Below are 72089 nucleotides of genomic sequence, written 5' to 3'. Positions count from 1 at the left end.
CCCACCACCTAAGCGGTGGCGGGTGCGATGGCGGCCTGCAACATATAAAAATTTGGTGGCAGGCTAGCCCCCACCGTAAGCGGAAGGAAAAAAAAAAGATGAATACACACACAAAGAACTTTAAGCAGTGATGGTAAATTATGTTTCTCCACTCTGTACTTGATTAACACGTTATTGTAGGCATCAAACTCCTAACTGAAGTACCACTCTGCAAGCTTTTTTTTTTTCAACGCGTCCATAAAAATGAAATCACTCATCAGAATGCTGTGGAGGCGCCTGGATGCATTTTGCTAAGCTTTAATCCCAATCAGCATCTAGTTAGGGTACGTATGACAGGCTGCTGAGTTCAAAGCATGGTAGTTTTATAGTATATCACGGTTTACCTAATTTCCTATTGATAACCTAATATCCCTTTTGGATGCAATCTTATTACAATTTGCATATTAGCGGAGAGCAAAATAATTCCCAGATGTGCTTAGGAAGATCAAGACGGGAGGACCCCTGCAAGCGTGACCCTAAGCTCTAGGCACCGCGCCTCAACTCCATTATATCCGGCCCTGTCGTGCATACTAAGAACTCCAACTCACGCGATGTGCCAGAAGGACCGCATGCGAGGCCCTCTGGCAAGGGCTCTGATTGAGATCAGCCCATTCACCTACAGCTCAAAGGGTCCGCTTTCTCGGGTAGGAGTTTTGATAAAGAGAAACATCAAAGAAAACTAAGTGCCCACGCAGGTTCCTATAAGCTTTACTTTCAACGGCCTTGGAACTTGGGAGCCTGGCCCCGCCAGACAGGGGGTCCCTATCCTAGGGCCCCCGAAACCAAATCTATTCGTAGAATTAGGTCCGGCTTTTCGCACATACCACATTTGTCCCTCCCCCTCTTTCGTTTCTTCCTCGCGTTGTTTTCTTTTACAACTCCTGGTCCGCCATGCTTCGTACGCAGAAGGCGCTGCACCTTAGCTGGCGGCTAAAATCAACATTGCAGCCTGCCCTCTCACTTGCACAGGCAGAACGTTTTGAGAGGACCATGGCAGGCTGGATAGCTGCGCGTTTCTTTGCTAAGAGCACCGCTGCAGTTTTTTTTTTTTCGGCGTGTCGCCTGTAGGTAACACCCGACATTAAGGGGCCCCCAAGGAGACGCACTTTCACTTCTGCAGGTCTCCAGAATGCGAAGAGCTGCGTTAACGCTGTTTGAGATAGCATCTCGTCGCCTCCAAGTTCACACTTCAACCCGAAATTCGCGAGACCTATTTCTGTTCAGCGGTGCCCGTGGTATTGGATATCTCGGCTGTCTTAAATGCTGCACTTTTGGCGCTGCGTTAAATGCCGTGAAGTTTTGATGAACGGGATCCACTGGAGTGCCTCTAGCGTAGCCGCTCTCAATGCCGTCTAATGAAATGTGCTGAAACGACCAAAGGGAATTTGACTGCGCACTCGTGCAGAAATACAAGAAAGCACAAAAACACGATAAACAACGAAACGAAGTGTCTTTATTTTTCAGAATAGCCTATATCGATTTATTCAATGAGCCCAAACAGTAAAGCTTAGCACTGTTGGCACACACTGTCACCCATTAGGCGTCTTTTGCATTGGGAGGGTCTACTAACTTCAGCCTCCATTGCCTGGTCATGTGAGCTGTGGGCGGTGAAGTAACAATAGTGACTTTTCTCCAAGTTTCGCAAGCATTTTGCCACATTCCTTAGAAAAAGAAGGAAGCGCCTTCGTTAACTGGTGGAAGTGCGAAAGCTCACCTTTAGGCCTGCAGTTATTCTTACCGCTTAGCGTGCTCACTATTTGCGCAACCCTGCCTCACCTTAGGAAACTCAGGGCTGCACGGAATTAGTGCGGCGCCGCATAGTTTATCCCCTCGCAGCAGCAACGCAAGACATGCCAACAGGTTCAGGCGTCATATGTGGCGGGCTTCGTGTCCTTGGACGCGTTCCCTGGGCCATGACCGACGGCACCGATGTGCCCGGGGCACGCCACACTTCAGGGGAGGCCGCACCCGCATCCGGCCTTTGTTGCTTGCAATCGGCCCCCTCCTTCTTCCAGAGGTCACGTTCTTGCGTAAGGTGGCTCCAAGTCCGCGCTAATATTTGCACTTTCACTTTCTGCTCCGAAATGAGTTTGCCCAGCTACTCCTTCTACGGCTTCATGCTTCGTGTCACGGACTTATTCAGTAGACTGGTCTATTTCGCAAATATAGTTTTAGTTTGCCTGCGTTTATTGTGTTATCTTCGCGTTTCATTCTCTGGCGTTGCAAATGCGGTTGCTGCTAGCGACATGCTAGCCTGCTCCGAGGCGGCCTTCTCTAAGCTAGAATTGCAGCTAGATGAGTGAAACGGGACTGCCGGGGGGGGGGGGGGGGGGGGCATCAACAGAGTGGCGCATAAAAAATTGTCTGCGCAAGAATTTAAACGCCTCTGACTGGATTCTGTAAGGTGAATCATTGACAATTCTTTTTTTTTTTCTGCCCCGTGGCATAACACAGCAGCCTCCGGAAAAGCATCTGCTATTACCAAATTCAAATGCTGTGTTTTTGTGGCGCAGTATGTGCAACCTTACAACAGAAATGGAGCAATGATTCGACTTTTTTCGGTATTGCCAATTCGTCTACATATCTTTCTTTGGTTACAGGCAATGCAAACAGGTCGTTCGGTCGAAAAGAAGTCGCTATGGCGCAAACACTGAATTCTTAAAAAGAAAAAACACCGATGAAACTACACATGTCAGTACATGTCTAAATTATGATGCAACCGTACTCTGTGCAACGTTCAAGGTGATCTCATACCATTTCGTTTATTATTTAGCGTTCATCTCTTAGTTCAGTCGGAGGCTAGTTTGAGATATGGATTCAAACTATGCAGTGAGATATATACCCCAGATAAGTGTAGCTGTCAACTGAGTAGTAAAATGGATGCAGTGCCTATATATAATTGACAAAAATATAGAAAATTAGTTGGGAGTGAAAAGGCGGCAGTGATGGTGCTGCTGCGTGCACTCTTGGGCCGGCCCTTTTGTGAACAAGCTGACAAAGGCTGGAAGAGAAAGAGGTGTTTCCAAAGCAGACAAACAAGCGTGGTTTTCCTTTCTATTCACGGAAGTCAGACTGTACTCAGTTTGCGAGCAAGATCACAGACTATCAAGAAGAAAGAAAGGATCATCTGCAAACAATGTGAAAATTTGGGCATTCCATGCAGCAAGAATGTGTGAAATTCAATGGGAACGACTTCAAATACATTCTTACGTTCTTATGGATGAAGGCGAGAGAAAGGCGCTACACAGCCTATTCATTCCTTATTTTTGTAATCTGAAGGTGAAACATTTGGCACTTACACTATAAAACACAAAATTGCGAGCTATCAGCAATGCATCTACTGAAGGCAAACTTCCCTAGGACACGTGAGGAAACCTTACTGGGACGCTGAATGGAAGGGGGTAAATTGATAGATTATCGTCACGTGAAAAAAAAAAAAAAACAGCCATTTTTACCGAAAACAACGCTTTGTAGCTATGAAAATCGCGAAAAAAGAAAGTGCCCGTGGCTCCATCACTGGAGGACTAACATGCAGCTGCCATCAGTGTCGTAAATATGAGAGAAGTCAAAGAACGGTATTTCGCCGTCTCAATGGGCAAACTACAGTCGAAATACGAGGACTGCAGACCGGCGAGAGTAGTCAAGAAAGCGACTTGTATTTGAAACAGCACAAACTAGACGACGGGGAAAGATGGCAGGCGCCAACATCGGCGTCCAATCCTGCCGCGCGTAGCCAGCGCACACACCGATTTCAGGACCGCAAGTTCTCGATGGTATTTGAGCTCTCTTGGGCTTGCTGGGAGGTCGCTGAAGCTGTTCCTCTCTCACTCTCTTAGAGCATTTCTGCAATTTGCTTTTTAAATCGTGCTGTTTATTTGAGACCACGCCGAATAAACTCTTTCTTTGAGGACGTCTCCAAGAAAGCTTGTACCCGTATAGACTCGGCATTGCCTCAACTAACCTCACCCCACTTCGACTGCACATGTTACGGTGCACCGGGAGGGACGTATGCAGATCTCCGAGCCGAATCATTCCCCATTCAGAGCTCCCAGTTCATGTGTGCGTCTGCTGCTCGTGGACGAGCTGACCAGGAAAGCGCGGCGGCAGCCAACCCGGAAAGAACAGAGGCACGAATCGCACAAGGCACCGCTCGAACTGAAGCGCCGTAGAAAAGCTTTGTCCACAGGTCCGGGGACGGGCTCCGAGGCGGCGCTCTCAGCGCACGAGCCTGCGTCTGACGACGGACGTCGCAACAGACACAGCGGCGAGTGCGCGGTCCACGTGAATTCCTGAGCAAGAAGGCGGCTCTTGTCTGCGCCGCGTTTTGTTTTCGCTTCAAGACGAACACGACGTGCTCTTGCGTCCTCCCAGGCCAGGAAGCGCCGCCAGCCGCGACATTTGCATTACGCACGAACTTGGCGGCACGGATTCCCGTCGTTTTTCTGTCTTTTCACGTCCCTTTCACTCGTCACTGTTTCCCGCCTCTTTCTTCCCTCGCCTTTCCCGTACAGTTGCCTCACGGCCGCGTTAAGAAATACCTGTACGCTTTCCTCTTCTGCCTTGCATTGCTCACGGTGCTTTCGTTTGCTCACAGACCACCATCAATGCGTTGCCCTCTTACACTGCCGACGAGGCAGCGCTTTTTGTGGAGACAACAGAAGGCAAATCACACGAACAAGAAGCTGCAGTGAAAGAACGAGAAGCATGACTGGCGAGGACGCTAAGGAGGAGAAGGTGCACGCTTTTGCGCAGCTGATATAGATCGGTCCGCACGCCAGCTATGCCCGGAACCCAAAAATAAACTATCGTTTCCCAGCCGCTGCACAAGACGCATATACAAACCCTAGCGTGTCCCGTTCCGTCATTCTCTCTTGGGTCCTCGTAGCCCCTTCTCAATTCGGGCTTGGCGATTCCCACAAGATAGGTTTCGAGATGTGCGTGGCGCGGTTTTGGACTTGCAAAATTACTCATGCTTCACGTATGAATGTGGCTGCGGTTCCCGCACTTGACCGATCGTTTTCTTTCGCTTGTGTGGAGTGAAAGAATTCTTGATTTTAAAGACAGCCTCGGGCGGAGTATGTAAAAGGAATGATGGAAGAATATGAAAAAAAGTATTTGAGCGATCCCAACCATTCATAACAGTTATTGAGACAGCATTACCATATGCCATTATTCATTGATATAAAGTAATGAACGTAATTTGTTCTAAAGAGTAAAATTCATTAGCCCTCATCAGCAGTACCACCCGAAATGCTTAGTGTAGAGGTACATACCTTTGTACCTGTGAGGCGTAATTAAGAGTGATAATCAGCCGCTGCAGTACGATGTCTCATTACTGAAAACTTCACGGTATCAGTAGGTCGTATCAGGTCGCTAAAACTATATTGCACTGAACGCACGCTCCGTAGCGTTGAGGGAGCGCGCACGGGCCGGTACCATCTCGATACGCTTGAGAAACCTTTCCCTTTTTTAGAGCCGCAGTGATTTTCTTTCTTCATACGCACTTTTTAATGACGTTCGAGTGAGGTCACGACCCTGTGAAGTATGACAGAGGTCTGCTGAACACCGTGTCAGAGCATCTGTTAGCTTTGGCATGTCTCATGGTCTCGTGACGTCTACTCTCCGGTGACCCCTCAGCGCTCAACCTTGCCAACTTTCGCCTAGCTACCAGAGCACCTGCCAAAGCGACTGCGAAATTTCGTGATTGACCAAGTGCTTGGTGACATCACAACGTCAGAGGACCTGGCTGAGCGCTGATTGACCAGTGGTTGTGTATTGGCTGGGTGATGTCACGAGACCACTTCACCTCTCTCAACCAATCACAATTTTACGTGATATGGATGAACGCTTTACTGCATTAGCAGGAGCTGTTGTCGGGCTAGTTGGTGAATTCCTGACGAAGTCGTGGCGAAACTGCGCTAAAAAAACACGACACACAAAAGAGTAGGACACGTAGCAAGCACAGGACGAGTGCACTCCTGCTCGTCCTGTTCTACGTGCCTTTCCCTTTTGTGTGTCGTGTTCTTTAGAGCAATTTTGCCATGGCTTGTGCAGGTATTTACTGCAGAATGAATATTTCATACTTTTTTTATTTAAAATAGCATATCGAAGCAGGCTGATTGGTGCCCAGGTTTTATTAAATTGGCATCGGACGTCTCTAACCCTCGGTGGGGCATCTTAATGATGCCACAGTGATGTTACCGACGCACCATAAATGCCAGCGCTATTTCCACGTCCTCTAATCGCGGCGGACTACAGAGACGCACGTGCCGATGAAGGCCGCATTTGCGCTATTCACTTTTGCCTTCGCCCCTTCACCGTGCCAATTTTAATCCGGCAAAGCTGGTAAACACCCAGCTTCCCTTCGCGACCTCACGAAGCGCCCACTTTAGCTCACTGTTTCCTGCAGTGCAAGGAGTGAAGCCAGTGAGGAATGTTGATCACATCTTTGCTTTCACCCGTTATTATGCAAAGCTGGACACGCTGCTGCACGCCTCCGCAGGAAAGAAGGCATTTCCCTCTCGATCCCAATAAGCTCAAGAATGAACTTTCGCGCGTGTCTTCTTGCATCGCTGGTCTCCATCCATGGTCCACGAGTGGCCGGCGGCCGAAACGTGCCTCGGATAAAACATTTTTTCCCCGTGCTTACGCTGACCGATGCGCGTGTCCGTGTAACTTTACATAGGGCACGATATAATTACGAGCGATCCTTCGCACGCTTAGGCCGGAGAATTTCGCTCCATTTCTTTTTGGGAGTATCGGTTTGGAGCATGGTGGCTATTTACCCTGCATATTCGGAGCTTAAGTAGTAAAGGGAGCGATCTAAAAGGAGGAAAGGAATGCGATCGAGGGATGCACCCCTCACGAGATATGCGCCATCACAGGTATTGCCGACTCTTCGTTTTCGGCTGCTGTGCACGCCTTAAAGAACGCCAGGAAGGGAAAGCTGCTTTACACTGCTATACCGAGCAGCAACAGACACTCTGCTGAATTAGCGTATGCGAGTTTTGGTTTTCACTTCACTTTCTTCCAGACACGCACGTATAGACACGCATCCTCGAGGCAGCGGGAAATACGCGCCCCAAACAGATCACCTGGCGCGAAAGAACTGGACTGCCTGATCCGGTTTTCTAGCCAGCTCTTTTTCTGGAGCACATAGTAACCGAAAATGCTGTACGCTCCTAGCACTCATCTCAGGAAATGGAGTAACTCACCAATCTAACACGAGATTGGCCGCCCTCGGTCGCAGCGCTGCTCTTGTACGATGCCCATATGCCGGTCGAAGCTTTCGAAATACGTCCGGCCGGCCGGCCTAAATCCGGCCTGCTTTGATGCAAATGCCGCCTCAGGGAAGCGAACGCCTCATACTAGTTTTTGCTTTCTCCTTACTTTCTCCGATGAGAACCAGCGAGATCTACTTTTTCTTAGCTGTGCAATTCCTGCTTGAGCGGGCAGAAGCCCTCCGTCGGGATATTTATTGCTTTCGAAAAAGAGGGCAGGGGAGGTATTTGTAGCATTTGAAGAACATGCAATGCCTGCTGGACTGGAATTCTTCGCTTCATATTCTTTTTTTGAAGACATTTACGAAACTATATACCCAGATCAGCCGTCCTGGACCAAGGGTATGCCGAAGAAGAGGATACGGCCTGGCATGATGCTGGAGAGTGATGCGGGCGTGATTTTGAACAATTAAGGGCCCAGCGCAACTACCTCTTAAATATTTCGGTTTAGAAGAAAAAAAAACACAACGCAAAGATTGTTTATATGATCGATATATATTTGACGCTACCTTAGTGTTCTTTAATCCCTTTCTCTCTTCCGTGTGCCATCGAAAGAAACAGGGGTACGCGCGGACGTGCTAGTTAAAAGCAGGGCTTCGTTCATTAAATGCACTTACTGCACGAAGCTAGCTGGTACGTGAAAACACACCGCAGACTTACGAGCTGGGCATCTCTTTTCAACATGCCAAAGGTAGAGGTGCATGGTGCGCAGGTTGTTTCCGAGTTCAAATATCACTCATCCTTAGCGATCGCGCGAGCTGCTCAAAATCAAGAATTTTTTTACTTCCACGCCTACATCGAGAATTCGTACCGAGCGTCTGAGCGGCTGCTTGAGCTAGATCTAGCGTTCTTTCTTCTGGACCTAGGGTTGTTTTTGTTTCTGCGAATCATCGCATTCGCAGTAATAAAGAGATTAGAGAGACTTAAATAAATACAGCTATTACCAATGCTACAAATTCACCACCACTGTTCATCCTTTAAGTACGATACGGAAGTATATATAATGATAGTGTACAACCCACCCATAGCTTGTAAAAGGACAATGAATTGCACAAAAAAAAGGCTTATAGACAATTTGTACGCACTTCCTAAATGAATTGGAGAAGTAGGTAATAATTTGTAACCCATTAACTTGTGCGTTCTAAAGTAATGTACTTGCGGCACACTTCAGTCCTGCATAGGGAACGTTCATGGGTTGATATTTTCGTCAGATTAATAAATGCTAATTTCTCTTCCCTACAAACACCCAACAGGATAGGTTAACGTCCCTGCCTAATTGCCAGCTTCAAAAGAATACCTGCTTAAGTAGACTTCGTAAGGACCATTATGGTGGATATAACATTTCTTTTCTCACTAAAATTACGATTTTAGAGGAAAAAGGGCGCAGTTTAATTTATTGGAGAACAAGGAATCCCCGTTACTGTGCGTAGTCAGCCAAGCCCCGGTTTCGGAAGGTAAGACGGGTTCTGAAATATAAGAAAAGAATAAAGAAGCCTTGAGTCTTGCCCAATCGCGACCTTTGTACCCACGTCTGCCGGGGAACCTGGAAGTGTCGACTGATTACGCGAGCACCTGCGAAGCAGCGAACGCCGTCGTGGTTTCCATGCGGTCCCTTCCTGTTCCCGTTCCCGCTCTCTGACACCGAGGTGCGGTCGCAAGTTACGCACTGCAATGCCTTCCTTTCCCGTCGCGCGCAGCGCCAACAAGCGGCTTAACACCTGTCTAGTCACAAATTTGGACGGAAGCACGTCACGTCTTTGCTGTTAGAGGACCAGCCATTTTGCGATTCTTGCAGAAGGACCCACCCCATAGGCGCAAACAGCGATGTGGGATTGTCCTTTGTGGTCCCAGTCGCTGCATTGATTATCCATTTATCAGACCACCAGCTGAGGTATATGTCGAGTGCGCAGGGAGTGCAGGGGAGGTCTCATATCAAGGCTCATAATGGCGCCGTTACTTGGGACTGTTGTTTGCGTGCGAGCAGCGCCGTTTGCAAGATCCAGGAAGTTGTCGCTACCGTGTCGCTAACGCGGTAATAACTTCCCATTGGCGTTCTTCCGCGTAGTCGAAGAAGCAAGCGCGGCACAGGCACTGGCGCCAATGTTGATACCTCCCATGGCGATATCTGAGCACCGTATGACACGAGGAAGTGAATACCAGCGGGTGCATTTTCATCTGATATACTTCCTCATTGTTTAGTTCGGTTTTTGGTTTTTTCCCAAGGCCATGCTTCAATAAGAGTTTTCCCAGCGTGCATCTCGTCCACCGCAGAGGCAAGCTACTGGTCACACATCCTCTGCAACGCATATGCATTGCAAGGTTAATTGCGTGGAACATCAGTGGTTTTACTCAGGATGACGTTCCTTGAAGATCCATGCTTCTTGACTGTCGTCCATCACTATTTTGGGAAGGTACCTTATTGTCCTGACTTGGCTCTTTGCTTCAGTTTCAATCAAGTCTTGCTTTAATATACAGCTCCACTCGCTAAGAATTAGTGCGTCGGCAATTCAGCGCGACTATTCCCCGCCGTTAACACTAATAGAAATATAGAATGATTATTGTGAAAATCTCCAAAAGCCGTCCTCTCTCTGTGCACCTTTAGACACCATTGTACCTCCTATCTCAGTACCTTTTAAAATTTTCAAGATACTTGGTCCATTTTATAAAAGGTATTTTGGAGCTCGGATGTCCAGCCTGGCACGACGTGGTATAGGGCCGAGGTACGAAGACGCCTGTGCCATCTTAGTACGAGCTGGGCAGCCAAAGGCGGTGGGTTAAACTCGATGTACCGCGCAATTTGATATTTGGAAAGCAAATAAGATACACTCGTGGACTGGCCACTTCTCTGATTTTTTTCAAGAATGAAGCTGTAACCGATAGGGGTCTTAAAATTAAGCCCAAGCTTTTTTTTTTCTTTAATGCAAGAGCGGATAACCCCTGCCTTCGTGTGGTAGCATATAACGGTTATTTCGTGTGTTGGTCTGCTCCGTGGGAACGCGTGCAGAGGGAAGTCTGCATCACGAGGCACGCTTCCCGCAGTGTCCTTGGTTAGGAAGCCATTCTCAGTCACTGGAGGAAGTCACATTCGACGGCTGGAAGTTTTAAAATAGTCGGGGAGCAAAACAGCAGCTTTAAATATTACCGGGGCATAAAAACGCAGCACGCGGTATCAGCGTATGCGTCGTTCTTTAACATAGAGCGCCAGCGTTTTTTAACGCCGGTTACAAGGAAGCCTCTGTAACTGGCGCCTTTGAGGAGGAAATTGCATTACGTGCGAGAAATAGATTAGATGGCATAGCAGGAACAGTGTAACGAGCAGCCAGTTCTTTTAAGAAGTGTGTCCAGGAAGTTCATGAAGTATTTTCCCGTACAAGTCACCAAAGGAGCATAATTTCAAATCTTAAAGGTGTATGTCTGCATGATTTTATTCCGCATAGTATCGCACGCGGTAATTATTTCACAAAGTTGAAGCAACAATACGCTTGACCCGAATTAAAACGTCGGTACCGGCAGCACACCTCATTTGCTCTATTTCTCACGCAACTTTAGTGCCATTAACGGCGCGCAACAAACCATTTTTTAATGGCATAGCATCATTTGTTATGACATGTAAGTTACGGTATGCGGTGACGTTTCGCGGTCTGCTGCGAAATTAGAACCACTGTTGAATAAATTCGGCGCTTGTTATTATCATCCCCAACCTACTCATATGACAAAAATATGTTTTGCGTGTTCAAGACAGAGGAACTTACTCAAATCTTGCTACCATTGAAAGGTGAATGAGGTGGCTTACGGTATCGATCTCCTGCTTGCTTTTCTGCAAAAGCACCATCGTTTTTTAGCACTTTTTTTTTTATCGGTATCCCACATTTATAATCACATTCTGGCCATTCATAATGGTGGTGAAGATGAAAAGCAAGGCGCCCGTATACAGAACAATGTCAGTAGATGTCAAAGCGCCCGATTTTGTCGAACTTTCCGGAATCCCCCACTACGACGTCTTTCATAGCCTGAGTCACCTTTGGACGCAACATGTAATACACTAAACCAAATCTCTAAGCCATATTTATTACCTGTCTTGCTTTTTGCAAATAATTTTAATCATGTTATGGTCTCTGTATGACTCAAGAAGGTCACGCATTCATTGCCATCTAGGACGCTCTTCTATATTCCCGCATACATTCCAGTTTCATTTTCTTTCAGCTGATTTGAGGAGTCGTTAGCAGCGACTTGTGTACTGAACCACTGGTTTAGCTGAATGCAAAAGGGAGCTTAAACGGCGGGCATGGTAGAGATTGGGTGACAAAGCAGTGACGCTTTGTTCTCTCGGTATAAAAAGAGGTACGGATGGATTTACATCGAGGATGGCTGAGAAGCACATGGTCGTTAGCAGTTTCAATCTCACGGGGTGGGTGCTTCCGGGAAAGAAACTCCACCCCACTACGTACCCCAAGTTTCAAGAGGCAATGCGTTAGAAATACTGAAGGTGGAAGAGCGCTCTCTTTTCTCGTGGCTATTTCTTTACAGATGATATTTATGTTTGCGGACAATAGCTCACTACCATTGTCATAAGAAGCCGCTTGCCACTTCGCTACAAAATGAATGGATGTCAGTAACATCCACTTTGAATGAAACGTTGTCTAATATCAAACGTTAGAGTTCGATAGAAAATACACAAAGTGTCAGATTCAGTGAGGTATTTTTTAGCAGTGCCATTGAGCAACTCAGACACCTTTTGAAAGCCTAAACTAAAAGCCGTGAAGTAAAGGCAGAATAGTCGGTGTATGTACCTGTACTTCCAACAGGAAGTAAAATGAAAAGCAGACGAGGAAGTGTCGTGTTTGACAGGAAACATGAGAAGCCTTTCCCGAGCCTGCATAGTTTTGCAATGTCAAGAGGCTGGCGGATCCGCCGTAACATAAGCGTTGACCTTCGCCTTCAGTCTTCGCCGGAGACTCCTCCCTTTGGAAAAATAAAAGCTCTATATTTAGACAAGCCCTTCAATCCACAAACGCCGCGAGATCTTGCAGTCTGGGCACGGCCGTCGTGCGTGGCTTTTCACCGACCGTTTGGCGGTGACTAACTGTTTGCGGCACACATAAAAAGTCAGGAATTTTCCTGGGCTAGAAAATGAGAGTCCACGAAGTGGTAGGCGAAACAGGCGCGTACCCTTGTGCACTCGGGGATCCCTTTGAGTGCCTGAGTCATGGGTTGCGCTTTTTGAAGTACAGGTTTGTCTCAGGAACTAAGGGGTGGGGTGGCATAAGCAGCTTGTGTTAAGAATTGCGATCAGATGTAGCAGTCGAGGCGGGTGCATTACCCAGAGCGTGACCAGTGATAAACTCACCCATAATATAGTTTTGTCACGTGCCTGTCCACTGTATATTTAGGTTTGGTTTGGTGTATGGTGTTTAGCGTCGACCAAAACGACTCAGACTATGAGAGACACCATGGTGTAAGGCTCCAGAAATTTCGACCACCTGGGGTTCATTAATGTGCACTGACACCACACAGCACACGGCCGCCTTGCTTTCAGCTTCGATCGAAAAGTGGCTGCCACGCCCGGGATTCGATTCCGCATCCTTGGGTACAGCAGTCGAACGTCTTAAACACTGCGCAACCGCGGGAGGGGCGCTATACTTTTAGCTGCGCAATTCAGGATTAAAGGTAAACGCAAAGCTTGCGGAGTCGATTCGTTATTTTTGTCTGAAGTTCTCAGTAGGTTTCTTTCGCTTGCCGGATCAATGTTACTTCTTATTGTGGATCGCATGAAGCTTAGCGTACTCATGCGTTTTGCAGATTTGGGAAGGAGCGGTGGATTAAAGCATTATGCAAGTTTTGTATAGTGCTGCGTTACGTGTACGGCACAGTTCGTTTTGCAGTGAGCAATTTGCCTGCAGATGATTTATACCACACTAGTGTTTCTTTCCGTGTCGGAAATCAAACCAAAACGAGAGAAAATTGAAAAAAAAAATGAACAAGAACAAAGACTGGCAGCCCGTTTAATGCATATGCACTCAAATGAAAGGAAAACCATTAGTGGACTCGACAATGCCTTCCCATTTCCTTCCCCCCCCCCTTTTTTTTTTTTGCAGAGGCCGGTCTTCATAACTCCTGCGAAAAGGCCTGTGTATCACGTGCGAATCGTGATAATACTTGACCTGAACGCCAGTAAACTCGTGGTGCTTCTCTTGGTTAATCGTCTTAAATGTTTCTAGAAAAAAATAACAACATATCTTTCAGTTGTCGATCTTACAGCCCGAATTCCAACCCCTTAGATTAATATACTGTGAAACGAACCACTTAAAAATTTACAAGACTCCGCCAAGTCTGCTGAAGAGCGAAAATGGCGAAGGTTACTTTACAGCACGAGTTTCACTAAGTGCATCATCACTGTCATCCTTACTACCATTATCAGGATCACTATCGCTATTATCTTCGTTTTGAACTAAATGCGCCACCATCGACATCGCTACTGCCATCATTGCCACTAACTGCAGCATCATTATCATTGCTACTATCATCGTTATCATTATCACTGACTACATCCCCATTGTCATCACTTTGATTATCCTTAAGAAAGGAAAATAATGATTTCTTTTTCACGAGCCCAGCATGGAGAATGCGTTTTGCTCGATCGGCTGTAGATGCAGGGACAATGGGGATCATTTGTTGGAATTCCGCTGCGGACAATTCTTTTATCCGTTCCTGGGAGCATTTCCGGCGGGCATATCTTCCACGAAACATTTTCGCCCTAATACCCCTGGTTGCATCTTCACTTTGAATTAAGGGGCTTCTATGTAGACCTTGCCCTTGAGTCTGCTAACCGCAACAGTGTTCGTAAATATATCCTCAAACATGCCCCAACCCACATTAATACAAATTAAAGAAAACTTGTTACGCTGTTCGAATACGCCCCAAAATTAAATATCCTGCATCTATTTCTGAATGCGATCAAGCCTACGTTATCGCCAACATCGAATCATTGCAGAGTCGTGCGTGCAGTGCGTTTTATACTTACAGACTACTCACCTTTCACAATTGTTTCAGCATTACAAAATTGGCTGAACTGAAACATTTATCACACCGTCGTAAACATGCTCGTGTAACACTTTTCCGCAACCATTATCGATGTCGAAGCTTCTGCAGCGATTTGTATCAGTTGCCTCATTTCATCTGTCAACGACGTGGTTATTCTTTCTAAGTTAGCGCGTAAAGTGTCATTGATTGCCTTATGTCAATTCATTTAATCCACGTAATATTAGTAAATAGAATATGCCATCGGACCTCGCTACAATTATTAACATAAATTTCCAAAGATGCTTCGGTTTCAAACAAGTGGGTATAATATTTCGTGGCTGTTGTTAATTTTTTCCTTCAAATTTTCGTAATGTGCACATGTTTGTATTAATGTTTCTGGTTGCACTTGTTCTTCTTAAAGTTATCGCGATTATTATTTATGAGTGTATATCCCTTTCCCCTACCTATGTGAGATACCTAGCTCTTAGGGCCTTTTGGGCGACCTGAATAAATAAAAATAAATAGTCTCATAATGTAGCAGCGCAGCAAACCACATCGTCAACAGCAGGCAAATTCACTGCGTACTGTTCTCCCCTTCACCTTTGATGCCAAAACAACAGCAAAGAGCCTGACAGGATAATACTCGCCATTTATCTTCCTGTCAGTTACGCCATGCAACACCCATGCAAATGAACCCAAGCTCAGTACTTCTAATCTTTCTTTGGCCTTCCAAAGTCACGTTCAAGGGCGACCTGTGCTGTTTGCCATTGTCCGGTTGTTTGTATCCTGCCTGCCTTTAGCCGTTGAGAAAGTATGTACGCCATGTAGACAACATGAACTCGAAGATATGTCTTGGACAACGTAGTTACCTTCTTCCTTGTCCAACACACCAAGCACAGTAATGTAAAAAGACACATACCCAAAACAGCAGCCTTGAATGCAGGAAGAGAAAAGAAGCCTCATTTTACGCCTTCAGAAGAAGGCGAAAAGCTTCGGCAGAGGGCAGACACCGTCTTCAACATAGTTTTAGACTTCCTTTCCCGTAGTACAAATCAATTCTTAATAATTCAAGTTCGTGATAACAGTAGTGCCGCTACAAATGGGTGTATGAAATTTCACACTTCGTGACTTTTAGCTCGCTGCCGTCGTGTGTGCTTCACGACACTTGTGCACACCACAATGTTTATAATGTGAACACTTGGTCCTTACTCGAAAAAGAATTGGCCTGGTGGCCATTTGGGTCTCATACTGTGAGGTAACAGAAACTGAAAGACCACATATGTGCAGTCGTTGACCACTCTCTGCATTAGTGCCACGGACTGATGTTTCTTCCGCCTCTTAATACTGAAGGGAGTTTTAAACCTGGACATAGGGCCTTTTGGGTGTTCATTACTGAAGCTGAAACGGAGTAGAGCATGGAAACGATTGTCTTACTCTGGATAAAGTTGTACGTGACATGGGGGGGGGGGGGGGGGGGAATGTACTCTGAGAGTTTGGTAAGATCTTAAATATAGTAAATATAAGTATGAGATGCAAAATTAATGCAGAATATGCAAAATAGACATTGCGGTAGATTTTGTTTTTGTTTTTAATAACGTCTAGTAGAGACCCATTCGCCAATCTCCGTAATTTAAACGAGCTAGCAAGTCTGTGCGATAAGGTGGCGGGCCACCTTGGTTATGTCAAGTTTCTACGACGTCATTCAGTGCAGATAGAACTGTTGCCATTCTACGCATATGATCTGAAGAAAGTGAAAGTCTCGCAAGCATTTTCCAGGTAACGCCGTGCCTGCATCGTTAAGGGCTCGAGTGCGAGGGGTCATGCAACAGGCCTCATGGTCTGTTCCAGTCACGTCTTTGCAACTATGTTGCCTCACGTAGGCAGTTTATACATGAAAATTGCCAGTTATACGCGCACAGGCAGATGAGTAGGATGGGCACTATTCATCAAGTTGTCGCAATGAAATGATGAAAGCGTGAGAATAGCTAGAACATCTAGCCCACATACATGGCAAAATGCCATACATAAGCACTGTCAGATCCTTCAGGAACGCATCCGAGAAATCTCTTCCGTGCACGCCTGTCTCGGGCTTGTGCATAAGAATACGTGCTGTTTTGATTGGCTGCGATTTTTAAAAATCTTAGGAATAAAAACGTTGGTCCTCGTATTCTGCCTCTGAAACAGGTCATATGATCTTCCGTGTCTATTACATGCTGGTGTTTAAAGCGGCTAAGGTGAAAGTGGCTTATGTACAATACGTATTTGGTTAAATATAAAAATATCACTTTTTTCTTCATGATAGCTGTTAGCATCATTGCTACTGGAGCAAAATTTGAAAAAACAAAATCTCCTTATTCTCGGTATCAGAAGGCTTGTACAAGCCTTGGCAGAAGTAAAAAAGAAAGCATTAAAGTCTGACAAGTATTGGTTAACTGGTTGTGATGTACTAAATTGTAAGGCCGATAAACTCAGTTCTAAAACTCGTCTTCAGGTAAACTTTAATGAATTTTTCAGAATTTGCAGTGTTCTTCAAGGTATGTCTACAGAATAGTTGCCGGAGAAATTGCCTGTAGGCCCCGGAGCTGCCATTTCAGTTGTTCTTTGCACTTCGCCCTTCAATTTGTCGTAATTTAGGCAAGTTAGTCTGTCCTGCTGCAGCCAACTTTCCTGGAGTACAGTAGAATTTTTTTAAACTTTTGCAGCCGACCTGCCTTCTCGCGATTTCGTTTTTCTTCAAGGTTAAACTCCTCGTATTGGTAACCATCTTTAACCCCTGTGCTACTGGAGAGTTACAATATACGGTGCGATTTGCAGCCAATTATTTCTAGGATATCCTAGTGGAACTCAATTCCTTTAACTGATTTGATTTTTTCGGGATGGTTTAGTTCGCTTGGCTAACCGCTCCTGCAATCTGTTCCGGTCAGTCAATGTTCCTTCAGTAAGAGTTACCATCACGTTAAGAAAAATATATTGGCATTGATTGGCCAAATGATACAGCGGCAACCTTCAAATAGTCATAAACTGTCAATTTTCATCGCCATAATCTACTCGATTTGAAACCTGATACCACTATGATGCAATCCGCCGCGGTGGTTTGTCCTTAGAGCAATCGAATTTAGAACCGATATTAGAGGGTTACTCGCTGTCGTGGCGGTCACTTTTCAATGCAGGCGAAAAGAGAAACAACTGCATACTGTGGAATTTCATTGTACATTGTACATTAAACAAAAAAAATCAGTTTGTCGCCATTTATGAAGCCCTCCACTACAGAGTCTCTCCCCCATCTCCTGGCAAATAAACAGCCCGCAGCTGTAGGAGGCTGCTTTGGCCAGCTCGGAGCCGCATATTCAACAGCGGCTTACCAACTGGGCTTTTGGACCCCTAAAAAGCGATGAAGTGAAAGTCCTTACAGCGCGGTGGATCGAAGCCCTCCACTACGGCCCCTCATCTCCCTCCCTTCGTTCGCTCCCAACTTCCTCCTTTCCTTTACGCCGTGGTGCATGTGTCCATGGAGAATTGTAACAGCTACAGCGCCTTTCCTATCCTGTAAAAAAATTTCAAACGCAGCTTATGTCTGTTGTACGAACGTCTCCTAGACATCTGGGTCTGCTTCTTTTTGCTGTGTGGTGCGGCGTTCGAGGCGCCGCACGGACGCCTGGATCGGACTCCCGGCGGGGTCAGCTTCATCTATGCATGAATCGCCTGATGGCGTCATGACCAGTCGGCAACGGTACATGGCGCGCACCTTGGTCACTGCCGCCTTGGGAACGGGAGGTGGTGAAGGGTGGTCTTCTGCCTAGGTGGTGCAGTGGTAATACGCCGGACTACTGTGCCTGAGTTCCCGGGTTCGAACCGGACCACGGCGGCTGCGTTTCGATGGAGGCGAAATGAAGTGGCGTCCGTGTGCTGTGCTATATCAGCGCACGTTAAAGATTCCCAGGTGGTCGAAATTACTTAGGAGCCCTCCACTATGGCTCCCTTTTCTCTCTTTCCACTTTCACTCCCACCTTCCTCCCTTTCCTTACGGCGCGGGTCAGGTGTCCATAGAGCAAGTGTGGCAATTACTGCGCTTTTGCCTTCCTGTGAACCAATTATTATTAAAATAATGAAGGGTGGCAGTTCCTGGCCCTACGGAGCTCGGACGGTAGGTCAGCGCCACTTACGGCGGGGCTAGCCAACCACCGAATTTGTATCTGTTGTGGGCCGTCATTGTATACCCGCCACCGCTTAGATGGTGGACGACGGCTGTTGCGGTGTGCGTCTTTCTCTCCCTCTTATTTTTCTTTCTTCTCTACTTTCTTCTGTGGCTCAGCTACAGAGCCAGTAGCAGGCCCGTGCGTTTTCGTTTTCTTCTTCCTACAGCCACAACAACAACTGCTACGCAGGGAGACTAGCCCAACGTTGCGCTAGCCTGCCACCATATCTCTATCTGTTGTAGGCCGTCATTGGACCCGCTACTGTTTCGGTTGTGGACGACGGCTGTGGCGACGCGCGTCTTTCTCGCACTTTTCTTTTTCTTTCTTCTGTATTTTCTCTTCTGTTTGCACGAGGCAGCGGGGGTGGCTCAGCTACAGAGTCAGTAGCAGGCCCGTGCATTTTGTTTTCCTTTTTCCTTCAGTCGCAACAACAACACAACCATCATCCATTGAACGCATCAAAGTTCCCCGGCGTTCTATAATTCGTTTACAGGAAATTAAAGGTGCAGTATATGTCACTCGCAGAATCCCGCTATCATCCTGACGGTAGACAAGGGGAATTGTGATGAACTTTTTACGATCCTGGGCGTGGGGCAGCTGGTAAAGCGCTCGGTTGGGGATCCAAGGGATGGAGGCTCGATTCCCGGCGAAGACAGGGTTTATTTATTGGTGTTTAATATCTCCCTGGAAAGTGTGGCACCCTCTGCCGACAGCTCCTGCTGACAACGATGAGACATTAAAGGCTTTCACCTTGAAAAAACTGATTGATTGATTTATAGGAAGGGAAAGGCGCGGTAACTGTCTCACTTGTTTTCTGTGGGCGCCGCAACCGCGCCGTAAGGGAAGGGAGGAAGGTGGGAGTGAAAGTGGAAAGAGAGAAAGAGGAGCCGTAGTGGAGGGCTACGGCGCAATTTCGACCACCTGGGGATCTTTAACGTGCGCTGACATCGCACAGCACACGGACGCCTCTTCGTTTCGCCTCCATCGAAACGCAGCCGCCGAGGTCGAGTTCGAACCCGGGTACTCCGGCACAGTAGTCGGGCGTCTTACCACTGCACCATCCCGGCGGGGCTTCGCCTTGAAACAAGTAGTGCTCGCCAATGCACTGGCGGAGGGTAGGAGGGCGCCTACTGCCAAGGTTTAGGGCGTCTGTAGTTCGTTCGCCCAACTTCGGTCGAGCAATAATGCATGGTAATCAGAAAGTAAATTTGCAGCACAGGTCACGTATTAAATTGATTACACTACTAATACTGACACATACGTACCTGCTTTCTTCATATTTTTTATAGAGTCCTGACATACCCAGCAGCGGTCTCCCCATTCTTCATTATATTAATTTTCAAAGCGTGCCAATTTGCACGTGGTAAACGCTTTAATGTACCGATGCCAGCGGAAAAGTGCCCGAAAATTTCGTGTGCTGGAGGCTATTTATTTATTTACCGTGCTCATGTCCATCAGATGTCTTAGTTATTGCATACAACACAATATACATTTATTAAAGTTATACACTGCGAAAAAAAGGCCTTCTCTTTTCGAGCCTATTTATGCTGCTACTTAAATATTAGCAGAAGCGCTATCATCAGCTAAAAGGCGAACAATTACCGTCACATTTCGCAAACGGAGGCGTGAAGACCGGCTTCGCTTTTTAGCCAGGACTTTACAACTCCCGACTCTCGACCTTTCCAGACCTTGCGCTGTGGTGGTCTCTTGCAGTCACGTATGCGGCACAACTCCGACGTGGTTTTAAAATTCTCTGGTCGTTTGTTTTGCCAGTCGTTTACGGCGGCGTTTCACTTTCTTGGTTGTCTTGGTCGCTCCGGGAGCCCTCACCTCGCCTCGCATAGCGAATGGCTCCTCAGCCGCGCACTGTTCCGCGCGCAACGAAGATGGGCAAAAGAAGACAGTGAAAGTGGGCTCGCAACGAGCGTTATAACAAGTCTGCCGAAATTACCCGCTGGCATTCGAGACACGTCGCGCGCGTAAGAGCCGCTGCAACGGCCACAGCAGCAACAGCCGCCGCTCACGGCCGAAATGTTGAGCGCCGCCACTACCTGCTAGACTTCCCGTAAGGTGTTACTATAAATTGTGCGCGCGCTTTGTGGGGATACGCGCGGGGCTCATACTTATTATTATTATTTCGTCTTTTTTTTTTTCTTTGCTCACACGCTATTCTCGCTGCCACTTTTTTTCTTTTCGCTTTTATCATTCCGCTTCTGGCGTCTACTCGCGCCTACGCTGTCTCAAGTCTGGCTGCCAGTTCTTTCCTCCGAGACGTGCCTGTAGGCTGGCCCCAAACGTGCACGAGACGCCGAGCGTTTGCTGTTAGGACACGGGGGAACAAATGAAAATAAACTCGAAAATATGCTCGAGAACAGAGGGGACCGGGATCAAGGCTTGAGCATATTGTTTTGTCACTTGCGCCCGAATGTTATATATACTAACGGCACAGCGCACTACAATTTGAGTCCAACTAACCACTCAGTTAATTTCAAATTTACTAAATTTACCAGCCTTTGTGACTGACGTTTTGGCCTCCTGTTCGCTCAGAGAGGTCGTGACTGGAAAATTACTCCATCGTGGAGCTCCAAGAAATAGCTCGTTCTTTTCCATTCGATCATTATGCTGTGGTAGAGGCTTAAAAGACGCAACCGATGTCTTCAACAGATGATGCTAGTGCAAAAGCAAGGGCAAAATGGCGTCAGCGATCAGGTCATCGGCATCAAGTTTCCAAGTGGCATCAAATTTCCTAGTGCGCTCATCGACGCCACCTTCAAATCGAACTTGCGGGAGGCGGTATCAGGTCGGCTCTAGAATCGGCAATCGATGCACGTCCGAGGAGTCTCTTGTAAGGACAAAAGCGCTATCTCAGCGCGGATCTCTCCGTGCAAAAAGTGCAGAAACAGACACCTTTGTTTCTCTTCGGGAAAGAAAAGGAACTATCTATGAAGACGACAACATCGCCACGCGAAACTAGCGTTCCGGAACACGTACGGGAGCAGGTCGGACAAGAAAATAAGAAGAAAAAAACGTCAGGGGCGCGAAAGATGAAACGGCTTATCGATAAATCCTCCAGTTTATGTGCACAGACACGTGCGTGGCCGATAAATATCTACGTGACGCGACAGAGTTACGCGATGTCCTATGCCAACGATCTGTAGAGAAGTTTCACTCCTCGCTACAAAGAAAGACGTCGGATCTAATAAAAAATTAAAGGCTTTGTTATGAAGAGCATATTTTCAACACAAAGCGCTCTTTTGAAGTCCGTACAGCGCAAGGAAATAAATCGTTATAAATGTACATACAGTCCTGCAGTAGTATATTGTTTTGAATACAAGGAGACTGAATAAAACGTGTGAAACTTCTGATTTTGGCCCGCCGAGGTGGTGCGTTGGTTAGACCGCTTGACTACTGTGTCCAAGGACGTGGGATCGAATCCCGGCCGCGGTGGCCGCTTTTCAATGGAGCCAAAAGGCAAGGCGCCTGTGTGCTGTGCGATGTCAGTGCACGTTAAAGAACTCCAGGTTGTCGAAATTTACGGAGCCCTCGACTACGGCATCTCTCATAACCTGAGTCGCTTTGAGACGTGAAATCTAACAAACGAAACCGAACCAAATGTCTGCTTTTGCCGATTGCTTATGCAAAGACGAAGATGTCACCTAATGCCTGAGCCTAGTTATTGTCCTCTTTGGTTTGAACAATGGACATGAGGAGGCACAGGAGGACAACATATATGTGTAAGTATTCCGCATTATGACTTCCTGGGCTTCCTTCTTTTTCCCGCCTTTCTTTCCTCTGGTGCCATGTTTGAGGTAGCAGATTAGGCATCGCTTGATTGATTTTTTTGGTTTACTGCCTTGTATATATCTATCAGTCCGTCAAGGGATATTTATCAGGTGGCTGGCCAAGAGCATAAAGTTTTATGTCTTTGGCGTTCCTCTTTATATGCTTTCCGAATGTCGTTGAAATACGGCATTCCCTGCCGAGGAATATTATGGAGACTACCGACGTTCAAAAGGTTTAGTTATTTGGCATGTTTTTTGAGAAATGGTGCCCAAAACTCAACACCTGTCTAATTATTGTACTTTGTTATGTTGTGAAATGTGATTCTATTTGGTTTCCATGGAGGGTTAACAGTATGACCAGCGAAATAAATAGCGTATCCAGTGGCGTTGCACATGATAACACTGCTTCAATTTAGCGTTGGTGCTTCTTCCTTGAATAATAGCTAAGCAACCGCCAAAAAGTATTCACGACAAGCCTACATGAGGTTGCGACACACACACACACACACACACACACACACACACACACACACACACACACACACACACACACACACACACACACACACACACACACACACACACACACACACACACACACACACACACACACACACACACACACACACACACACACACACACACACACACACACACACACACACACACACACACACACACACACACACACACACACACACACACACACACACACACACACACACACACACACACACACACACACACACACACACACACACACACACACACACACACACACACACACACACACACACACACACACACACACACACACACACACACACACACACACACACACACACACACACACACACACACACACACACACACACACACACACACACACACACACACACACACACACACACACACACACACACACACACACACACACACACACACACACACACACACACACACACACACACACACACACACACACACACACACACACACACACACACACACACACACACACACACACACACACACACACACACACACACACACACACACACACACACACACACACACACACACACACACACACACACACACACACACACACACACACACACACACACACACACACACACACACACACACACACACACACACACACACACACACACACACACACACACACACACACACACACACACACACACACACACACACACACACACACACACACACACACACACACACACACACACACACACACACACACACACACACACACACACACACACACACACACACACACACACACACACACACACACACACACACACACACACACACACACACACACACACACACACACACACACACACACACACACACACACACACACACACACACACACACACACACACACACACACACACACACACACACACACACACACACACACACACACACACACACACACACACACACACACACACACACACACACACACACACACACACACACACACACACACACACACACACACACACACACACACACACACACACACACACACACACACACACACACACACACACACACACACACACACACACACACACACACACACACACACACACACACACACACACACACACACACACACACACACACACACACACACACACACACACACACACACACACACACACACACACACACACACACACACACACACACACACACACACACACACACACACACACACACACACACTGGAGAGGGCGAAGACGTCAGAGCTCTAGCTATTGCTGATAAAAGCTCGACGTCGACTATGGTGCATAAATCTTCTTCACTACGTGCATTCCATCAAGGCAAAACCGAGCAAAGAAATAAGCACCCGGTTACCTGATTCCAAGAACGGGTTTTGCACATCCTAACTCCTACTCTTCTATGACGTGCGGTGATTATTCTTGGAGAACAAGTGGGAAACTGTCGTTTGCACCATCGCCTACGTGAATGGAATCCGGATCTTCACATCGCTTCTACAATACGAAGAGAGTTTCACTACTCTTTCACGAAACCATTTCGCAACCATGTAGATGGTGCCCTGAAAGATAGGCCCGAGAAACCCTCCTGCTGCCTCTAATGAACAGTTTGACATTTTAACTTCGTCGCAGTGTTTTCATGGTAATCACTGAGCTATATTTGTTCTGATTATATTTTGTTTGGTTTTTTTGAAGTCTGTGTCATCATGAAAGATTTGTAGAAACATAACCAACGCACCGGACTAGACGTAGGAAACACAATTTGTGCCTCCCTCTTCTTAGGATCGTACACTGTTATGCTGCTTTCGAAGCGACAGTGCATGTTTTTATCCATTATTTGCAAAGCAAATTTCCTGTGTGCTCGCTTTCTGCGCTTTCGAGGTAATCAAATTTGTTGTAGACTTCCTGGCCACACCTTGCAGTGCTTCTTGAAACGACGAACTACACAATTTATGTGTTTAAAAGGCTCGCACGGACGTTACGGAGAGTACATAAATAAGCGCTGCGATGGAATCGCCCTACCGAAGGTGAGTAGGAATACCATGTCCTGCCATGGACGTCGGCAGGAAGGTGAAAAAGGAGTACTTGCTTCTCCCTTCCCCGAATTTGCATTATCCTTCTCCCCTCCTCCCTCGTTTCAACCAATCGAGCATACACCCCCCTCCCCCCCCTTTTTTGTTTTCAGCTGCGATTGGACAGGTTTGTCCCCTTCAAGACAAAATCTTGCCGACGTCCATGTGTCCTGTTGCATGAACCAAAATTTGACAAATTGCTTCTATAAGGTTCAACTAGAATCGTTACCCGGACAGTAATTGGTCGTCATGAAAGAATAAAGTTAGCTCAGTTTGTCTCTCTTATTTGTTCGTGTTCATTTCTCAAATCATATCTTATGGATTAGCTTTCTCGCTAGTAATTCATGTTATTTGCGGGTAAATCTGGATCTGCCCCAAAGTGTTTTGCCGTCCCCACCCTTGGCGAAGTTTCTTGCAAGATTTGTTCATCGGATGCGAAGTCTACTATGCAGTTACGTTCGAGACTGCATAGTGCCAGGTATATGATGCAAACAATTTAGCAGCGTACAGTTGTTTGATGTCAGCGTGCATTAGGAATCCATTATGAGGGAAATTATGCCGAAGCCTTTCAATGCCGCGCCACTTTCAACAAAAGCGCATCTTTATTAGGCATCAAGCGTGGTCATTCGTAATGACTAGCCCTATAGAAGGAAGTGCTTCTGAGCCATTGGTAAGTTGTGTTTTGAGCAATTCGGAAAGAGTATAGTGCGGAACAAAGCTGCTCAACGTCAGGCGCGGTCCCTCGAGAATTTCTTGCCCGCTGGGGGACTAGCGCCACCTATCGAAGAGACTTTAAACTCTGCCCTGTAGGACAGAAAATGCAGAGAATTTAGCCGGTGTTCAAAATAAGTTGACTTGCGATTCTGCTACTTGAAGGGGTTCGCGAATAAAGGGCAGAAGTAGCTTTATACTCCCAACATGTGTGACGGCGAAAGCTCGCTCGTGCAGACAAGCCCGATTTCAAAAAGGCACACTGCGTTAGGTCCCTTTGTGTAGTGAGGTGATCAGGCATGCAATCGGAGCCACATCCCGTATGTACTCGATTCTAAGCAGCCCCTTTTTCACGAGCGCTATGCACAAAGTGAGAAGAGGGCTTATAATGAAAACCAAAAATATCACGCTGCAATTCTGATATGAAAAAGGACGAATCTGACATCCCATGTTGGTAGAGGTGCGTCATTTTCGCCAGAGGCGCACCATTTTCTCTAAAGGCATCACTAACTCTACTCTTAAGATCAACGATTTCATTTGGCTTTAAAATCTGTGGCTAGCCTTTGTATAACGAGCACAAATGATCGCTGGCATGCCCGGCAATAAACATATCTGGTAGTCGCGAAGCTCCCGATAGAACCTGAACCACCTGCTATATCAATGTAAAAAAAGTTGACAGAGGCTTAGCTTGGTTAAGCCCGGTAGGTTGCGAAAGCATCCTTAGCAGTAGGCGGCACCGTAGTCATGCGCACCGCCGTTTCTCACGGACGGCGCGAGTCGGTCGCCACTTTATACAGCTGTATAACGTCACCCCACCTGTTGCGCTCCTGGCGGAGAGAGCGGGAGTTAGGCCGCCGTTCATGCGCACCGCCGTCTCTCACGGACGGCGCGAGTTGGTCGCCCAGCTTTGAGGCGTGACGTCGCACAGAGGTCATGCGAAAGGTCATTTCATGTGCACCGCTGTCGCAACGCAAAGGCTCGAAAGTGAAAGTAGTATTGCTTTCGCAATAAAAGTCTGGCCACATGACCACTGGATTATATTGTTGTTATGGCCTTGTATGTTTTCTATTGTGCATCTACCTTGTTCACTGACGCATGGAGGCCCTGTCTTTTGGTGTGTTTATATTTTTCAATAAATTTCTTTTAATATGTTGTGCCTACCATTGTCCCATTCACCATTACGGTGGCTCCATAACGGCTGTCGTCACAGTTGCTATGACAACTGTGATCTGAAGGAGAGACTCAATGTCTCGGCTTTCTATGGGACTCGATCCCCAGCCTCACTCAAGATCATGACACACACTCATGCATTGTTAATCTTGGTGTGTGCTTGGTTTGACCTTGGTGGAACATGAAGATCAAGAGTGGAAAGGAGAAACGATACCCTTGGTTATGCGCGAAGTAGTAGAGCTTTCGCTCCAATATTATTTCTCCACTTCTCTCTACTTTTGCACCGCATGTAGAAATGTTCAGGTGGAAAGCGGAGGTGCTAGTGCCTCGCGCTGGAACATAAAACTCCTGCAACACTCAAAATAATTGGAGCTATATCACGCTACGGTTAGCTGCGTAAGATTTATTTTCACTGCACCTTATCACTTTAAAGGCGCAACAGCAGTATAAGGGCGGGGTACAGACATCATTGTGACCAAGTGTTCATGCCACGAAATTTTCAAGTGTTTCGGGGCCTGCAGATAATTATGTGATGGCAGTAGATAGATGGCTCCGGCCTGTAGCAACACGGCAAATATAGCTTAAGAGAAACCTTAAGCTTCGAAAGATGAACTGGTGCGTGAGTTGGTTAGACAGAGTGTCAAAGGGAAGCAGAGCAACGGCATGATCTGTAATGAAGACAAGAGAAATACAGCGCATTCTGGCTGTTTGTCCCTTCGTATCGTATAGGCCTCGTGCCATTGCGCTGCATAATTCGACTTCGCCTTAAGAGTATGCCTTATAGAACCTATAACACCGCCTTTACATTCCGAGAATTTTCGGTACTGTGAGACTGGACAGAATTTGGCAGTTGGTTCGATTTGCGATATTTAACGTCTGAAAGCAACTCAGGTTGTGAGGGAGGCCTTAGCGCAGGGCTACAAAAATTTTGACCACCTGGGTTTCTTTAACCTGCACTGACATCGCAAGGTTTGGCAAAGTGCTAAACGCTGGCTCATTGGTCTGTTTTGGGGGATGATGCAATCGGTCTCACTTCTGTATGGGCTCCTACACACTTACAAAGAAAGGAATAAATTTGGAGGTGGTACCTATGTCGTCGTATTGAATCCCTATAGACTCTAGTCTCCAACATGACTAATGAATGCATGCTAAATAGAAAGAAAAATGGTTGGACACCACCCTGAACACAGGACAAAGAACAGATTTTTCCTAGTTTGATATGAAATAAAGTGCGCACTTTTTCAGGCACGCGTTTCTCTGATTTCCTCTCAATTTTATGTTGCGGCGGCGGTCTTTTGACTGAACGAGCTTTATGAGCTGTCGCGTAAAAAGTGAAACGGCAAAGGCCGAGACGGGCACGTAGTTCTGCCTCTTCGGGCAGGATGGTCGGAAAATTTGGAAAGATCGCCAAAGGACTGGACATCGCTCCTCCTTGTATTTGCCTTCCGAGTCTTCGTTGCTCGAGCCCACATCTTTGGTGGAACATAAATGTTTTCCGGCTGCAGTACAATGGACGTCACGTGTGATCATTTGATCTGAAAGCTGTAGTCAATGCGACTGACTTAATATCGATGACTTATTTTCCGCAAGACGACTTTTGCAAGTGAGCAAATGCGCACAGAATGTCTGATATAACGTAGTTTGTCGATGAAAATTTTTGCATATTTGCTTAGCAGTGGTAAATTTATTGTACTCAAATCAAGGTGGCAATAATGAAAGAAAAAGCCCTCCCATTAATCTCTTTGATAGCTTTTTTTCTGCTGTGAAGTGCAGGGCTAGAAATAAATCGTGCGTTGAATTAAAAGGAGCTCTCGAGCGTATTTTGTTCTCACGAAACAAGGTCAGCTGTTAACTGCTACGAACCAAAAAAAAATGGTTCGCCTATTTACCAAGAGGCAATCTCTCATCAGCAGGAGTCGCTATGGTAGATATGAAGAGTGAAATGAACAAATAAATAAGGTCGAAAACGAGGAAGTGTATTCATGACTGCCGCAGGCGCGTCAATTTTGATTCATTTCTAGGTCGCCGCTGTGTGTCCTCTTCCGGGAGAGCATAGCCGGGCTAGTCGCAAGGCACATACACCTACGGATCGCTTCCGACTGCCTCTCGCTTTCTTGGCATTCTTCCCTCTCGCGAAGAAATGCGCTTAGATATTTCTTTGCATTCATGTGACGTCCTGTCCCCGTTGAATTTGGTGCGCCATGGCTGGCCGAGGCCGCTCGTGCCGCAATATTGAAAGAGACCCACTCCCTCAATTCAGTGCTAATGATTAGCGTTGGACGAGTGAAGCAGGGTAGGCGCGTTGCAAAACCCAGGCAAACAAGTTGCAGTCTCTTAGGTGAAACTTCGAATTTGACATCAAGCGCATAAGCTTACAGTAACTGAACGATGCATTCAAGCGTCACGCTACTCATGACCGTTACGAACCGGAAGATAAAAGTGTATTCAGGCAGTGTCAGTGAAAAAATTGCAGCTTCCCACTTTGGCATCGCTATCACCTATTTCCGCGGCGGAGCGTCGGAAGTCTTGCAACTGATCATATTTCGTCAACCAAAATAAATAACAATAAAATAAAATGCATTCAATTGCTGGCTTCCAGGTGACATTGCTTAGAAATCTGACTGACCGCATAGTAAAATCAATCGTTCAGGTTTTGAATGCTGAGTTGTAGTGCCGGGGATATTTTTGTGCTAAACCGTAAAAGGATGGTTCGGTTTGATTCATAGGGTTTGAAGCCCTAAATCAACATCAACTATTAGAGACGTCGCAATCGCGGTCACAGAAAATCTCAAACATGCAGTTCCTTAAGGTATACTGACATCGCACAGCGCACGGGCAGGTTGTGTTTAATCTGTACCAGAAAATGGTCCACGAGTTTAGAATTGAACTCGACCCCTCACAATCAGCAGTTGAGAATTCTAACCACTGAGCCAGCGAGGCGGAGGAGAATTTTTTTTTTTTTTTGCAATGAAATTAACATCATTTTCTTTTTTCGCAGAGCGTAAATTCAGCATCCCCGTCAATAATATTCAACAGCTAACTGATTATGTAGACACAGCTGGCACAGGACCGCGTTAATCACAAGTAAAAATAAAATAAACATACACCGGGGAACTAAAAATACAAATAAATATAAAACAGCACAAAAGTTGAAATAAAATAAACGAAAAATAAAAATAAACTAAACAAAAAACGAGAAAGATTACAAGCACTAATAAAAATGTAAAGTAACTAAACTTTTACTCGTTGGGAAAGCAACGAAACGCAGGACGAGCTAATAACGTAATTTGGCCCAGAATCATCAATGCTTTCCGATTAACTGCACGTGAGCAAAATTACGCACGCCCTTGCGATTTTTCCCATGCTTGAATCGGCTCCTCCTTTCATACATTAAAGCCAAGGAGGTATCACATCACTAAACTGGAAGGAGGTCACTCCAATTCCCCGCCTGTAAAGCCTGGCGTGCCATATTGCTTATTTTTGATTATAATATCTATCTCTAAATTTGTGCGTCACTCTGACTGTTATGTACAGCTGAACGCAAAACTGTGGGAGAAAGTATGATAAGCTGACAGTGTCTTGGGCAGGGGGGTGGCATGTTGCGAGTTCTGCTTCCGCGCTATAGGAGGCGCCACCATCGGAATGGTACCAGCACACCGGTGGCAGAGGCAAAACGCAGGTTACGCTGGGCCTAATACAAATATAATTTCCACATCTACAGAAGCATGGGGCACAATACATTTATGCTCGCAGGTTAATTTCGAAACCAGCCACGGGCAGTTGAAAGCGTTTTGTTGCGAAACAATCATGAGGTCGTACACATTGCTAATAATTTTTCAGTGTTAATAATAGCAAAATATAACATTTTAACGCATTATATGCCTTGTTTTACTCTCGAGTGGGTACAGGTGCATTTTAGCGATCCAAGTTTTTACCACACACGCACAAAAAAAAAAAATGACAGGAGCCGCTAGTGTCGTCAGCGATTTTTCCGCCCCATTGCTTCTATGGGAGTGTCACCCCACAGCCTAGGATATGACAAGCAAACCCATTAAAGCTGAACTGGTCATTCGCAAATGTTGACGGAAGGATCGAAGTCGTCTCTCATCGAGGTGTAAAGGCAATGTGACCGACCGAGTGAAATTCTCTTTGTCGGCACCACTCATTCACTTCTAAGACCAATACAGACCCTTTCAGCAAATAACAGATAGGATAAAAAGATTATCTTGTTGTTATTCCCAGCATTTCCTATTACTCTGTCCACTGGTACACCTGGACTCATTTCCATAAGAAAACGAGAATCACTTCCACGACTTCTCAACTGAAGAACGCGTAAAAGGCCGGACAGCACTAGTCTAGAATAAAACGAAGCGATCACGGACGCATCAATGGCAAACTAGATGGGAAGAATAATCCTCAGCACAGTGAAATGAGATCACTCTTTTGTGTGCAGGAAGAAACTACAAGAGCCGCTCACCAGTATGAAAGCGACAGTACAACAAGCCCTTCGTTTAAGAAGCTCGAAGTGGCCGTCAAGGAAGCAGCCAGAGACTGTTTGCCTGCCAGCCAGGTAAGGGCGCTTAGAGTTAAAAGCTCGACCACTTTTACTGCCATAAAGAGACGGCTTGGCTTGCAGCTCCTAACAAGAACAACAACAAAAAAGGCTATTTTCGTGAGTTTCCCTTCTACTTTTATTACTAGTTCGATCTGTCGCTGCAGCAATTATGTTTCCCATGCTTGCCAAAGGCGGAAGCACGCAAGAGTGCTCTGTTGCCGCAAGCACCTTCGCACGCGGTTGTACCCCGAGGGCTTATCGATAGCTTTGCGAAAGCTCTTCACGGGCAAGTAACAGATAAGAAGCGAGAAGAAATTACCTAGGCCCGTACTTGGCGTCATAAGCCATGCGTACCATTTTGTACTGGGCCAGATTTCCAATGATTCCGAAACCGTATCTTACATCAGAACGGTACAGTTTCTCAGTTGCAAGTTATCCTGCTTCCGGTGGCACCCAGTGTAGCCAACCGCGCCCATCTTATCGCAATGCTATAGCGTTCGTAGCAATGTATTTTGTCAATCATAAGTCATTTTAACATGCAGTATACAGCACACTCTGTAATAAGGTGGACTCTGCAGCCTACACCAGAAACTAATTTCCACCCACTACACTTAATATGATTGAGGTGGGGCTAGATGTAAATAGCATATACTCATGTGTTCCACAGCCCATAGTGCGGGTCCGAGGGCCAGATATTTTAATGACGGGTTCTGTTGCGCAATGTCCTCTAGCTGTGCCATGAACAAAGAAAGAGAGTTGCGAAATTCGCTCTGAGTCTGACACAGCAAGAAGTAGCTATTGACGATTGTGTTCAAAAACAGTCCCACTCTGTGAGTGGGGAGAGTATTCTTTTTTTCGATTTCGCCTCATAAAAGGAGCAAAGTACGAAGAAAAAAAATAGGGAGATGCCTAATCTTCGAGGAAAGAGTATACATGTAGCGCATTCAGCACCGTCTCTACATTCTAGAATGTTTTGTATATTTTTTTGTTAAAATTCATATTCATTTTTGGACAGAAAGGCGCAGTATTTGTCTCACATTTAAGTGGATATTTACACTTAATTTGTATTTATTAATAGGAAAGTGGCTGACAGTTACTGTTACAGTTCCCGGTGGACATCAGCACCGCGCTGCAAGGGAAGGGAGATCTGAACTACGTGTTTTTATTTCCCGGTCACGTTCCGAACACATCCGAGGAAGCTCGACAAAAGTTGAATAGGAATAGTGGTACGGTGACGGATTCACGATCGAACCTTTCAGATGTCAGTCGTCCTTTATTAGAACCCCCCCTTGTATTGTTTTCTCTTCTCTGGGGAATCATGTTTTTGAGTTTATTATGTATATGCACTCTATAGTTTTTTGTATAGTGCTTTGGTCTGTGAGTAATGTGAGTTTTTGTATGTATGTATGTACCCAAAAAATTCTCTTTATTCGTCGCCATGCCCGCCATATGAGCCCGGACTTAGACATTTTGGAGAACAGAGTAGTGGAGTCAATGGGAACATTACTACTTCCGCTGGTGCCTGCGGAACGTAGGCGAAGGGCGGATTCCATTTGTTGGTTACCACTAACAGTGTCAATTCTGCCAGGGCATTTACGTGACTTTATGTGGTTTTGGAGTAGGGAGTTTTGCCTACACGAGATCGGCTGCAACGATGGGGCATTGTGTGGACAGCACAGAGCCTCAACTGCCCACTTCAAGAATCCAACCGTCACATGGCCCAGCAATGCGTTGTTGCTCGTATTTTTTGGAGGACAGCTCATGCCGATTTCAGAAGTCTAGGTATTAACCGATTTCAGATAAATAGTATATGTCCTCGCGGTCACTTTGCACGATTGCTGATGGCAGCTGGCGCTTTCGCGTTATGGCGAAATCGTTGTGAGGCTGTCACATTGAGCCGTCGCCGACGTGCGCGTTTCCCTGTCCTGGCGCGTACTCGAACGGAGATCGTAAGCTTTCTGGCTGAGGAACGTTTTATATCTACCTTGGAAGCGAAAGTTCATTCGTCAAAGGTCTTGTCCTTTTGTTTCCGTGTCGGATGGACGCGTCCGGGTGGTATTTAACCTACCTTAGTGCCTGTAACATAATGTAAATATTTATGTCAACTCACTCCTGTATACATTAGAACACACATGTGCATCCAAACATGTCGAATGTACGTGTATTGAGTGGTTTTTTAACACACCTTGGTATCTGCAATATAATGGAAACATATATGTCCACTGACAGCTGTTTACTTCGCAACACACATGTGCAATACATACTGTGCATGCAATTGCTGTATTATATCAATTTTATTTGGCAAATTATTCCACACTGTCTATACCTTCATGTACCGTCTTTGCCAAAAGTAATCAGGCTGCAGGTCCCGCTTTTTAGTCGAGTAGAAGAGAATTCTTGCCACTTCTGAAGCTGTAAATATGTGTAAAGTAAAGCCGGGCTCCGGTCCTCACTTATTAGCAAGTTGTGATCGTTGGAAAGGCATGGCGTCTTTAGAATACAAGCGAGAAGCAAAACGTGCTGCCTGGTTACTTTTGGCAAAGACGGTACATTGCCATTCATAATTGTATATATCATCATCATCATCATCATCATCATCATCATCATCATCATCACAAATAGCCAAATTTTATTCTGTATGTATACGGATTGCGATGCATTTGTTTGTTAGGATGTATTTTATGTGTGCTTTTCTTTGTTCTTAAACATGTGCATTTTCGGTCATTTGTCGCCGCTCGTGTGAATTTCTAATGTCTGATATTACTTTTTTCTAAACACGAGTGTATACCTAGCTCTCGCGTAAAAACGCGCTTCCTTTCCTATGTCGCAATTGTTAATCGATCCTGTCTGTTACTTTTATTTGAAGCGGTCGTGGAAATCGATAACTTGCAGTTGAGCTGTCATGTGAATAATAATAATAATAATAATAATAATAATAATAATAATAATAATAATAATAATAATAATAATAATAATAATAATAATAATAATAATAATAATAATAATAATAATAATAATAATAATAATAATCAATCAATCAATCAATCAATCTTTATTTAATGTGCGCAGGAACAACCATGTCGTCTTTGTGCTGCAGCACAAAAAAAAAAAAATGAAAAAGCACAAACATGTTTCACACACAGAGAGAACACAAAAAAAAGAAATAAATAATACATGAAATGAAACTGAGACGAAAAGTATCACGGAAATTAAGCAAGCAATGAGTATCATCACTTATATACACAGTGAGAGAATTTTTTAGCACACCAGGAAATAAAGAAAAAAAAAAGAACGGTAGGTAGAAGAGAAAAAAAAAAAAAAAAACAGATGACTGACATTGATTATAGTAATATAGAAATATACATAAAATAAACAACCATTCCAGGCGCAACAAGTGCATGGTACTTAAAACACAGGCTAGAAATACAGAATAATACAATAAAGAAGTAAAATTGAACAAGGGACAGTAAGATTCGAATATAAAGTTTAAAGTTGAAATATAAGCAAGAAACGGATAAAAAGTAGTTCAAGATACAGACAGCATTGAACAGGAGAAAAAGCAAAAAGTGAAGTAAATACAATTTAAGGCTAGAAAGTGGGAGTTATATGTGATAAAGTACTATTTAGAATACAACGCTACGAACATCCAATGTAAATGAACAGAGCGAGTTTTGGAAGATGTCAAGGTGAGGACAAAAAGAGTTAAATAACCACTGCATCCTGTCCAGAGGGGAGTGGGAATGAAGAGGAGAAACCTGAAATGGTCTGAATTCCCTCATGCTCTTTCGCGGAACGCGCAGTAGGATGTACTCTAAGAGCTGAGGGCACATAATGTGGCCATGAAGGAGTTTGTACAGAAATATGATATCAAGTCTGATACGACGGTAGTGAAGGGAAGGAAGATTCAGTTGGGCGCTCCTGGTAGAGCGAGGGGGGAAGTTGCGAAAGGAAAGCGATAATAAAATATCCGTAAAAATTTTTTTTGTACTCTGTCAACCTTGTCCAAGTTCGATTTGCAAGTGCCATTCCAAACAACCGACGCATACTCCAAGACCGGGAGGCATATGGACAGGTACAGTTTTAGGAACGGAAGTGGAGTATGGAACTCTCTCGAAAGTCTGCAAACGAATCCGAGTGTGCGCATAGCCCGCTGAGCAATGCGTTTAGTGTGAGAGGAGAAGCTGAGGGTGCGGTCAAAAAGTACACCAAGGTCATTAATTTCATCAACCCTATCCAACAGCACAGAATTGACAGAATGATGGTAGAGAAAGCTATGTGTTTTACGAGTAAAGGACACAACCCTAGTTTTGGAAGAATTGAGGGTAAGTCGATTCATCGCACACCAATCAGAAAAAGCAGATATGTCCGATTGCAACAACACGCAATCTTGAAAAGAATGTATTACCTTGAATATTTTTATATCATCAGCATAAAGAAGAAACGAGGAGTTCTTTATCGCCGAGGAAACATCATTAATAAAAACGGAGAAGAGAAGCGGGCCTAGTACTGAACCTTGAGGAACTCCACTCGTTGCAGGGTAAACGAAAGAAGTCTGTCCATTGACACTGACAAAGCAGAAGCGATCAAGGAGATAGTTGCGTAGGAGGGCTACGAGAGAGACTTCAACGCCAGAGAGTAGAAGTTTTTCAAGAAGTAGTGAGTGAGTAACAACGTCGAAAGCTTTGCTCATATCACAGTACACAGTGTCAACCTGACCCCTCTGAAGGACTGCTGCAGAGGCATACGTCATAAACGTGACTAGGTTGGTGGAAGTTGTCGTGACGCTGGGGCTATGTCGACCCGGCCTTCACTTGGTAGCGTGCAGAGACTCGGGGTTGAAGAAGGACTGAATCTTCGAAGTTGGTGAAATATGTACAAGCAGGTTTAATGGCACTTTGAGAAAACTTATTTACAATATTTACACGAAAAAGAAGGGTACATCAGCAAAATGGCAAGCGTTAAGAGTTCATAGCGAGAAGCGACTGGATGAGCCGTTTACCCAGGGCTCAGAGCGACATTTCGTGCTCTGCAGCGTTCTTAAAACCCCCTATGTCCAGCCCCTCTCTGAAGATGCTGACCAACCAAATCCAGGGCACGCCCCTCAGATATCGGCATCCAATCGAACACATCACTGCACTGATGGTCTGAAGCACTGACTGGCCCGGCATTGTTTCGTTGAGCCTGGTCACTTGTTGGCGGGAAAAGCTTGGGAACGGCGAGGAGGTACATTTCTATTCTTCAGCCAAGAATCGATAGGCAGCTGGTTCCGGCAAGTGGATTTACTTCTCAGAAACCCAAGTACACGTGCGCGCCGCATAGGGCTCCCAGCATTGTCCCTTTTCGACAATTGCAAATCTTTCCTGCATTCCTGGGAAATTACTTAATGGCCGTATGCGTCATGCTCCTTTCTTGTCCTGCACGTCAGCGGACATGTCACTCTGTCGTCTCCTTTGGATAGGAGGCATTCATCACTGGAGGATAGCCCTTCTCGACTGGAAGGGTGAACAAAAGAAAGAAAGCACTTCCTGCTATTTCCCGCAGGGGGACGTTTCTTTGTGTTTTTCCAGACGTTCTCTTGACAGGGTCAATTTGGCATTTGCAGGTTGTCCACAAAGCAAAACAGGCTTACAAAACAGGATTCCTGGAAACAGGCTCACTTAGAGCCATTGGACCATCACCACATTTCCACAGCACTTATTCATGCCCACAGGCGAACAATAGAGCGCGCAAATGCGGGTGCACGGTCGTAACAGCCTCCTCCCCCGCCAGAAGAGTCTCGGAGGGCAGCAGTCCCAGCTGCTGCATGAAGAGACGACTTAATGGCCTGCACGTGAACGCTTGAAGCTCGCTGTTGCTTGTCGCGTTGTCTTGATTGTTGTAGGCCAAATTGCTCGAGCTGTCTGAAACTCAACCACACGTCGAAGCAAGCACTCGGCTCCCGTCTGAAGAGACCAGGTTAAAAGAAAACTGCCATTGTTGTTCGAGAAAAGCCCACTCTCAAGACGTTCAGGACCCACGTATTCCTAGAAAACCAAACGTGCTGCTTTACATAGCCACACATATACAAGCGCACGAAAAAAAAAAAAAAAAAAAAAAAAAAAAAAACCTGATTATCAATTTGGATACATGGTGAGGAACATCTCGGACCGCTTAGAAAGAGCGGCTAAGCGCGTCCGCATTCCCATTTAACTTCCCCTTTTTGTATCTTATTTCAAAATTGTACTGCTGTAAAATCAAGCTCCACCTAAGAAGGCGACTGTTCTTCGATGTCGCAGTTTGCAGCCAAGCCAGGGGACAATGGTCCGTCTCTACGGTGAATTTGGCCCCTCCAAGATAGCACTGCAATTTTTTGAATGGCCCATACAATGCAAGCGCACTCTTTCTCTGACGCGCAATAAGCCCTTTCTCTAGAACTCAGTTTTCTGCTCAGGTAGAGCACGGGGTGCTCATTACCGTCGTCATCTCTCTGGCAGAGAACAGCACCTAACCCTCGATCACTGGCATCACACTGGACCGTGAATTCTCGGTCATAGTCTGGAGCTCGCAATACCGGACGGCTAATCAGCACAGCCTTCAGGTTTACGAAGGAGGCTTCCTTTTGTTCGTCCCAGACTACATTTGTCGGTTCTGTCTTGCGGAGAGCGTCGGTCAGAGGGCTAGCCAAAGCTGAATAGTTAGGGATGTAGTGATTGTAGTACCCAGTCAGACCCAGGAATGCTCGAATTTCCGTCTTCGTGCTCGGCCGCGAGTAGTCTGCTACCGCAGAAATCTTAATCTCGCTGGGTTTCCTGAAACCTTGACCTACATTGTGACCCAAGTAGTCCACGGTCGCCCTTGCCAGGCAACATTTCTCGGCCTTTACGGTTAGTCCAGCTTGACGCAAAAGGCTCAGTACAGCTCTTAGATGTACCATATGGTCCGCCCATGAGTCGGAAAAAACCGCAATGTCATCTAAATAAGGCACCGCGAATGTTTCACACCCATTTAAAACCCTATCCATGAGTCGGGAAAAACAAAATGGAGCATTTTTGAGCCCGAAACTCATCATTGTTGGCTGGTAGCTGCCCGTCGGAGTGACGAAAGCCGCGTATCTGCTGGCGCGTTCAGTGAGCGGTACTTGCCAGTATCCTCGAGTAAGGTCCAGCGTAGTCACATATGCCGCTCTACTGACCTGTTCTACTCTCTCCTCAATATTCGGAATAGGATACACTTGATCCCTGGTGAGAGAATTTAGCTTTCGGTAGTCTACCACAGGCCTAGGGTCTTTACCTGGAGCTTCTACTAAGATCATAGGCGAAGCATAATCGCTTTCCGAGGGTTTTATTACTCCTAATTCCAGCATGCGAGTTACTTCCCTATCCAGAATTTCTCTTTGCCTTGGAGAAAATCGGTAGCACCTTGATCGCACTGGCACGTCTGAAGTCAGCTCAATATCGTGCTCAGTCAAATCAGTTCTGCCTGGCCTGTCCACGAAGCAGGCCTCAAACTCTGTTATTATCTCGCCCAGATCGGACAGCTGGGATTTCTTTAGTTCTCCTCTCTGCTCCGTCTTTTTGAGAAGCTCCTGAGCGTTGCTTCCTTTTCCGCTGAGGCAAATCAAGTTATCCCCCATCTCCTCGGGAAGGTTTAACGTTAGATTTACCACGGTTTGCTCCATAGCTAAGTCCTCTCGGTTTTCACTTAAAAGTCTCGTTAGATTACTAGACGCTGGCGGCAAGAGGTTACTCCCAAGGACGTCCTCATTCCGCGTCTCATCAAGATCACTTTCAAGTTGACTTATTTGAGATGCCTTGCTCTCAAAGTTTTCTGACCCACTGTCTTCCGCATCGACCACTGTTTTAGCTGTCGTTTCCTCCGCGGTGGATTTTTCTGGAATTAGCAGTGTAGCTAGTTCTCGCGCCTTTGAACGTGTTAAGGCTGGCACAACTCTGTCTCCGAAAAGGATGCCCCTCTTTCGCAGTAGCATATCCGATTTGTTGGAGAACAAATACGGATAGCACTTAGGAAGCTTTCCTGAAACGGCAGCCTCGGTTGTTAACTTGCCGAAAGGGCCCTCGATGACCACGTTCGCGATTGGCAAGCACACACTCTGTTCCTCCACTACCTGGCGGATCCACGCACACTGTCCTGTATAGTCGGAAGGCGACACATACGCCGGATGGACAACATCCATCGTTGCGGCCGAATCGCGCAGTACCTTGCAAGGCTTCCCGTTGACTACTAGGTCATGCAGGTAGGGTTCCAAAAGCTGCATATTGTCATCGCAGTCACTGACATACGAGAAAACAATCTTTTCTTTCCGGCAGTTGACGGCAATGTGACCCTGCTCATTACACCTAAAGCATGTGAGCGGCTTCCTAGCCTCAAACTTTTTCTTTGTGTTCTGCGCGTTGGTCACTTCCCCACTTTTCTCACTGCCGTCCTTTCTAGGGCGTTTGCCTGAAAAAGCCTTCCTTTCTTCGTTTGCAAATCTAGCAAAGTGCCTTTTCTGACGGTTATTTACACTGAACTTGGGATTGCGGGGCCTATCCACTGCTGGGTTGCTGAATTGTCGGCGCGAAGCATACTCCTCAATAAGTTCGGCAGCTTCAGTTGCCGACTTAATTTCGCCTCGGTCCTGTAACCAATTTCTTTCTTTTTCTGGGAGGCAGTTATAAAACTGCTCCAAAAGAATTCGCTCGACTACAGCGTCCCTATCACTGTAGGAATCTGTGCTCTTTAGCCACTCGCCCAAATTTACTCTTAAATTGTACAGGAATTCAGGGTAACTCTCGTCCCTGGACTTACTAGCTTTCCGAAAACGTTGTCTGAACGCCTCGGCGCTAAGCCTATACTTTTTCAGAAGGCAAGCCTTGACCTTCTCGTAGTTGTCCGCGTCCTCCTTGCTAAGCCGCGCGACAACCTCCGCTGCCTCGCAGGGCAGAACCGTCAATAATCTCTGAGACCACGTGTCTCGCTGGAAGGACAGTTTTTCGCATGTTCGCTCAAAGTTAGCCAAATACAGACCGATATCCCCTGATATCACATATGGCTGCATGTACTTTGACATCTTGAAATCTGCCTCCTTGTTGAGAAGAGGTACCGCTAGCTGGGGAGAATTGCCCGACCTCTTGCTCAACTCTAGTTCTAATTTCCGGAGCTCAATTTCTTGGTCCAGCTTTTTTTCTTCTCTTTCACGCTTCTTTTCCTCTTTTTCCCACTCACGTTCGCGCTCCTTTTCCTCTTTTTCCCGCTCTTTCTGCTGTCTGAGCTGCTCCTTTTTTTGACCGATGAGGTTCCATGCTTCACTGAGCTCCTCATCATCGGTTCCCAGATCAGTGATTGCCTTTATAATCAAGGGTTTTCGTGCCAAACCACTTGTATCAATTCCCAATTCCTCACACAACAGCAACAGGTCCGGTTTCTGCAGCTTTTGTAGGTCCATGATCGCTCCGAGTGTCGGCTACTTCCAAAACAACAGTGCAAACTACCAAACCTAAAGGCGTTTCCACACTTTTTACCAGTTCTAAAATCTAACCCTGTTCTAGAACCTGGTCCACATCAGAAGAAAAGCCAAGCACTCACCCACACATGCGATCGATGTTCCGAGCTGCTTTCTTGTTGGCCGATTGTTGCGCCTGCTTGTTACTTGAGATGCCACCTCCGATCACAAGATGTGGCTTGTAGATTCTGATCCACCTCCAATCACCAGATGTTGTGCTTGTAGATTCAGATCCCACCTCCAGTCATCAGATGTTGTGGCTTGTAGATTCAGATCCCAACGCTGGTCACCAGTGTTGGGGCTTGTAGATCCAGATCCCACCGCTGCCACCAGTTGTCGTGACGCTGGGGCTATGTCGACCCGGCCTTCACTTGGTAGCGTGCAGAGACTCGGGGTTGAAGAAGGACTGAATCTTCGAAGTTGGTGAAATATGTACAAGCAGGTTTAATGGCACTTTGAGAAAACTTATTTACAATATTTACACGAAAAAGAAGGGTACATCAGCAAAATGGCAAGCGTTAAGAGTTCATAGCGAGAAGCGACTGGATGAGCCGTTTACCCAGGGCTCAGAGCGACATTTCGTGCTCTGCAGCGTTCTTAAAACCCCCTATGTCCAGCCCCTCTCTGAAGATGCTGACCAACCAAATCCAGGGCACGCCCCTCAGATATCGGCATCCAATCGAACACATCACTGCACTGATGGTCTGAAGCACTGACTGGCCCGGCATTGTTTCGTTGAGCCTGGTCACTTGTTGGCGGGAAAAGCTTGGGAACGGCGAGGAGGTACATTTCTATTCTTCAGCCAAGAATCGATAGGCAGCTGGTTCCGGCAAGTGGATTTACTTCTCAGAAACCCAAGTACACGTGCGCGCCGCATAGGGCTCCCAGCATTGTCCCTTTTCGACAATTGCAAATCTTTCCTGCATTCCTGGGAAATTACTTAATGGCCGTATGCGTCATGCTCCTTTCTTGTCCTGCACGTCAGCGGACATGTCACTCTGTCGTCTCCTTTGGATAGGAGGCATTCATCACTGGAGGATAGCCCTTCTCGACTGGAAGGGTGAACAAAAGAAAGAAAGCACTTCCTGCTATTTCCCGCAGGGGGACGTTTCTTTGTGTTTTTCCAGACGTTCTCTTGACAGGGTCAATTTGGCATTTGCAGGTTGTCCACAAAGCAAAACAGGCTTACAAAACAGGATTCCTGGAAACAGGCTCACTTAGAGCCATTGGACCATCACCACATTTCCACAGCACTTATTCATGCCCACAGGCGAACAATAGAGCGCGCAAATGCGGGTGCACGGTCGTAACAAAGTAGAGCGACCCGACATGAAGCCATGTTGATTCGGTACTATGATATGTTTGAGATGGAAGGAAAGTACGCTGTGCAAAGCTAATTCGAAAAGCTTAGAGGTTGCACATAGAAGAGAAATCGGACGATAATTGGAAACATCAGTTTTGTTTCCAGACTTGAAGACAGGAAACACGCGTGCCATTTTCCACACGCGAGGAAAGGCAGCATTTTTTAAACAGTTATTAAATATGGCAGTCAGTACTGGTACGAAGATATAACTGAAGGCTTTTATTATGGCAGCTGGAATGCCATCAGGTCCAGGAGACAAAGATGGTCTCAGACGCTTAAGACTCTCAGTTATCAACTCCTCGTCAAAGAGAATGGAATTAGATAGTGCACCAGATGGGAGGCAAACGGAATCACAATGTGGATGTTTGTAAACGGAGGAAAAATGTTGTGCAAAACTGTCGGCAACATCCCGAATTTCCGAACCCTGAGAGTCAACTAAGCTGATACTTAAATCTGATTTAATGGAACGCTTGCGAACGTAACGCCAGAACTGACTAGGACGATTTGAGGCATACCTCTCTAAAGACTCAAGATAGGAGTCGTAGTCCCGCTTGTATAAGCATTTGCAAAGAGAACGCACACGGCGAAACTCATCTGCCCAATTGTGAAACCCAGGGCGTTTCGCTTTACGATGGGCCCGTTCCTTGAGCTTTAACGCCGTTATTAGTTCCCTTGAAAACCAGGAAGGGAACTTCCTACGCGTAGGAGTATGCAAAGGTATGTACCGACGCATACCATCAAGAACTATTTCTGTAAAGCGACTGACTTGTCCATCTGAATCATTAATGTCATTTAAAAGGGACCAGTCGACGGAAGAGAAGAAATTGAAAAGACCGACATAATCACCACGTGCATACGCGAAACGAAATAATAATAATAATAATAATAATAATAATAATAATAATAATAATAATAATAATAATAATAATAATAATAATAATAATAATAATAATAATAATAATAATAATAATAATAATAATTCGTTTACAGGAAAGGGAAGGTGCAGTGTCTGTCGCATTTTTCCGTGGACATTAATCGCACCGTTAGGGAAGGTGAGAAGGCTGGAGTGAAAGCCGTAAGAAAGAAACAGGTGCTGTAGTGGAGTGCTGCGAAGTAATTTCGACCACCTGAGCATCTTTAACATGTACTGACATCGCACAGCACACACGGATGCCTTTGAGTTTCGCCTACATCGAAACCTACGTAGCCAGCGCGGTTGGGTTCGAATCCGGGCACTCCGGCACTGTAGCCGAGCGTTTAACAACTGAGATGCCGCGCCGGGTATCATCTGAAGGTCAAAAAAAATATTCGGTAATTCTAGTTTAGTGGGTGAACCATAATTCTGTATTCAACGCAGGCATCCTTACCCTAAAGTGTGTTAAAAGCGTCCATGCGATGTGAAAAATTCGTAACTGTTCATCATTTATTCACCATAGAACCTAGCTAGGTGGAACGTTATGCCTACACGTACAAAGAACACCTAATCTCAATTCACGCTACTTATTCCCCCATTCGAACCACTGAGTGCAGCTCCACACCTGCTCAACTAAGATAGCTTTTCAGAAAGAATGAACATTTTAAGGCGCTTAGCGGAGAGGCGTCCATGTGCTTCGTGATGTCGTGACTGTAGACCTCCACTAGGTACTTCATTCTCTTTTCCTTCCCACATTCTGCGGTTCTCTTACGGCGCGGTACAGGAGTACACGGAGAAGTGTGACAGGTAGTGTACCTTTCGTTTACTGTAAACGAATTTACAATTTACTTAAGCTCCGCTTTAATAGCATGACGTCATATCGTCCTGCGGTAGTTTGAAATGGCTCACGTAGTGGTTAGCAAGCAGTCGGACTACTTTTCGTAAAACACTCGGCAAACGTGTAGACTCCCGGTTGTTCCCGCGATGTCGATAGCGACTGGCTCGCACCAAAGAGCCTCGGGTTCGAAAGTCGTTTCAAATTCAAAATGCAAATTTCTCGCCATTTGTTTAATGTCAAATTTTTTTTTTATAAAGGTATATAATCTGAAACATGGGGTGGCATTCCATTCACAACGCATTTCACCCTTATTCACTTTTGTTTCAGCCATGATGTCAGGTATAACGTGAGAGTTGAGAGGCGATTGAAATCCCTACGCTAGTTCATGGAGCAGTGATGCCGTAAACACGTGGATCAATCAAGATTTCACGTCCCGACACTGGACGCCGAAGGGGAGACGACGTGTTGTTCGCTTAAAGCCTTAAAAAAATGGGGCAGCCTGATTGGAAATATATATCCCTCCAAGAGGCAGTGTTCAGCGCCTGTTACATGCGAGTGGAGATATACATTTGAAGTTGAATATTATTAGGGAATCCTAAACAAAATTATAAGAATAAACAGCGTGAGGTCCCGTGGTAAAAGGCTGCAGGTGGGACCTAGCTATATCATGAAAATAAATTTCAATAAGTGACTAAATGGAACTGTACACAACCTATATTATTAAGCAACGCAAAAAATAGATAACTAGATACTATCTAATATGCATTGAAAGAATATTTAACTACAAACAATATAACGCAGGAGAAGTTATAATAAAACACTCAGAGATGCCGTGGTACATGGGACAAATAACATTAAAATCACATGTTAAAAAAGCAAAAACCTTACTCTTGCGTTAGTGATCAATGTCTAACTTTCAGCTTTACTATTAATGCCTAAGTTCAAAGAATTCCAAAATAATATGACAAAAAAAAAATGAAGGCATTCTTTCCCGTAGTAATTTCTGACCTTAGGTAATACAAGGTATTACGAAGCGCGAAGCGTGTGAAGCTGTTGCTTATGATCGTGCCGAGAGGGAATATGCTTAGTAGGAGCTAATGATAAAGAATCTTAAAAAAGAATAGAACACTGACATTGTAGAAATAAAAGGTCGAGATAGGTAGAACGTTTAAAACCATGAACCAAATACGCGACAGTGACATTCGAGGGAAGAGATTATGATACGCATGGTTTTCTTCAAAGCAAAACGCATGGGCTTTGCTTTGAAGTTTTCCTTTGAAGGCCTTATCCTTGGATGAGGCATAGTTTAAGTGGCTGTGGACAAATATGTATTAAAGAGATAATAAAGTTTGGATTGCAAAATTGCTTTGGGCTTTAATTAGAGCTCGAAATTCTTAGGAAATTTTCTTGCACGTTTCAGCTGCATGATGACGGAATTTTAACTTAGGGTCAATGACAACAATCAGAAAAACAAAAAGCCCCGTCTTGCGGTGAGACAATATTGCGGACCATTTGGTCGGTCATAGCGACGCTTAAAGATCAGTTGCACAAATTTCTCACCTAAGACCATTACACCGCCACACACACACAAATATCAATATGTAGTAATTGCTGTTGTCGCCATTGTCTGCATGTTTGGTTTAAATTTTGCTGGTCATCCGTGATTTTGTAGACAAGAAAAAATTTCTTCCGTCAGCTACATGAGTCATTCTATTTTTCGTGTTTCTCTCACTGCTGTTTGCGCTACAGTCACAAATGCCGAATCTCACGGTACAAATTAAAGATAAAAATAATTGAAAATATCACCATGTGGAAACACCGGTCATATATATATATATATATATATATATATATATATATATATATATATATATATATATATATATATATATATATATGTTGTTCTATATATATGGCCGCAACGATAGAAAAGGACTCCATTGTTTAGAAACACCAAAATAACGTGTGCACCAATACCTATCCAGAAACATAAAGGGATAATTTTTGAAGAGTCATATCGCCTAATTGAGAAAATGTCTGTGCATAGAAAATCTAAGAAAAAAATGACCTGATAGATCTCGGAAGGAGTGAATATACGTGATGGACAGACAGCGAGGAGGCATCGTTTCTTTTCTTAGAAGCGGTGCTCTTTCATAGGAGGCGCAGAACCCCAATCGGAGGTGGTTACGCCTGTAGTCGGCCTAACGACCTTGTTATGATGGGTTTATTACAGGCTTACAGACGGGAGCAGCAATCGGTACGATCCCCGTGTTTCGCGTGTGCGAAACAGGATAATGCTGTCAGCGACATTTTAGTGTATGTGTGCCAAGACTGACGTCGAAATGCTCCGCAGGGCCGAACGATACCCCACATGTAGCAACACAAGAATCGTAGTAATATTCGCATCAATATTTGTGACGAAGGCAGCAAGATAGAAATTAAGAAACGTTTTTTTTCGCTTCAATCTAAAAGTGCAAAATTATTACGGCTGGATTTTAAACATTCCGCTCTCTGCTTTTGCAATACTTGCGCATAAAAACTTCTTTTTGGGATAATGTTCAAAGGAACATGGATCTACCTAAGTGTATTTGTTTTTTTTTTTTTTTTGCTACATTCTACTGAGTTGCACACTCCTCATGGTCGACAAGGCTAGCAAATGGTGAAATTCTTATCCTTATTCCCTTGAACAGCGTTCATTCGATCAGGAACCATTATACAGTCATTCTCCACGAACAATCTTACTGATGCTTCGTTTGTTTCTTTAAAATGAGGTATATAACCATTCTGAGGGCTGTGCGCCTTGGTATCTCAAATGTCCCGTTCCGAATTTCTCTAAGCATTGTATCAAAATTGGCTGATAGCGACTTGATGTTCGCCCGAGTACATGAATCCCTAGCACCAACCTTATCGGCAGAATGCTAGGCTGGATGTAAGTGACAGTACGTGTCTGTGCTCTTTCATCTTGGCGCAGAAGGAGGCATTGCGTTTTTAGCGATGTTGTGGCATCAACATTGCTTTAGTGTAAGGTAGAGAGCTCCGCTAAAGCAACCATGTCTCACTATCAGTCAGCCACACTGGTCGAATTCAGGAAGAATGACATTGAATGTCCGAGTGATAAATTACAAGTCTGCTTTTTTTTTTAATAACGTTGTTTATTGCCTAAGGGCATAATGGAATATGTAAAGAAATTAAAAGGGGCATTAAAGGAAACCTAAAGAGCGGAAAACGTGAAAGCCACTTTAAAGAACTGTTTTCACTAACTGTATCGTCACTTTTATTCCTATTATTATCATCACTAATGCTACTATCACCATTACCAACTAAATGCAACGTCATTGTCATCTCTATACCATCATTACCATTATGACATAACGCAGCGTGCTTACCATCGCTACTATCATCATGATATTTATCACTAACTGCATCATCATTTGACATGGAGACAGTAGGAACGCCAGGCAAGAAGAATTAAGACACGCTTCTTACGTGCTCGGCGTGACATAGTTGGTTAGCGCGTTCGGCTGTTGTTCGAAAAAGTAAGGGTTCGATTACCAGAGGAGTGTTTATTTAAAGGTCCTGGCTTGTTGGCCACTCATTCTGTGGACACTTACTTTTTGCGCACTCCAGTGATGAGCGACGAAATGATTTAGCAATAAAAGTGCGCTGTCGCCAGATCAACAAGCAGCGGCAGCAGCGTCGAAGTCACTAAGAAACAGAGATAAATTATATAACAGCGCAAAGAGACAAGGACTAGGCGAGACGACCGGGACGGCGCTGTGATGGCCGGTGGCCCGCAGGCTAAGGGTGAAGCGGGAGGTCAACAGTTTAGTTTCGTGATTACCCTTGAGATCTATAGGTTGCGCACTGAGATGAAATCTGAATTCCTTGTCGCAAGAGCAGACAACTGCTGCGATAGGCATAGTGCTTTTCCGACGTCATTTTCTTTGCGCGAGTTCATAGCTGCAGAGAGTTCAGGAGTGATGAAAAGTAACATTAATAAACAAAAAGAAAGATCCTGAATGATGGTTGCTCATTTCAGAAGTTCTATATGACCGCATAAAAAAAGACCAGCTCGTTTTTCAGGACTAAAGTCGAGATCGATCACAGCGACTTCTCTCTGGACTAGGCTGTACTTTATGCTTACTGTTCAAATCTTTTTTTTATTGTTGTTGTTTTTTTTTTAATGTAAACTATATATGTTCCCGAGAAAAGTTACCGCGCAGGAAAAATATGAGGATACAAGCAGCCTGATTTTTCTTCGCAAGTAAACAGTTTTACGAACTGTTACTTTACCAACAACAGGTCAGACGTCTTTCCGCGATACGCCCGGCCGCAGCAAAAAAAAAAAAAGAAAAATCAGCGCGCTATCATACTTGCCAGAGCACAAACACCGCAGGGAGTGCGAGACAAGGAACAATGAGGTTACAAACTGTTAATGATAGACGTGAGTGACAAAAATTCGAGGACACTTTGGCGATTAAACTTATAAAAGGCGAAAGCCTGAGTGCTTCATTCTGCTACGGGACTGTTGCGCATGTAACGATGAATACTGCTACGAGTAAAGCGAGCAACTACTCTTTCGTATTCTGCGAGTGCATTTATTCAGTGAATTCTGCTTGGAAGCGACGAGATCGCGCTCCTTTATCTTCGCAATTGTTCTGCGTTTACTGTTGTGTGGTTGATTTTACTGGGTGCGCGACATTAATTATTAATTCCTAATTAATTACGACCTATCTCAAATAATAATTAATAACCACTAATTCATTATCAGTAATTATTTAATACTTAGTAATTCGTAATAAATACATAGTCCTTATTAATTAGTAATTATTGTTTAGTAATCAAACAATCATTGCTTATTAATTAGTATTTGATCGTTGATTGGCATATGGCCATATAAGGCACGCATTCGCGCATACTGTGGTGGTGCTCTGTGATTGATCGAGACGGGATGACGTTATGGAGGTCTCGACTAATCAGAGCCGCCGCAAAAGCGTGACACTTTTGCTGACGAAAACGATGAAGCAATAAAGGCTTTCACCTTAAAAGTGTTTGTCCACTGGCTCAGCAACTTCACTTCAACTCCACGTTGCTTTTCATTGGACAAGCTGGATTAATATTGGCAGTCTTTGAAACCTTTGCCGCCTAAGGTGTGCATATGAGTAGTTTTTGAAGTTCGCCGGTGGTGGTTGATAACGACGCTTCGTAACTAATGAGTACAAACACTTCCGCTTATTAAGCTTAATTAGAAAGCCTGTCACCCTCTCATTAATGCCATAGAATTCATCTATATTACGAACTATATACTCGACAAGGAAACCTAATCCCAGTTCTCGCTTCTCCGGTAAACCTAGATAACAGAGCAGATGATGCATCCTTCAGTAAAGTATATGCCTCATTCGGCTTCCTAACCCAACTAAGCCCTATAAAATCCCGTTTAATGCCCTCTAGTTCCTCTAACAGCACTGATAAACTAGATTCACTAGCTAGGGTTCTAGCGTTAAACGTTGCCAGGTCAGTTTCCATTGGCGGCCTGTCCCTAGTTCTGCATAATGAAAGTAACAAAATTCCTATAAAGAAAGGTGGTAGGCAAGGAGAAACGATCTTCCCAGTACCATTCACAGCTTTCTTGAAGAAGTATTCAGAGGCTTGGAAAGCGAGCAGTTAGGGATGAGGGTAGAAGGAGGATTTACCAGTAATCTGCGATTCGCTGAAGACATTGCCTTACTAAGTAACCGGGGGATGAACTGCAAAGAATGATTGATGACCTAGACAGGAAACGTAGAAGGGTAGGCTTGAAAATCAATGTGCAGAAGACTAAGGTAATGCTCAGCAGCCTCGGGAAGGAACAACAGTTTACGTTAGATAGCGAAGCACTGGAAGTAGTAGGCGAATATATCTACTTAGGACAGGTAGCAACCGCTGATCCGGATCATAGAAGGGAAATAAGAATAAGACTGGCATGGAGCGCATTTGGCAAGCACTCGAAGATTATGACTAGCAGCTTACCGGTATCACTCAAGAGCATTGTATTAAACCTCTAGGGCTGAAACGTGGATGCTAACACTGGATTCCAAGAGAAGGAAAGCGTAGCAGGGAGCGGCAGAAAGTTAGGTGGGCGGGTGAGATAAAGTTCGCAGGGGTCAAATGGATGCAGCTAGCATAGAACCGGGTTAATTAGAGGAATATGGGGGAGGCTTTCATCCTACAGTGGGTATAGTCAGGCTGATGATGATGATGATGATGATGATGATGATGATGATGATGACAAATCCTTCTTCAGATCTAATGAATGCCGTAAAAGGTGCGGCGTTTTTATGGCAATCTCAGAAGGTCCCTTTTTTTTAAGGCAAAGGCTTTTCCAGGCTCATGGAAAGAAACCTCATGCCCGAGAGTTGCGCGCAGAATTTGTGAGCAATATCTGTCATTTTCCCCGAGATTCCGCGAGACGTGTCCTTGTCTAGCGTTCCCGCCATCTGCAATTCCACACTTAACGCGCGCAAAGAAACGCTACGCGACAGGAGCGATGGTGTACCGTCCAAACACACGTGGCGGAGGAAGTGTGACAAATACTGTGTCTTTCTTTTTCTGCAAACCAATTATAATTATATGTGGCACTGCAACGTACGCCGATCAGAGGCAAACGATGAAAGGCAAATGATAGGAGAGGAAAGGTAAGCTTCCGCCATTCTCCTCTTAAGAGACATTAAGAGACACTCTATCTTTTATTTTCTCAATTTGACCCGACTACTTATGTGCTTGCCAACTACGCGTATCGACATCAAAATAGCGCCTGAATCGTTAAAAAAGTTATGGGGGCGCTTCGGTCACCTTTTGTTCAGTGCGATCGCCTTGAAAGGAATATTACTGGTTTAAGTTTCTGCTGTTTTAGCCAGTTTTAATTAATTGCAGCAGTTCCCGTCATTGCGTTTTCATGTAATCATTTCTTGTCTGTTATCACTTACAGGAGGCTATCGATCAACCCTATCACTACACCTTCCGGCCAAGTCACACCACCAGTGCATATGAAAAATCGTTCACCTAGCCCGCCCTCATTGCGTCATGCTCTCCTGCCACCGATAAGCTGTCAACGACGTCACATAGGATTGTTATGTCACAAATCCCCGACCAATCAGCGAATACTGTGACACAGTTTGAATGGGAAAATTTCTGCTTATGTGGGCTCTACCATGACAGGGCTATAGATACACCATACTGTCTGTGTTGGAGCGCTTCTTTTTCCTCTGATATTGATTTTCGCACTCTGTCACTGAGGTAAATAAGCGCTTCTGCTACCGAAACATCTTGCTTTGAACCGCTATGCTTCGTGCAGGAAAAAGTACGGCCATCAACCAATTGTCATGGCCGTCCTGATCCCGCCACAGCCAAGAGTAGCAGCCGAGTCGCCAAAGGCACTTTACGTATGCGGTTTTTCTTGCTTTTGTTTTCATAAAGCTGCTTTTGGTTGATCCTGCTTATGTTTTATTCTTACGAAGCATTTTCTAAACTGATTTCCTGTCAGGGTTTACAGTACATTTAGACATTGCATTTCCCAGTGTCGTCACTGGTACGTGTATTCGCGATCTTATTTTTGACAATTGAGAAGGATGATGAATGAGTCTTTTGGCGCTCCTGTATGGGTTCAGCCACCTGGAGATTTAATAGCCCTGTGCAGTGCGGAACATTACTCTTTTTGCCACACGTTCACGGTTAACATCGGGTTCAGGCGCGCAGAAACGCATCACTTAATGTATTGTCGAGTGCTCGAAGTGCCTCAAAGTCGGATTAAGAGAGTATTGAAAAATAAAAAAGTTCCCTTTAGCTAATTCATTTCAAAGCATTTATACATGAGCTAACTGAATGCTATTATTTATTTACCTGTCATTTACTGTGACACATTATTTTTTATCATCAACGTAGCTACCCCCGTCTTTAGGGTTTTGCATCACATCAAACAAAACACCTTTTATTTTATTCTTTTTTAAAGATTACGTCACCCGATTTCAGGCAACATTCATGCACTGTACTGAATTCGAGTAAACACAAAGCATGAAGAGTTAAGAGCAAGTAGAAATTTATACACTCACGCTAAGTGCGGAAGGCCAACTGTGTTTGAGTCCGCCGTTTAATGCGAGGCCTCTTAAAACCTAGGCATGCGTTGCAGCGGAGCCCGCAGTGAGGTTTGGTACTTTGGCCAACTGCCGTGACGGTTCATAAAGCCGCCACCATTTGTGCACGTGCTTCTAGCCTAAACTGCTTCGCCGGAGGCGGAGATGCTGATGGCAGCATCGTTAAAACTTTAAGATTTAATTTAATCTATATAGAGCCGTCAGCAAGGTATATCTTGCTCGCGGACGCTCTCTTTGGTTTTGTATAACCCGCAGTGATTGCTCCCCACCTTTCACGTTTTGCAACAGAGGTCATGTTCTCCGAATTCAGTCTCAGCTGCAGGGACCACATTTTTGTGGAGATCGATAAGTTGAAGAATAGAAAAACGAATAATTGATTTCAAATTCTAATTTATAAGTGTGGCGACGAGATATTGAAAAATTTATAACAGCTGGGCAGAGCTCTGTACGCTTTAAACAAAGCCTAGAGGACAAAGGGTAATTAGCGTTGTACCATTACGATTATAACTGACGTACCATTAAACCCCACGCATTCTTATTTTTTTTTCTTGATGTGATGAAAAGCTTCCTCTCAAACGATTCTGCCATTACGTATACGAATACGACGAAATCGACGGAATGTCAGGACCCTTCCTTATGTCATCGCTTTCTTGAGCTTTCTACTTTGCATTTATTCCGATTGTACAAGGTCGATTCGCCGGTTTCTCCATTCCTGGGATCATCGCTTAAGACTGGAGTCGAGTGGCGCAGTAAACATCCCCGTACGATGAACTTGATATTTTCCTTCCTGTCAATCACGTGCGTCTGGGATTGCTATTGCGCATGCGCTCGTGCCGGAACATATACTTTGCGATACCTATTAGCTATCATGCAACGCATTTCGAAAGTATTATTTGGAAACTGGCTGATGAATTCATCTCTCTGAAGGCAAATACATGCCGTTGGTGCGCATACTGGCGAAGCTAACTGAACCCGATATGTTTGCTTAAAGTACACATTACGTGTTTACCATTGTGGGTGCACCTCTCAATCGTTCCGTCTCGCTTTCCTTGTAAAGGGGGTCCCTGGTTTCAAACGTGAACGTTTTGTTGCAGTCTTTTTTTATGATTTTTTTCGCTTCAACTTTCAATTTGTAGCTCTATCTTGTACAAAAGTTTTAACTACCTATCGACTCAAAGTGGTAGTATTTGAAAAGAATAAACTAACTAGCTTACACTAGCTAGAATAACTAGAATAACTAGCTGAATTCTCCGTTTTATTGAACTTTATTTCAAAGTGGTAAGCACATCGAAGTTTCATAGCCATAGATGAAACGACAACTTAATCGACTCCATTGCTCGTAAACTTGGCTGTTATACCTGGTTTGCGGACAAACATTACGGGGGAAAGTGAATATCCATTTTTAGGGGTGTGACTCGATGACGTTGAAGGCTCTCGTCTGCATTTCCCTTTGTAGTTCCTAGTTTGCGTACGTGTAGTCTCTGAATAACAACTTATGTGCGACTTGGTAATACCCTGAACAGCGGCTCGCATAATAACCAATTATTTAATCAGCGTTTCAACAATCTAATTACCATACAGTCCTGTAAGATAACGCGTTATTTAGTTGCCTAGCGTGGGCGACGTCCCGACGTAGATTTGTAGCCCTGGTTAAGCCAAGTCGTACAAACGCACCTGCGTTGGCTGCGTGTTAATGAAAGTGCCCTGGAAGTTCGAATCTTTTTCCACCCAACCCCACCTCAAATTGGCAGCTCGAGTTGGGATCTCCTGTAAACTTTGATGTGGTCACGTTGTGATGTGGTCACGTTAAGTCACACAGCAGTTTGAAGAATCGAAGCTCGGCTACGTAACCTGCCAACCCGCTAGAGGGATTATCGCGAGTTTTCATGCGCGACGCTGACTAACGTTTTTGCTTTAAACTGCCTGCAAAGAGATTTACTAAAGAAATTCTTCATTTGGCGTAACACAGGTCTACGCCGCCACGTACACAAGCAAACGTCAGCATAAAAAAATTGGCCTACGATCACGATGCTCAGTAATGCAAAATTTTAGAGCAAGCTTTCCAAGTAATTTAGTTTTACAAAAGGCTGAACAGAAATTTAGGGATTTGGCTACAAACATGCGGGGTATGAGGCGACTTCATATTGTTCCCCCATCTCAATCAATCCTTTCCCAGCTCCTGATTGTTATAAAGGAGCTGTTTTAAGGGCAGCTGCTGTCGTTGCCGTCTTGTTTTGATGACCTTGCCACGAGCGGCACGTTGGTGCAGGGAGTGTGACTCTTCTTCGAAAACATATTTCACAGCTGATATTTTGCACCTTCTTTATGCTCCTTCTTTAAGGCCTTGATGCGACTGCGTTAATGGCCCCAGTCTGCACCTTCTCTATCCTATTTACGTTCCGGTTGATGGTAATCGTTAATTTTGTGCCCTTATTACCCGACACCTCAAAAATACACGCAGAGCATACAGTCGTACGCTACCACGTGATGTAAAAGACCACCGAGATAAATATAAATTCCAGCTTTAATCAAGCCTTGGGGATATCCTTTGGTGGCTTATTGATTGCATGTCTGTATCTGGATCCAAGTGTCCCGGTTTCGATTTTATTTTCCCATCTGGCGGTTGCCGAGTAGGCAGCTGGGCACTCACGTAGCAGTTTAGACCACCTCCATGCCAGCAATTCAGGCGACCTACCAACTACCACATGGCAATTCATACTCTTGATTTCTAGGCCACAACTCAAACTGCGGTCGTGCGTACCCAGCTAGGTCCATATTCGGAGCTTGCGTCGTTTTATGAGGTGTTATTTTACTTGTGTCCGCCTTCATCGCATTGGCAGAAACGCCGGAACCGGAAGTCGGACTGACACCCGGCTCCAGCGTTTCCACCAATCGGATGACTTAAGGTCGAGGAGAAAACTACAGTTCTGAAAACGACGCAAACTTGGAATATGGATCATAGCCTCCTCCTCCGCTTTCCACCTTACATTTATATAGGTTCCCGCTTACTTCAGATCGACGGCGCCGGCATGGGTAATGAGATAGTTTGCTTTACCATACCACAACCAAGAACTCGGGTAGGATTGATTTTCATTTGAAGTCTGATTATAAGTAAGATATTCAGTACGCTTATCTGTAGAAGCAAACCTCTCAAATTCCTTACCTCAGCATATTACAAACTAAAATGCCTGGAGAGCTGCACTGAAGTTTCCCATCATAGTAGTCGTCGGCCAATTGTTTCTTCCCTTATGCGGCCCACCATGAAGCGTTGACAGCTTGTGTAAAATTTTTGAGTCGTCCTACAGCATATGTACAAACCTACTCTTTGCATTCATGAAATAATTTTGGAGGGAGAGGAATCATAATTATCCCAATCACAATGTGTTGCAGGTTAAGATTCTGCATGCAAAAAGTTCAGCTCGGATCCTTTTTTTTTTTTTCTTTTTTGTGCAACTCGGCAGTCTCGGCTGAGCATAGTTAGCGGCATCCGAGTTGAACATGCAAATGACATTGTCTTCTTCCCATATGTAGGAGGAACGGAAAACAACTCAAGAACTTTAATACAGTGTAGCGTTATACCATTCTTCCCTGTTCATCCTTACATTGCTAGAAACAATACTCTCAACATGAGTTTGCCTGAGGGCACAATACCATTTCTTAACTGTGGTCTCAATCGACACAATGTAAACCATGCTCTAAGTGCAGTTGGGCAAAAGGTGCCACTGAACGCTCCAGCAGTATTCCGCTGTTTCTTTTTTCCTTTGCTAGTTGATTGTTGACAAGCAGTTATCGCGTAGAATACGCTTTGTAGATTCTGTGACAACTTGACCCCTTGCTTGGCGACATCTATGTAAAATTTACGTTCAAACAAGAAGGAATGTTGCCTGAAGGGTAGCTTGCCGATCAATCGCTTACCTGATGTGTTTTTACGTTAAGACTCATACTTCATGCGCCAGAAAGGGCCTAAGACTGATATGTTTTCTAAATTTGACGGCTTACTCCTCGCATTTTGACATGTCAGGTTAACATAGTCGTAGATGACAGGTAATGAAATGAGCTTAAAATAATCTTCTTGCGTCTCGATACTAAATTCAAAGTTAAACACCGCCAACTGCCACCAATAATAAATTTTAAGCTGACGCTGCTAGCAAAAGTAAATCCAGCAGCGCAACTTAAGGCCGTGTAACTAGAGGCAGGAACCTTGCAGGTGTTCTGGATATTCATATGCGTCTTATGTACATGGCAAGACGAGATATACACAAAGTTTCAATTTATTCAATACAAATTTGTCTTTCAAAATGTATGAAAGATAGTCCGTTGGGTGGCTTCAGGGGGATTGTACGGTAAGGCGAGCATAATGTGCGTTAATAGTATAATAATAGTACGATTAACTAATTTCATATCAAACCAACTTTTCCTATTGATTTCAAGGATCATTGCTATGATACGATATCAGACTACCAGCACAAAAGCTACGTCCTGCTTTAAATTTTCTTGACCGGCAATGCGTCTCGAAATGTTGAAAGCCAAAAATGTCCATATAAATGGTGTGTGAGTTGGCTTTCAAGCATTGCGAATTTGCAAAATTGGGTCGCTGCCAGTGGCATTTCGCCAAAATAATTTTTACCTCTGCGACATCATCAAATACACAAAAAGCCTTCATTTGATGCATAATAAATTGAACAAACGCCATTTTATAAATATACATTGCGTGAAAGCTAACTCAACGAGCTCTCTGATGTGTGTTCTTGAAGTTCGATATTTCGAGCCGTAATGTCGACTAAGATATTTAGAAAAAGGAACTCGCCTTTCGTGGTGGCAGCTTTCAATTTCGCAGTATATCTCTGCCCTTTAATATCAATTATAAAAAAAGTTGCTTGGCTTATTTTAGTTTTTTGTCTGTGTACATAGCTCTATAAAGTACTATCGCCACAATTTGATTGCACCACAATGGCCTTTTACAGGGTACCTGAGCTTTAGTCCATACTGAGCACGACAGTATGATATACTATCCTTGCATATACTACCTAAAGTTACCACAACCGCGTATCTTTCAAAGCTTTTGAAAAAGAAAAAAAAAACATTTCATTGAACAATTTCGAATGCTTTGCATAACCACCATTTAGTGAATAGGAACTTCCAAAAGCGAGAAGCATTGAAAAATGCTTTCAAAGAAAGAACTTATCTGCTGAACACACCTTGTGTTCGCGGAAGGAAAAAGCTAAGTGTCGAATGGGTTCCTTACTGACAGCGTTGCGCTTTGGATTAAAAAGAAAAATGGGAATGCTTGTTATTAAGGTTCTCATACGGTGCTTCTTCCCAGCAATGCCAAAGCGTTTCGCAGTATGACACGAAATGCAGATAAGGCTTAGGCCAGACTTGCTCAAGACGAACTCGCGAACATTGCGGTGATATTTCAGGCAGTGACCTGGTCCCTTAGCAGGAACTGGCGCACCTCCAATGCACATGCACAATAAAAGGACTCTACTTCAAGGTCCCTCGCTAAACCAGGGAAAGGGAAATTCCCGAATTGCCAAGCGTAATTTGAATGAAACAATAGCATCCTGCTAACAAGACCATAACGAGTTCTTCAATTCTGCACAACTTCTACGAGCTTGCCAAGCAGGAAACACCGCTCACAACAGCCATACCAGGATCATAGTGACAGACGTAGTACTACACACAAAAAACCCGACTGACGCCGGTGAATAGCACAAGTAGATGGTTTTTCGCGTTCGTGGCACGACGCCCACTCAAACACATCGAAGGCTTGTCAAACTGCGCGATTTGCTTCCTTCTTGTGACTGCGGACGCAGCGGGATTTATCGAAGCTAAGAATGCAGATTTCTCGAGAAATAAAAGCCCTTCTATCAACAACCCGCGCATAGCGGGGCGCAAGAAGTGGCGCGTGCTTGTTCCTTTCTCAGATCTTCTTGCGCGCTTAGCGCGAAATCGATCAAAAACGGATGCACGCCCACCTAGCAGCGGTAAAGAGGTGACGACAAAGCACCGGCTGCATTATTTGCCTGCTGCACTCTCGGCGATGCTTTTCCCTTCCCATCGCACAGTTGGAAAAGCCTCATGACGTGTCGCTGCCGTCTAGCACCATGCGTTGGTTGGGCGCGCTTCCAGACGAGCGTTGTAAGCCTTCTTCCGCGTCAGCTGACTTCGCAATGCTCGGCGATCTTTGCCAGGCTCTCACACGTGGCCCGATCCATTGCATGCCCTCCTCCGTTCAGCCGCTTGCCTGCTCTTGCCCTCGGGGCAAAAGCGTCTATACGTCGGCGGGGGCATTCCTGCGCGGGGATCCGTTCCGGGGGACTGTGGACGCTGTAGCGCAGGGCGCCTTGCCTATCGTGAGAAAGGGGGGGGGGGGGGGCCACGGACGGGGTGCAAGAAGAGGCTAGCCACCCGTCTCCACCTTCGACTGGTCTGCTGCATCCTCGGGGATCGTAATTAAATGGGCGTACAGCCACCGCAGGTCTCGGCGTCATTTGTCCTGGACTCGTGGACGGCGCGACCTTGAGACTGACAGCCAGAGCGCGCCCCGCTCGGCGTCTCGTTTAAAAGCCACCGGCGATCGTAGGTGAGGCCACTGCCGTCTCGCACACCGACTCAACTCGGGTCTAGGAGTGTCTTACAGGTGAGCGCGCCGGACGAAGCGGGCCGGCTCTTCTCGCGCCGCCATGGATCATGGATGTTGCACGGCACGCTGAGCATGGGCTTTCTCACATGAGCCTGTCGTCTATCATACTTTCCCTTCATTTTCCTTCAGCTCTCCAGGTTATCCCGTGTAACTTGTGTACTTGTTTGCGTGAATTACAGCAGCGTGCATGATTGATTTATGCTCTCCCGCTTGTGATCGCTCATTTCTAGGCCCGTTGTTCATCATTTGTGTGATCTAATGCTACGAAAGGTGATCCATAATAGCTGATTGATCACCATTCATCGGTGATACGCTTCGAGGCCAAGACTGAAGGGAATAAGTGCAGATACCTTTCAGTTTGATTGCAGTGAACAGCGTCAATTTTGTACCAGCGATGGCAATCAGGATTTTACACGCTTTAATAAGTATCTTGGACAAATGATTTCCATAGCATGATGACTGAATTACATTTCAGCAAATGAAGCTTCCTTTAGGTCCTTTTCATCTCTGTCTTAGTGCAAGAGAGCTCTCCGCTCTGCCCACGTAGACTAAATAAGAAGTTTATGTCGCATGTTCGAGGTGGTTCCGCTTCATCGTAAAGAAGGTTTTGTGACAACCTTTCAGTATACTTCCCTTTTACTCTTTTTAAGAGACGGGGGCATATGCACAGTGCTTAAATCATTGTTTTAGAATCCATGTTAAGCTTCCACTATCCGTGTTGTAATAGCCAACCTAAACATTATTGGACATCGTAAGGATTTTTTTTTTTCGATTCTTGCTGCAAGGGTCTTTTCTGAACTACAAGCACTCTCATGAATATGTCTGCCAATGACCATTTTACAGTACGGAACAAAGTTTGGAAAAAAGAAAAAGCGCCATGTTCCACTCGAGCACAACGGGCAAACCGGAGCTGTCGAATTAATGGTGGCTACTTGCTGCAGGTTCCATTAAACTGCTGTGTTTGTCCAACACTCAAATGAACACCCAAATTTTACCGCTGATTTTGAGGACGTGAGTTTTTATACCATCGGCGGAATGAAGTTGTTTGTTTTCATCAATTTTCCAATCAATTATCTCCATTACTGGACTATTATTTCGCATGGAGCAATACAAAAAAAAAGTCACCTAAGGCTTCCTAGCTTTCTGTGGCTATTGGCTACTTCGTACTTATATCAAAACGAGAATTAGCGCTTGTCCTGTCTTGTTCTCCACCCCGTTTTTGTTCCCGCTCTTTGATTTACAATGTCTAACCAACACGCCGAGTCTTATTCACTTCCCTCATATCTATACCTCTTTGTTGCTATTGAGATAATAGTTTCGAATACGTGATCAGACTTTCTCCATTTCACAAAACCTGGATAGCATTTCAGCGGTGCCAAACATTGTGTGTAGTCTATTTTACATATCTTTTTTTTTTTTTTACAATCGCAAAGAACACGCTAAGCTAAATGACGACTGGAGGTGGGCACTAAATTTTGACCCCGCCGATCAAAAACTAATGTCATAACAGCTTAGCAATTCTATATTTTCTTTTTTCTCATCAAGGTAAACAAGGCTTAATACAAGAATTCAGACACACTACCATTTTGCAATTACTTCAATTTTCAGTTTCCATGTTTGTTCACTCGGATCGAAGAACCTTAGATTTTTGGCCGACGATGCATGTTGCGAACTAGAATGCACTAAGTAGACGAGGGTTACGTTTCGCACGTATCAATTACATCCCTATTTGTCATTTTGTCCATCGCAGGCTATAATACCACAATGAACAGGCTTGTGGTAGCGCTCTTCGCCGTTGTTGCCTTGGTCACCATCGACCGGGCAAGCGCTGGCTACCTTCTTGGAGGTTCAGGAGGCTACGGAGGCTTTGGTGGATATGGTGGCTCCGGCGGATACCGCGGGTTCGGCGGCGGCGGCGGCGGCTACGGAGGAGGCTACGGAGGAGGCTACGGAGGAGGTTATGGTGGAGGCCTCGGCGGTTACGGAGGCGGCTACAGAGGAGGTTATGGTGGAGGAGGCCTCGGCGGCTACGGCGGTGGTTTGGGTGGCTACGGCGGCGGTCTCGGCGGTTACGGTGGTGGCCTCGGCGGCTATGGTGGCGGCGGCAGGGGCTTTGGCGGCAGCTATTCGGGTGGCTATCGCGGCACCTACGGAGGTAGCTTCAAGTGAGTGTACCGTTCATTACAATAAATGAAATGCGAGAGATCTAAATGAATACTCCGTACAAAGCACGATACAAAATATTTTCGTGATACTCTGATACAACTGATTAGAACTTGAAGCTACAAAACGGTAAGCTTAACATAAACTCTTTGTAACATGATGTGCTTGGTGAACTTAATATAATAGAAAAGGAAGTTCTCTTTACATTTGGGCACATGTACAGCGCTGAAAAGAGCAGATATTAAGTAATCGGAACACCCGATTTAAAATGAGCTAACTCGGGACAATAAGAGTGCGGAAATAAAACTCATTGTGACCTGAGCGTTCTCCTACGAATATTAGGTTTGCTTTAAATCCGTTCCTTGGTTGTATGAGTATTAGTGATGTCAGCCATGAATAAGAACGTTTGTGGCCTCAAGCAGACTATGCTTTATTTTTAATATATACATATAGTACGGAAGGAAGCTCTCGAAGTTTTGCATAAGTACTGTCGATGTAACAGATACTTTCACAAACACAACTTAAACAGTGCTGCCGGTGTTTTTTTTTAAATTTATTTTGGTGGCAAATAGTTAAATTGTGCAATACAAAACAAGGGATAAAAGCTCTTTACTAATTAGAAAACCGTTGTTTGCTGAAACTACTCGCAGATCTTGTAGCCTTCTTCTTAACTCATTTGATGTGGTCATTTGTATTTTCCTACTTATTTTTAAAACATAATTTGGGGCTCCATAATTATTACGCATTTCATAATAAGCTTGCGGAGCGTGACATCTACTTTTCGGTAAATTATAACGTAGAAAAGCGTAAGCCATAGACATTTTACGTAAAGAATTCTACGCAGTCGGCCGGTGCTTGAGCGTCGCTGTCCGAATGTCACGGCGCGCAGAAGAGAATGTATCCCCGTGGTATCTTGCCTAGGCGTTACAATGTGTTCTCTAGTTTCAACATTTCCGACAGACCGTTAACTGAGAACAGCTCAGCTGTGATTTTAAAGTCTTGTTTCCATGAATAAAATAATAAGATTGTACTGTGTAAACCGCGACCGCTTTCGCCACCGGCCCGCTCGGCGCTACCGTTGCGTCTGAAGACGAACTTGAAAGCTCTGCTGTCTTCGCCTGACGCTTCACTGTAAGATTGACCCATTAGCTCGATCCCCCTGGCTATAATAAACCGAATCCTAAAATGTAATTAAAATATTATATGCGCACAGTTATACGAGCTTACGCAGCCAATTAAGCGACACATTAAGATATTAGAATCAGTTGATAATGAATGACGGAAATTTATGCACTTCATTCCAAGATTTGCCGCCAACAGTAAATCCTGAGAAAGCTGGTGGCTACTCACTTCTCAATCAGCCTAAGACAGCTGACGTTACGGTAAACTATTTGCTGTTCATGGTATTATAGTTACCGTGTGCTTATTGTAGTCCTTATGAAGGCTACTTATTTCTCAAGATATGCGTATTTGGAAGCCGCACTGTAAGGCCGAAAGCATTTTGTATAAACGCTTTACTATTTTTCTGTTTTTAGGGGCGGTTACGGCGGCAAGTACGGCGGAGGAGGCGGATGGTGGTAAACCAAGGACACCGCCTGATTTGCGACCAAGGACTTGCAAGCACTAGTGGAAAGAACGAATCGAGTCAATTTGAGTGTGCTCAAGAATGTACTAATAAACTTGTTCCTACACATGTTCATCTTACGGCTGACTGCATCCTTTCCATTATAGCAAACAAACAAAACACTTTCAAGCGTTTCCTCTAACCTCGAGCCACAAAATTCGAATGTTCACGCCTCCAGGATGAATCGCGAACTCAGCAATAGCTGTCCTGAACGCCGTTACATTCTTCAAAACTCTAACTTCATTATTCGCACCCTTCACAGCAACAGTGAGATCAATACCGCGCCTTTGTTTTCCTCATAACTAGCACAACCCCCGAGAAACTCTCTGTATTTTGGAAAAGCGAGAACACCCGTGCCTAGCTCTCTAGTGTCCCAGAAATCAAGTGAGATTGTGTACAACAACAGTTTTCAACTCAGAACTAGCGTATCACTGTTATCATTATCAGTCTGACCACAGTCGCACCTCGCTAATACGACCCCCCCCCCCCCTCCCCCCCTTTTTAATATGGACTCATCGAAGTAAGTGTAGACTGATTTTCTGGGGACCAAGCTTTTTTCATGTATTTACGCCTCGTTAATATGGAAACTCGCTCTCCCGATAATGGACAAGGAGAAATTGCAAAGGTCCCATTATCGCCCATGTATTTCTGTCGCATTATTATGGGCAGTCATGAAAACGAAACCGTTATACTGCTTCAAACGGGTTTTCTCTTCTGAATTGTGTGTACAGCACTGCATGAATTTAGTGCCAATGACTTAGGGATTGGCCTTTTCGCCTGTGGTTTCATATTTTACAATGCAAAGTGCGTTGCACTGTATTCCGATGAATTCGCTCGAATAAAACTGCCTCCAGCTTGCGCCCTGTAGAAAACCTCATTCAGCAAATTGCAGCCGATTAAAAGTTGATATATAGAAAGGATTTGTACGAAATGAAAAGTTGTAAAAGTGAGGTAATTTATTCCTGAAACGCATCAAGGACAACTTGTAACTGCATTACCAAGATACTTAGTTGGGCGAGTTGGTACTTATTCATTATTAATTTAAACAGCGCGAACACGAAGACAAGGGACAATATAAAAGAAAGCCACAGTACAAGCGCTGACTCACCACTATGTCTAAGCTCTTTACTCTAAGGCCCAGAAAAAACAAATATAAAGAAAACAAAACAATCACGTGAAACAACCCCTGGGTTCACCTGCTGCACAAAAAATCACTTAAAAAAGACACCTCTTTGCTTGAAACAGCAAGAGAAGCCTTGCTGACACACTTATTGTCCGTTGAAATAAAATATGATTCCACTATCTCTTTCGTCATCTTCTCTTTGTGGCGATACAAAATCCTAACCTTGTCAAACTTAGGAGTGCACTTCTCCTTCTTCATTATTTCACATGAATGGCAATGTGATATCAGAAACGTTTTGTCCTTTCCACTTTCCAAGTTGTTCCGGTGTTCCTGTAGTCTCTTATTAATACATCGTCCTGTTTGTCCTATATATAATAGGCTCCACAAGAGAGTGGAAGCCTGTACACAACACCTGTCTTGCATCCAACAAATGAGTTTCTATGTTTCACCTCTTGCCTCAAAAATGTAGGCAAGAGGTATGGTGTTGATGTCGCATTAACCGCCCCGCTCAAGATGAAGAGGATTTGCCCGGCTATTCAAAGGGGAAGAGAAGCGAAGAAGCAAGAATGTGGGGTGTAACATAGAAACCTATTGAACTCCATCGAAACGCAGCCGCCGGCGTCGGGATCGAACCCGGGTGCACCGGCACAGTAGTCGGCCGGCTTGCCACTGCAGCACCGCGGCGGGGCATTTAAGTTCGGTTTTGGGAAAAGGACGGCACAGTATCTCACTTCTCAGTGGAAGGCTATCCTTATCTGAGATTCATATGCCATCGATTAGAATGCATATCGCAAACTAGCCGCGAGCATACAATATAGATGGTAAGTACGCAGCGAAGTATCAGGCAACCTTGATCTCTGTGCAAGAGATGGTTGCCTGACAATTTTGATGCGAATTCAAGTGCGTAATTTACCCGACTTCGTTTTCCAAATTTTCGCTTATGGCAACGGTGACTTTTCAGAGCGAAAGTAGGCTGTAACTCTCGAGTTCACCGAGTATTGGCGAAAGATCTTGAGCACTTCACGAGTCCTCTAACCTCGTCAATTCTTCTCCTTAAACCTCTGAGTGGGGATAAGGTGATCTTAGAGCGCAACCCCGAGTTAGGTACGTGCCGACTAATGATCGTAAAGTGCTTGCAAGGCCAGTCGCTTTGGTGGAGATTTAGGTAGTCTGCGTGTAGTGCTTTCACACTAAGAATGTACAAAACATCGGAACGGAGCGCATTAAGACACCGGTACTCGAGTTCAGTCAGATATAGTGTCTTAATCACTGAGTAACCGCACTTGCTTCTTCCACTGCGCCGGGACCTTTCTCAGTTATAAGCAAGTTTAAGTAGGGTTGAACCTCCGCCATTTTTCAACCGAATGAACTGTATGCGCTGCTCGTAAACCTGAAAATCCTTGCTCTAGGAGCCACTTGCTGCTGAAAAGACTAATTTTAGCCCTACTTTCCTGCAAAAAATGCTGAACTTCTGCCGCTGAGCCTATTAACCGGTAATGTGCAGTTTATTTCACGCAAAACGGATAGCTCTAGACGAGAAATTATTGCCTCTACAGTGCTTCAAGCTTGACCAGAATTCAAAAGCATGTACCCGAAAGTGAACGACTTCGACTGGAACCTGAAAAGAAACATCCTCATTCTTTTTAATAGGCATAGCTCTGAACAACCATCTGAATGGCGTAATTATAAGGCCCTAACGAACGATTTTGATTCAAGCGATGAAAGTAGAAACAAAGACTAATAAACTGCAGACATGCTTTGGAGACTGGGGAATAAATATATATGGAGAGTATTTCAGACGCACCGAGGGGATTATCAAGGAATGTGAGCTTGTATAGAACAAAGTGGCCCTTAAAAGATTTTAGCTGCAGACCAGCTTTGCGAAAAAAGCCGAAATTGCTGGAAGCCTCTCAGGGTGAGTTTCAAATAACAACTAAGAGGCTACATTATCGTCAAGGTAACAAAGACTCATTGGCCCTCTGAATTCTCGAGGAAGCGACTCCATCGTTCTTTCGAATGCGGCCGCCGAATTGTAAGACCGAGAGGCACCACTTTAAACTGATAGAGGCCAAAGAAGATATTTTTTTTTTCGAGGTCCGTGTCATCCAGGCTAACCTGCTAATAACTGTGGCGAAGATCAATGGATGAGAAATACTGAACTCTCGATGGCAGTCCAGTGCATCGTCTATACGAGGAAGTAGATGTCTCTTTGTTCGATTAAGATGGCCGTAATAGATGTAAACGAGCCATGTGGCGTCCTTGTTTTCGCCTAAGGCCAGAGGCGAGGCCCACACACATGAGGACAGCTCAGTAATGTCTTTGACTAACATCTTGCCAACGTCTTATAAGATGATATCACGTTCGTCATTGGGGACTCCGTGCGGCCATCGATAAACACTTAAGGAGCCTTTGTGTTCATGAGATGCTTAATAACAAACACTCGCCCTAAAGGCGGTCTTGAATGTCAGAGGTGGCACAAAAAAACTACAAAACACGTCGGAGATCATGAGCTTCAGTTGGGGACTCTCGGGAGCTATGATTTTCGAGTACTCGTTGGCTGGCACGACTAAAGTAGAGGACAGATAGAAGAAGACAACACGTGCGTGGTTAGAGATGAGACGTAGCATTCGTAAATTGTGCTAAAGGTCGCCAGTGACATGCTTTGAGGAGGCGACAGGACATAAGGGGCAGAATTCAAAACGTTATGAACGCATATTTTTTGATAACACAGATGACTGTGTGCGGAAGACCTATATATTTTGCCAGGCTAACGTCCCTAAAGGGAGAAACGATATAGTCACCGTCAGGGGCAGCCGGGAAAAGGGCAAGTAAATGTAGCTCGCAGCGTCAGGTGCCAGGTGGAAAAGTTACAAGCAGTACACAATGGCGTAAGGGTATTCAGGCACAAGAGGTACGTCTAGCTGGATAACATTAGAGGCGCACTTGATGAGGGTGGAACGGTGGGAGAGAAATTCATTCCCCAGGATTAGGTCTTGAGGGTGATAGGCGAGCCCAGGAAATAAAACAGATGTATACCGGCTAGCGATGAAGATACGGATAGTTGATAAGTCCCATTCCAATGACGACAGGTGTTCCTCCACTGACAGCACTGACAATGGATGAGAGAGCAGCCTTCTGTACTTCGCGCAAGCGACGCCGAAGTATGGAAAGACATCATCGACATCTGCGCTTCGGTATCGATCAAGGCGGTGGCAGGTGCACCATTCGCATGCTCGTCTATCAACTTGCATCTTGTCTATAAAGTCAAATCAAGCTTTTCGAACCTGGTTGCAAGAGCATGCAGCACCACCTCTAGACGCTGCAGCAAGCAGTTTTCAGAGGGGGATCGCTTATGCGAGGCAGGAGACAACGAACGCAGCGGACATGTTGCTGCCTTTGAATACAGGTACATCTGTAAGTACACGAGAAATAGAACTGAAGAGTTCGCGCTTTCCTTCCTGACATCCTTTCTTATCTGGATTTCATTATCCTTTTGAAAAACGACTATGGCGCTAAGCAGCCGTCATTGTACTACTCAGACGGTCGGTCAAGGTCGTGCTCCTTTTCATAGTTTTCCCAAAGTCGACATACCGAGAGGTACAGCGAACCGTTTCAACAATTATTAAATATAGGCGGGAACGGATCAGAAAAAAAAAAAAGAATTCTACATGCAGGAACCCAATGTCAGCGGTAAAGGAAGTGAGAATGTTTGAAAACAGTGCCAATTAGCAACAGAACGGAACTTTCGCAGCTTTGAAATCATTGAATATCCCCAGTAGAGACAATTCTCACTTGGCTGCTGAGGTGAGAATCATATCATTTAAAGCTTTAGAATTAAGGAGAAGTTTAGTTTTAGTTTTAGTTCATATTTTCCTGCTAAAACCAGCAGTAGGTCTCATGATAAAAAACAACAGCTTGCAAGCTCCCCCAAAACATAACTCCCGGCAAACAGTGAAAATACTGGACGCGCAAAAACAGTGCGATCATGTGCTTAAGATTGAAGCCACAACTTTCAAGCTAATGGACAGTGGTATATATTCAGGGCTCACCAGAAATATAAGCTAAATAAAAAAAAAACGTCAAGCCGCTTGGGTGAGTTGTTGCCTTACACCACTGATCAGCAAAGCGATGACAGCGCTTGAATTGTTTTCCACCTTTTATCGTCGACTTTGCGTTGCCATTGACCCTCAACGACCCGTCTCTCCCGCAATGGTACTCTTAAGTACCTTTCTTTTATCGTGGGTCCTTTTATGTATTAGATTTCTTCGTCTGCTAAAGTAAACCTAGTGGCGTACCTTTCCTTACCGTTGAAATCTGTTCAAGATGCTACGCATGATTCAACTCTTTCTGTTTTCATGAGGAAATGGTTCCCGTAGATGTACGCCTGCCATTTTTTGATGGTACTAGGCAGTTTGTGTGCTTTTCTAAGCGCATCTGCCGCATTTGTAGCCTCAGTTCAGTCGCTCAGTCGTGTCCGACTCCTTGTGACCCTATGGACTATGTCACTCCACGCTTTCCGGTCTCTCACTATCTTCCTAACATCACATATCTTCATCTGCAGTGCCTCGAGGATGCCATCTAACCATCGCGTTCGTTGCCTACCCCTTCTCCGGCGACCCTCAACCTTTCCCAACATCAAATCTTTCTCCAGCGACTCCTCTCTTCTCATCAGATGGCCAAAGTAGCTGAGCATTAACTTTAGAACTTGACCCTCCAATGAGCAGTCAGGGTTTATGGTTGACAATATCGACTGATTTGATCTTCTGGCAGTCCAAGGAACTATCAAGAGTCTTCGCCAGCACCACAATTCAAACGCGTCAATTCTTCGGCGGTCAGCCTTTTTCACAGTCCAACTCTCGCATCCATACATCACAACTGGAAAGACCATAGCACGAGTTATACGGATCTTGGTTGGCAGACTAATGTCTCTGCTCTTTACTAGGCGGTCAAGGCTAACCATTGCTCTCTTTCCCAGAAGCAGGCGTCTCCTAATTTCATGGCTGCAGTCTCCTGCCGAGGTAATCTTGGAGCCCAAGAAGAGAAAATCCGTCACAGCTCTCACTTCTTGTCCATTGATACTCCAGGACTTGATAGGGCAAGACGCCATGATCTTTGTCTTTTTAATGTTCAGTTTAAGCACAAACTTCTCACTCTCTTCTTGTACGCGCATCAGAAGGTTCTTGAGTTCCACTTCACTTTCTGCCATTAAAGTGGTATCATCCGCATATCTAAGGTTGTTGATACGTTTTCCAGCAATCTTCACTTCAGCTGAAGACTCATCCAGACCGGCCTTTCTCATGATGCACTCTGCATATAAGTTAAATAGGCGGGGCGACAGTATGCAGCCTTGCCTCACTCCTTTCTCAATCGCAAACCAAACAGTAAGACCATGCCCAGTTCTGACTGTGGCCTCTTGTCCTTCATACAGGTTCCTGAGGAGACAGATGAGGTGAATTGGAACTCCCATCTCTTGGAGAGCTTGCCACAATCTGCTGTGATCTACGCAGTCAAACGCTTTCGCATAATCAATAAAGCAGAAGTAGATGGGTTTCTGGAACTCTCTAGCTTTTTCCATGATCCAGCGAAGCTTGGCAATTTGGTCTCTAGTTCCTCTGCCCTTGCGAAACCTAGCTTGCACGCCCGGAAGCTCCCGATCCACATACTGCTGCAGCCTACCTTGGAGGATTTTCAACATCACCTTGCTAGCATGCGAAATAAGCGCGATCGTGCGGTAGTTGGAACAATCTTTGGCACTGCCTTTCTTTGGAATGGGGATGTAAACTGACCTCCTCCAATCCTGTGGCCACTGCAGGGTTGTCCAAATCTTCTGACATAATGTATGCAGAATGTTAACAGCGTCATGGTTGAGGTTTTGAAGCAACTCAGCTGGAATGCCATCAATTCCGCTAGCTTTGTTCTTAGCAAGGCTGGCTAAGGCCCATTCAGCTTCACTCTTCAGGATGCCCGGCTCAAGATCAGTAATCACAACCGTCTTATGTTGGGTTTGCACATTCGGGTCCCTTTTGTACAGTTCTTCTGTGTATTCCTGCCACCTCTTCTTTATCTCTGAGGCTTCAGTGAGGTCCTTGCCTCGTTTGTATTTTATCACGCCCAGCTTAGCACAGAAGCTTCCTTTGATATCTTTGATTGTCTTATACAGAGCTCTTGTGTTCCTTAATTGGTTGTTGTCCTCAACTCCTTGGCACTGTTTGTTCAGGAAGGCATTCTTATCTCTCCTTGCTATTTTCTTCTCTTTCCCCCATAACCTTTGCCATCCTCCTTTCCTCAGCTATTTGCAAAGCCTCTTCAGATAACCAGTTTGCTTTCTTGCATTTCTTTTGCTTTGGAACTACCTTAGTCCAACTTCTTGTATTATATCACGAACATCAGTCCACATCTCTTCGGGCTCTCTGTCTTCTAGATATAATTCTTGAAATCGATTCCTCACTCCCACAGCATATTCTAATGGAATTTGATCCAGATCATACCTGAAAGGCCTTCTAGTTTTCTGCATTTTCCCCCAATCGAAGCTAAATTTTGGCAACAAGAAGCTGATGATCGGTGCCACAATCGGCCCCAGGCCTTGTTTTTACTACTTATATAGCGCTTCTCCATCTCCGACGGCGAAGAATATAATCGATCTGATTCCTGTACAGACCGTCCGGTGAAGTCCATGTGTACAGGCGCCTCTTGTGCTGTTGAAAATGAGTATTCGCTATGGTCAGGTTGTTTTCTTGACAAAACTCTTGACAAACTGCCCAGCTTCATTTGGCTCACCAAGACCGAACTTGCCTATAATTCCGGATGTTTCTTCCCTCCCGACATTAGCATTCCAGTCTCCTATGAGAAAAACGGCGTCTGATGATGGGGTGCGGTCTAAAAGGAACTGTAGGTCCGCATAAAATCTCTCAACGTCAGCTTCTTCAGCAGTAGTGGTCGGTGCATAGACTTGAATAACTGTTATGTTGAAAGGGTGACCTTGATCCGAAGTAAAATGATTCGGTCGTTTTTAGGGTTGTACCCTAGCACTGCTTTGCCCATTCTTCTGTTTACTATGAGAGCGACCTCATTCCTTCTCTTGGATTCGTGCCCACAATAAAAGACATAATGGTTGCCGGAGTTAAATTCTCCCATTCCGGTCCACTTGAGCTCGCTGATACCCAAGATATCAATGTTCAATCTGTCCTTTTCTCGCTTGACGACATCCAGTTTACCTTGCGTCATAGATCTTACATTCCATGTTGCTATGCAATATATCTCCTTGCAACATCGGACTTTCCGGTCGCGTCCCGACACATCCACAACTGAGCGTCCTTTTGGCTTTAGCCCAGCCGCTTCATTCGTCCTGGAGCTACTAGGAATCGCCCTTTGTTCATCCCCAGTAACATGTGGGACGCCTTCCAACCTGGGGGGCTCATCTTCCGGCGCCATATCATTAATGGTATTGTGACTGGCCATAGGGTTTTCTTGGCAGGAAATACTGGAGTGGGCTGCCATTACCTTCTCCAGTGAATCACATTTTGTCAGAACTCTCTGCCGTGACCTGTCTATCTTGGGTGACCCTACACAGCTGAGTTCACGACTTCATCGAGTTTCGCAAGCCCCTCCGCCACGACAAGGCAGTGATCCATGAAGGGGATTTGTAGCCTACTTTGCAAGAAATTTAGGTTTTTCTGTGGATAAATTCTCCATTGTATTTTCCCTAAATCTAGAATGGATCGTCGAAAAAAAATTAAATATAGTAAATCATCTTCAGCGTAAACAACAAAACTTTTGGCCGCGACATTTCGCCTCTCTGTAGAGCATGCCGGAAAAGCCCACCTCGAATGCAAAGAACCTGCTCGTCTTGTCCTTCGCGATGTCCCTATCACTGAAGTAACCGCCACCCTAAATGCTGTTCTGCCCAAGATTCCACAGAATGAACTCTAGTCCCTGAAGAGGGAGCTGGAAAATCAGATCGGCGGAAATTGAGAGTGCTTACTTATTTAATGTGGTTGATTGGATCCTGACGACATCTCCCAAGAATACATCTCCCGAAGAGCGCGCGTAACACGTCGTCTTTCTCTTTCTCTTTAGAAAAATAACCTAGATGGTTATTTATAGGTTATTTTTCTAAAGAGAAAGAGAGACGTGTTGCGCGCGCTCTTTGGAGCACCCTGTGGCGCCTTCTACTTCCACGTCACAGTGACGTCACCTCACGTGACCTTGCTCTTGACAGTGATCACGGGCCACTTGGTGGCTAACGCGACTATGCCCTAAAGTAACATGGCGGCTACCAGGCCACATGACCTTGACCTTGACAGTGGTTACTTGGTGGCCTACTATGCCCCAAAGTCACATAGCGACCACCAGGCTTAACACAGAAGTTTGACTTGTAAATCTCCCTGAAGGTGAAAACCATGCATACCCGATGGCATCTCATGCGACCTTGACCTTGAC

General features: G+C 45.1%; 1 protein-coding gene across 2 annotated transcripts; it reads left to right on the top strand.

Annotated features, from left to right (window-relative positions):
- The first annotated feature begins 24821 nt into the window (after positions 1-24821).
- LOC146193369 (uncharacterized) lies at positions 24822-62601 on the top strand. 2 transcript variants are annotated; one of them, XM_084600087.1, is made up of 3 exons: positions 24822-24889; positions 60491-60905; positions 62439-62601. In XM_084600087.1, the coding sequence occupies exons 2-3, from the start codon at positions 60505-60507 to the stop codon at positions 62482-62484; spliced, it is 447 nt and encodes a 148-aa protein (XP_084456213.1). In that variant the 5' UTR covers positions 24822-24889; positions 60491-60504; the 3' UTR covers positions 62485-62601. The 2 variants fall into 2 exon arrangements, with proteins under 2 accessions (XP_084456213.1, XP_084456212.1); XM_084600086.1 differs by lacking the exon at positions 24822-24889 and adding an exon at positions 58472-58737 and having other exon boundaries at positions 62439-62599.
- Positions 62602-72089: the final 9488 nt, after the last annotated feature.

Source organism: Amblyomma maculatum, chromosome 4 (genome assembly GCF_055883805.1).
Source record: "Amblyomma maculatum isolate TAMU_Amacu chromosome 4, ASM5588380v1, whole genome shotgun sequence".
Classification (NCBI taxonomy): domain Eukaryota; kingdom Metazoa; phylum Arthropoda; class Arachnida; order Ixodida; family Ixodidae; genus Amblyomma; species Amblyomma maculatum.
This window is presented reverse-complemented; position numbering and strand designations above follow the sequence as displayed.

What these genes read in the sequence shown, in the direction of transcription:
- LOC146193369 (XM_084600087.1), top strand. Translation starts at nt 60,505, where the DNA reads ATGAACAGGCTTGTGGTAGCGCTCTTCGCCGTTGTTGCCTTGGTCACC. An exon ending in ACCTACGGAGGTAGCTTCAA is followed by an intron (nt 60,906 to 62,438) that starts GTGAGTGTACCG and finishes TTCTGTTTTTAG; the next exon opens with GGGCGGTTACGGCGGCAAGT.